A 72089-nucleotide genomic window follows, 5' to 3' on the forward strand; every position below is an offset into this window, starting at 1 on the left:
GTCACTGTCATCAGCCTTGGTGTCAGCAGAGATAACAATGCACTAGACACCAAGTGGGCCTAACACTGTACCCCACTGTCCTTATCCTAAGCAATGTGCACACATGGATCATATTCTCCAACCCCACCTCTTCCCCCAAAGCTTGCAGTCCAAATATAAAAGGCATTAAAAGAGACTGATAGGAAGAAGTGTGGAAAACAACAGCCCAGTGTGAGTCAGCATGACTGACAGCATGCCCACCTATTTTTCCTGGATGTTGCTGGTTGTTTCAGGACAAGCCCAGAACCATGAATGCAAATCCTCTGTGGTAAAATCATTTCCGCCCACCTTTCAATATTCCTCTCTAGAGAAAAAAGTAAAAAAAATTTCACCTTGCATTCCTGAAGTATTGCCTCTGGGCTCACACTTCTCTGTTGCCAGATTCGGAAGGAATCAGCAGTACCACAGCTGTTGTGGCCAAAGAGGAATAATAGTATAATCCTAAGGAATCCTGATTAGGCTTCAAGCAAGAATCCACATGACCACTGCCTTCTGCTCTCTAAAGGCTGACATATTAGTTTGAAAAGTGGATTCGTGCACAGCAGAGTTTGAGCCAGACACAGAATAGATCATCTCCTTTGCCAATGCAATAAAAGGACCTCTCTCAAGTCTGGACACTCACAACCACATCCTGCTTTAGATTACATAAGCAATTTGTAAAAATGGGCATGAGCATCTAGAACTAAGATTTTTCCAGACTTCTGTTTATTGGCATATATTAATTGGCTTTTGGTTCAGTCCTGCTTTTTTATATGATAACTTTTAGTTTTGCAGCACAGTGAATTGCACATACTGAATATGTCTAAAAGAATAATATAGGCAAAAAACTTTGGACAGCTCAACATCTCTTTAGTTCCTTTTCTTCCAAGTGTAAAAATGCAAATGCTTGAAGACAGAAGCAGTCTTGACAATAGAATGTTTATGACCTAATGTTAGTCTTGATTAAAACAAAGCTTGCAATATTGTTTTATGACTGTATTTGTATAACATATGACTTTGCATAGGAGACAGCCCTAACCATTACCTGTTTATCTATTTAAAGCAGGGTAGTCTGTTATTCATTGCACTCAAACAGTACATGAATACATGGGCATATTTATTGTTAAGGTCAATACAGTGGTAGGATTTGATCCCCTTTTCTTTCTCGCTTAGGAAAGAAAATAAAATTCTTATGAAGTCTGTGCTGTTTTTCCTTTGCACCTGACTCTGGTAGGCTGTGCTTTAAGTACATATTCTCTAGTGGGCAAGGCCATCAAATACATAAATTACATCAGGGCAAGGAAGACAGTATCAAGGTCTGACTCTATACAGATCTCAACATGATTTTCAATTTGTAAAGCTAATCAACCACTTTTCTTAGATATCTTTACCACAGAAATGCTTGTCTAACCAGCAGTTTTCAAATGCAATAAGCCAATGTGCCCTTTCAGCTACCAATCTGTGATAACCTGTAAGATGATTTTGGTGTCTTTAGAAATGTTTATATGATATAGACATTTTGTTCCAGGCTTATAGGCTATTTCCTAGGAAAACACCTGAGAATCATTCCAAAGTGAATGTTTTAATTTACTTTGGAATGATTCTCAGGTAAATGTTTAGTTTTTAACATCAATGTGGATAATTGTAAGTTATGTGTATGTGTCTTCCTGATACAGTCTGATGCTTTCACGTTTTGTATGGCTTTTTTCAAGCAATGTATGTTGAGGACCCTATGCTACCACTTATTAAAAATTTTGTATGTCCATTGGATAAATGTATTGCTAAAAATTATCAGGAAAGTCCAGCTGGTTTGATTCTTTTTTCTAAGAGTTTGAAAAGATAATCTTTTGATTTGATCAGCCTCTGAAAGGCCCTGCTAGACTACATGTCAGTCCATGCCTCAGCAGTCCCTCTCTCCTACATTATGAGACTGCACAACTTCCCCCTAACATCAATGGAAATCTGAGCATATGCCACCTGGCAGTGAGTGCAAACCACCACTATTGCATTAGATGGGATTAGAATATGTACCAGTCCTTATATTTCTGGAAAATTCTGACATGGTGTGCTGGCATCCTGCTTCCACAGTTAGTGATGATGGGATGAGGGAAGAGAATGAGCTCACAAGAAGTAATTGCCTGTAGGAATCCTTTAGTATCTTCTTGTGCAGATGTACATGGAACAACCTTAGTGCTGTCAGGATGAAGAATTTGTGCCAATATACTTAGGGAGGCCGGAGTTACAGATTTTTCGGGGAAATCTGAAGTAATTTGATTCAATAAAATGTATTTGGCTGACCCAAAAAGACTTTATGCATATTCTTTATTGTCTGCCATAAATATATGTCTTCCATTCGGCCCCAGGGGAACTGTGAGTTAGCAAGAAACTGAAGCTTTCTGTCTGAAAAGGCTGTGTCTCTCACCAGCAGGTGCTGTTGATGTGCTAAGGAGAGATAACAAACCTGGGAATGTAATGAAATCCTATCCCAGTGCCTGCTGCCCCTACCACAGTCTCTTCCATTTTCCATATTTTCTGTTGTCATCAGAAGGGCAGTGATATAAATCTCGAAAAGAAAACCTTACATACCCACCCTAGAGTTACTGGGGATTTGGCTGAAAGTAGCCACCACACAGAAGGCACACATGAGGCCATGAGTCTGGTTCAACCTCGTTTCAGTTCCTCTGTTCTCATTATTAGTCTTTGTAATTATTGTTAGTTTCACTTAATGTCTTCCATCTGTATTCCTTTAGCACTTGCTTCTAAATTATTGCATTGTACTTACCACTAATAGATATCAGGTGGACCTTCATCCTTTGCATCACTTCCTATAATCCCTTCTGTATCTGAGACTTGGCTCTTTGTCGAGCTGTACTGATGTCAATTAAAACTCTGACTTTAAATTAATTTTCTTAAGATAGCACAGAAAGTTCGGTGTGGACCTTCATATTTTGGGTTATTTGTAAGTCACTTAAAATAGGCTTAAACTAAACCAACTAAAACAGAAGGATGTCCAAATGGAGGTTGGCATCAGTTTAATTAAACTGCAGCAACTATGTATATAAACAAGGCTTAAATCTACAGACTGTAAATTACTTTTGACTATAACATTACTCATTTTATTTTACAGCATCACAGAAAAAGTTCAGTTGCTCTTGTATTGAGCCAAAATGTGGATAAGTCACTCCACGATAGATTTTGATGAGCCCCATATGGATGTACAGAGAACCTACCCTAAAGAGAAGAAATACCAGAGCATTGTCATTAAGTAACCTTGAATATATGACAATACAGTTTCTTATGCAAAGCACTGGTGAAAATTCAATGTTCCTAGCCACGCAAATACACTATTTTGTAGAATGAGTATGTACTGAATCTATCCTGTCATCTTTATTGTCAATTGGTTATTCATGAAAACTTAGTGTTATTAAAAATATTGTAAATATGTTTTGATAAGCATATTTCATACTTTTCTGAACAAATATTTGCTTTATCTCTTGAATATGTGACTATTATATGAACTCATTTCCAGTTAAATATTTCCTGTAGCAGTGGTGAGGTGTCATATGAAAGTTAAGAAAAAAAAAAGTTAGACTTTTTATTCTTAGCTTTCGTAATATGATATTCTATTAATTAAAGACACTGTGGCTTTGCCATGTGAAATTAATGACAGCCTGGTGTGCCAGGCAAACCTGAATTTCAATATTTTTCTTTCTTACAGTGCATCACAAATTGAAGTTTTGGAAACGAGCTGTCTTATTCAGCAGAGTGTATTGAATTCAATAGAAACACATATGCAGTGAAAGTTAAACAAGTGCTTAAGTTTCTCGCTGAAGCAGTGCTTCTAGACTGGGGAACAGACTAATTTTCCCTTATTCTTACTCCCTTCTCCTTTTCTTTCCTCCCTTTCTTTCATAACTTTTCCATGAAGCTTTTCATACTAATTTTAAGAAGATCAGAAGTAGCAGTATTGATGAAATCTTCTCCACTAAATGAAGCATGGAAATAAATTTGTGGAAAATAGAGCATATTGTTTAATTCAGATTTCAGTCACAGCCCTAAGCTCTAATGCCCTGGATTTTGCTTAGTACTGCTCTATACCACTTAACTGATAGAACTGGTACTTATATACTCTTTTTCTTAAGCTTGACCTTACTATTCAAAGAGGTTTCTTATACAAATTCTATCCTTCATGCATGGAAGCATTAGTGCAAATAAAAGTTAAGGGGAAAGCAATTTGACTCTGTAAGATTTTACCCATGATATTTCACTAAAATTCCCAATTCCTTTAATTCTGTTTCACAAGTAAAATAATCTGAAGGATGAAAGAGGCCTGTAGTATTACTACTGCACCTTGACCACCGAAGAATTTGATTTAGTTTCAAAGAAAAAGTATTCTTAATGAAAATCCATAGAATGAAAAAACCTAGAATATCTTGGACTGGCAGGAACCTTAAAGAATGTCTATTTCCAATCCCTCCAGTGTGGGCAGAGTTGTCTTTTGCTGGACCAGTTTGCTCAGGCTCCGTTCAACATGACCAGTTTTAAAGCTGTGTATTAAAAACCAATACGTATTTTCCTGTTTGTTTCCTTGTGCTTCCTCTTTTCCCTGCTGATTGTTACTTGTTAATTTAGCATGATTTAATAATTTAACATTATATTTATCTGTTGAGAACATTTATGAGTTCAAGGCCAGGCATCTGCTGATGTAGTTGGTTCCAGTGGGATTTGGTCACCTTAGTCCCTTGTAGGGAAGACAGGCACTGTATTAGGCAAAGTTAAAGATAAGAAATCTTCTGTAATGGACAGCCCTCCTGTAAAATCTGTTGCTGGAAAATAATTAGGCTTCTTTGTGCATATTGTACATATTGTTTTGCTGTTTGTTTGCTTTTTTGGTTGCTTTTTCCCCCCGGGAATATGAATTTTATCAAGGATGTGTTGATTTGCTTCTTCTGGCACAATACTTAATTTTTATCTATATCTATATATACATCTCTACTAGAATCCTACACCATTTTTTGCTAATGTTCTGCCCCTTAAGAAGGCCTCACCATAAGGTCATAAAACACTCTGGCAAACGTTTGGCATGTGCTGCTATTTCCTAAAAATATCTTGACATATTATAAATCCTGGAAAACAAACTTTGTCAGAAGAAAACCTAAGTCATTCCCTAAAGAAGGTTTGTCTCTGTCTTGGATCGGGGGGACTCAGTTTTGCCATATGCCTTCAAGACTGGATGGAACCTCAAAAACTCACAGAGCTTCAGGAGAGGAAGTAAAGTGCTCTGGAAGAGAAGGCAATCTAATAAGTCATATGTCAGGTTATGTGGTTGAAGGAAAACTACTTGGTTCCTACTTACTCAGACACTTATTTAGAAATTTATCTGTACTTCATCAAAAGCAATAAACTACTTCTCATTGATTGCGAGGCGCCTGGCTGAATTCTTGGGCAGGGGCAGTTGTAGGTTACAGCTAGTCTTGGAGTCATCCTGTGGTTATGGAACTTGACTGGAATTCAGAAATTCTGGGCTCAGCTCCCAACAATGCCACAGCCTCCCTAGAGGTAAGCAACTAAAGCTCTTTGTGCCTCAATTCTCAGCCCAGAATTAGCCTTTGACCTTGGAAGTTACTACTGTCTTTCCCAAGTAATGGTGCCCTGAAATTCTTTTCACAGGTCCCTCTAGTATTATGTTCCTGCATGAAGTTTTCACAGTTTCTTCCCCACTACCAATTATAAAGGAAATTTTAGTTGAGGACAAGATATCAAAAACAGGTATCTGAGCAAAGTTACACTGCAACTGATGAGTATAGAGCTGTTTGAGGGAATAGTGTGCTGCATGTTTGGAGTCAGTCCTGCATGTCTGTTTGGGACTGAGTCCAACCAGTAGAGAGTTTTTCAGTGGCCACAGACAAGCCACTTGATCTATTTCATTTTCACCATGTGCAAAATGGGGCTACTAATGCATTTAAGAGAGAAGTGTTTAGACGAAATAATTATAAATAATAAGCTGGGGTTAGTTATGATGTTAACTCATAGTCCAGGTAACTGGGAACAGAAGAGAGATGAGGAAGGAAGAGAAGTGGTGGAGAAGCAGGTGTTTGCACCGTGGTGTTTGTGGAAGGCAGGATGCACCAAGGCTTGGAAAGACACAGCTGCCATGCCACCATTGCAAATATTGTGCTTGCACCAGCTCTGCTGAGCAGGGCCCACTCTGCTTCCAGAACAAGCAGCATTGGCAGTCAGTCCAAAACAGCAGGCTGTCTTGTCCCACCAAACTGGTCTGTCTGGTCCTCATCTGTGCTCACAAGATGAAAAGTACCTATGTTATTCCCTTGACCCACTGTCTTTCAGACCAGCCTCTGCTCTTTAGAAAAGCAATGAAGAGTGAAAAGTTGTTATCACTGGCTTTATGTATTTTGTAGTTAGTGGTAGGAAGGAGAGTCAATCTCTGAGTTCTCTTCAACTTTGTTTATTTAGATTGGGTACAAAATGAACCATTCTGCTCCTGTCAGGATGTTATTTTTCTCTATGGGGGCCATGCAGCCCTGCTTTGATAAGTCGCTCACATAATAACAGGTGATGAACTGGCAGTGCAATGACATTCACTAACCAAAGCTCTCTCATTTCAGTACTCCAAGGGGTAGCCAATTTTGGGGACAGCCCTGCCTGTCAAACATCAATTCCCTGGAATAGCTGCTTTTTAAAAAACATTTGCCCTGAGTGAACCAAGTTAAATACAAACATATTGCAGGGAGTCCAATTTTGCTGTGGGAACACATCCTTGTTATTGCATTATTTACATAGAATTTTCCATGCTAGATACACATACTCTGGTGTAGCACTAAAAAACAAGGGGTTTGTGCTAGTCATCCTAAAAAAACAAAGAAGCTTATACATTAAACAAACAGACTACAATACTTTCATCTGGTTTGTAAAAATATTCTTCTATGGGCTTTTCATAAATCTCACTTGAGGATGCAGCATTTATCTATCAAAAATGCATTTAATGAGCAGGGAATGTTATACTTATCTCTATTCCAATCTACACAACTACATTTTATTTGTGGCCTCGTCTGTCCTTTGATGCACAAATATCTGATTACCTACATAACAACTCTTTGAGCAATTGTCGAAAATATGTCTTTTATGTCTGAGTAATCAATTGCACATACAATTATCTCAACATAACTACAAAATATAAGTGGATTCCCTTAAAATAAGGAAGTTAAAATTAATAATGAACCAGACTAATTTTTTTTAAATTTGCTGCTCTCTGAGGTAATAATTTTCACAATTTTCTTGGCTCTGTAAACATATATTACTATTACTACTACTACTACTACTACCACTACTATCAATAATATTAAATTAAAAATTTCCAGGTTTCCCTAGCATTGGAGATTTCTTCTCTGAGATTTTTGGTCAGGTTTTTATGATACTGCATTTGGGAGACTACTGAATTCAGGAGCTTTGCTATGATACCTACTGCCTTGGATGGTGCTGTCATCAGCAATGAGCAGAATTCTCAGTGAACACATTTGTGTGTGAATTATACTGTACTCCATTAAGTTTCCTCTAGAAGTGTGATCCAGAGGCAATTACAGTTAAAGGGAAGGTTTCATCTTTTAACTGGAACAGATTTAGGCATCCAATGAAAAAAATAAAAGAATAGCATGTGACCAATCACACCCCAAAAGTTACTCAATGCAAAAGGTAAGTAATTACATAACATCCATTCCTAGTACAGTGATAATTCATTCAAGATACTGGAGAAAACACACTGAGTAAATATCTCACTAGCAGAAATTAGCTATGTTTAGAGAGCAGTTGCAAAAGGTCTGTTTTATCAAAACTTTTATTTGATAATGCTGCACAATAATTTTAGCTATGCTCTCACAGGAAATGTATCTGTCTTTAATCAAGTGGCAGAAGATCCTACCTGTTAAACATTGAACGAATAAAGAAAAACAAAGCATGAATCATTTAGTAATTTTAAATTATTTAATAATAATATAACTACACTGTGTCCCCTCAAAAGAATATCGATCTCCCTCTGCCATGTCATACTGACCTCAATAAATGTATTCATTCTTTGTGCTTGTAATTACTTTCAGGCCTGCTTAACTCCTTGAAGAATGAGAAGTTGTATTGAAGACAACCCACTGAACAGACAAATCATACCCATCAAGTCAAACATTAATCTAAGCTGTTCCAGGTTCAGAGTCTAAAACTGTGTTTAGTTCTGATCTGGCAATGGAAGAATGTGAATGCAGAGACTATAAAGCTGTCAGCTTTATTCAATTAAAAACAAAGACTACATGTTGACTGAATTATGAAAAAAAAGAAGCAGACCAGCAATATTTACATGCTTTGCTTTCCTTCTCAAAGCCTAATATATCTGGACACTTTAAAAGTGTAAGTGACTAATTTGTATTAACTCTTTCTTTAAAAGGAAAGACCAAATTTATTAAATTCTTGTTTTGCCCTTCATACACCAAGAACCTACGACTATAGAATACCATCAAAATTCTAGTCCTGATTTTTATTTATAATAAGGCATTTTATTCCACCTTTTGGTGTATAAAGTGGTTTCTAGTGGATTTGAATGCATTTTTTACCATCTAAATACTATAAAATAGATTTTTCTGAAAGTAAGGCTTGAGAACATTTATTTTAATTTGGCCTCACTGGTACTTTTTAACTGATGAACTTTCTTCACTTTAAACAAATTCTGTCCTCTGCATGTATCCAATTTACATTTTGTTTGGCTAGTTTACAAAGTGGTAGATTTATGACCTAGTGAAAATAACAAATGAAAAAAAATAATTTAAGTGGCCATTATGAGCTTTCCTCTGCTGTCTGCTTCAGTAACTAAAGTATTTCAGCCTACAGATTTTAACACTAACCTTAATGATGAGAAATCTCTAAAACTTGAAAATATTTACTTCTGACATTAAATTGATTTATAAATTGGGCACTATCATTGAAAGTTTTGGTTTGGTTTATGATCCTTAATTTTGGTTATAATTTTCATTTTAATTCTCTCTCTGTAGGGCATATTAAAACCCAGCCCAGGCTTGGGGGACTGTGTTGAAATCAATTGGAAGAGATACTTCCAATTTTCATACATGAAAATTTCACATATGAAAGTACTTCAAACTCTAGGTGTTTTCTTTGTAAAAAGAAACTTTGAAAAATGGGCCCAGATCCACCCAATGCAGAAGAGCCCAAAAGCACCAATTCATTTTCTTAGGGACAGGGAATACAGCATGGGGTTTGATCTGCATATGCTGTCTAATATATGAGAAATCTTGGAGTCCTGATAGCCTTAGTCCCTGCCACAGAAGTGTATAAAATTTCACAGCTAAGCTGCCAGAAAAGCCAAGACCACACCAGGAAAGCCGTCTGCTTACAAGAAGATACCTGCCAGGTCTTGTCTGCCAAAGCCTGGACTAATGAATGAATACACAATATCCCAATCAATCAAACTGGATTTGTCTTTGCCCCAGGTCTAGGTGAGGTCTGGTATGAGGTGACCATATCTGTCAAGCATGCAGTAGCTGTGGCCAAGAAACTGTCTGTACATTTATGCATTTATAAAGGCAGACATGAATAGAAGTCTTTATTTTTTAACTAAATCTAGTATATACACACACTGGCTGCATGTATCTCAATGTATAGCCATACAAAGGGAGAAAAAAGTCATATCTGCAAACACACTCTGCCAAATTTAGGCACGTCCATATGCTGATACCTATACATACAAAGTAACTTTATTTTCCTGCTTGGTTTTGTTCAAAAATATTTCAGTCTTGTATTATATTGCATATTGTATATTTTTCAGCACAAACACTAGGACTGTGATTACCTGAAACACTGAAAAATTCCAAGCCATAGATTAAGTTGTCCTTACAGCCACGTTAGAGACTGTAGGGACTATTTTAATGTGTAGGAGTTCAGACTGACAATGGAAGCAGACTTTGTGGTTGCTCTCCTGCACAGGTCTAAACCAGGTACTATGAGCATTGCACCCAGGGGTGTGAACAATGCCTTTGAACCTTGGTGTGCTGAAACTGATGACTAGTCCCCACTTCCTGGGAATGTGCTCCTAGGTACAGAACAGGGCAGGGTGAGTCAGAGTGGGGCCTGATAAAAGATAATATGGTCACAGAGTAATCACAGATAAGTCATTGCCTGAGGGATGGGAAGATTCTTAAATGAAGTGATAGCCAGATATGCTGGTGAGGTATAGAGAAGACTTGAAGGTAGAGTAGCTTCCCATTCTGTCATCCTTCACTAATTCAGATCTATCCTTGTGCCTGTCCCAGCTCCAAGGTGGTCTAATGACACAACACAAAGTGGTTCACTGCCAGCACTGCTGTTTGCAGAAGAGAACTGTAGCATAAAGCCTCGAGGACTCTTTGACTTATTCTCATGACAACTTAAAAGTGCCTTGGTTGATGCATGCCTAGATGGGGCCCTCCTTTATCCCCACAGTTGGACATATCATCCATATTTTTTTTCAAAATTCAGAGTAACTATGATTGCCTTTATTGCATGTACATAGTAAAATGCAGCACAAAAGCATTTTAGAAATTTAATTTTCAAGTTTTCACTGTGAAGCAAAGCTGCTAATTACCTGAGTTCATCACCCCATTCCTGCCAGGAGTTTGGCTCCCTGGACCCAGGACCAGCATAGATATGGTGCAGGTTGTGGGACTCAGCCTGCCTAGGACACAGGGTCAGCCAGACTTCTCCCCTAACAAGCCAAGCCTTAGCTTCAAGCCCTGGGAAACATTCATCTGAGGGCAAGCCTGAGATCTCCTCTGAAGAGCCTTTGGAGTAGTTATGTTAATGAGTCCAAGTTCTACTCCCCTTTTGTTTACTTGTGTTCCATATATGGCATCGTTTCTAGAATGTTCCACCCCCAAGACTATATATTGTTACCTTCCCATTGTTTCTGGTCTTTGGAGCTTATCTGTGGTCTGTTTCAGGGCATCTTCCCTCTTTTTATTTCTCATGAAAAGTAATTTCCTTTTCAACCACTCCTTGTTCCCACTCCATTTTTCCTCTTTTGTGCCACATTCACCCTGAAGCCAGGGGAGCCAAAGATCTGTCACAGCCACCCTCACTGTGACACAGGTGTCTTACCTGCTGCTGTCGGGAGCCCTTTTCCTCCTTGATTGTGAGTTGCCTTTAAGCTCAGGCCATCACGTTTGGCCTCCTCTTGAGCTACACTAGCTTGTCTTTCTGGTTTGACTTTGGACCTTCCTCACCTCTGTGGACTCAGGGATGATCACTGGACATTGGTTGAACCAGTAACCACCCCTGGATCTGCTCTTTCCTACTTGCTTGCATGCAGTGGGACTGCCCACCCCACGCTGTCCCACTTGCCTTGCCCCAGCTTCCCTGCTCTTCCAGGTCCTTGGCAGTCATAGAGGGTCTGCCCAGGGGTTCCAGAAAGAGACTTTAGGTAGATGTTGAGATCTTAATTAATGAATTAAAATAATCCAAACTGTTGTGTCATGGTATCCATATAGAGAATGATTATAATTGTACAAGTGCCAGGCAGCGCCTCGGCAGCAATGTTCCACTGTTGCACAGAGAATATGCTGCTCTCAAAGAAAAAACCTGCTGAGCATCACAGAGGTTTTTTTTCATGAAAACACTACATTTTCAAAGATAGGAAGGCTGCCAGGGACCTAGAGTCATTGTCTGTCAAGAAAGGAAAGCACTAAGGTGGGTGGAGCAGCTGAACTGACCCTTGAAAACCAAGGCTGAGGACCTCAGGCAGCTACATAAGTATTTTAGGGCCACAAAGTAGTTGCACCTCATGTTATATGAGTCAGCTGAGTGTACACTTCCTGTGCAGCCAGCAGGGGGAAATTTGTACCCCTAGAGGCTGAATCATCTTGTCTGAACACAATCCGAATTTATTACCTTCCTAGGTGGCTTATAGTCCCTGTGAATCATAGAAGGAGTCTAGAAAAGTAGATTAAACTGATCTTTAGACTGTGAAAGTTAGATGAGATGGTTTCTTGTCTATATAATGAGTATAATTTCCTGAGCATATTCCATAAAAGGAAGGGATGAATAAAGAATATGACAATTTTGGCTTAGGTGGCCTCCATTGTAAAATATACCATAGATCTTTGAGGGGGAGGTTTGGAAGAGGGCAGCATTTTATGTCCAATGCATTTTGGTCACACTATATGGACTATATCCAGTTGATTTCACTTGCTGTTCTCCTATTGATTTGTCATAAATGCGTTGACATTGTTTGGGATCCCAAAGCTCCTGTGGAATCTCCTCCTAGTACACTTTCATATTAAACAGAGGGTCTGTTCTCCCCCAGCTATTCAGAAATAACTTCTATTAACATTAATGAGAGTTATACATATGCATCAAAGAGAGAATAGACCCTGAGGGCATCGTATGGACAGTCCTTCAATATCCTGTGTCTCTCAGTGGGACTTTGTACAGTATGGCACGAAATGTAATGGGTCCATTGACTTTGTATCACTCTAGGTCACTAGCCTTAATACAATGTTAATAGAAAGCTTCTCATTAAGATCCTAATTATGTGTGTGGTAACAAGACACACACTATATCTTTCCTATTACTGCTTCCAAACCACTACAGTGCCTTCTCTCGTAGGAACAATATAGGAGTGACCACATGAGGTGACCTCTGCCACATGTGAGCAGCACTCATAAATCCTCATCTGTCAAATTCAATATCTTTTGGCAGCAGAAGGACATTTTAAATCTAGATGCTTCAATCCAGAATCTGAGAAAGAAGTGTATTAAAGTAGCGCTGATGCAGCTATCAGATCAAATGCATTTTCCATGATTCTGCCTGGGATGGATTAAAATGTAGGTCCCTGTGATCAAAGGGCAGTGAATGAAAGCACAAGACTTGTCTCTGTCCTCCAGTTGCATAAACTCAATGTGTTTGTTTCTTTTTTGTTCAGTCTGTAGTGTCTAACACACTACATTTGGGGCTGCAGGTGATGTTTCCCAAACTACCTGTATTATGTAAATGAACTGCTAAAACAACTGAAGCGTCTGATCATTATCAGTCTGAAAGTGGAACAATCAAAACTATAGAAGCAGAGAAGCAGAGCAGTTCCCTGCAATTATCTGTTTTGAAGGAATACATTGATTTGACATTCCTAAGAAGTCAAAGATGTCTGATTTCATAATATAATTTGTAGAAGTAAAAAAGGCAAGTTAAACATTTGCCTACACATTTCATGTTTACATGTGCTCAAAGAACTTCCCCAAAACTTTGCAGTCTCACCCAGCAGTATTATTTTTTGAGAGTTGTTCACTGTCACAGGTTTGCAAACAAATTCAGAAATATGTTCCAACTCAGCTTCCTTGGCTTTTGGGGTTCTCTTCTTATTTCAGTGCTTCTGTGTGTTTGTGTGTGTCTTTAATGAATATACAGATGCAGAAAAAGTACAAAAAAATAGTTATTCTCCCATAGGACACATGAATATGACATTAAGCAAAGCTGTTTTGCCATGTAGCCTCAAAGCTAAAAGAAGGTGAAATAGATGCAATATGGATTTCTGCAGTGTATCAATTCATTCTGTTGTGAGCTGAGCAAATAATTTGAAATGCATAAATCATCCAATGAATGTATAATTTTTTTCCTGCTCATGAAAAATCCAGAAGCAAAACTTACTTGCAACAAAGGGTTTTGACATTAACAATATATTAAACTGAGACTCCTTTCAAAAATTATCCCATGTGTTTTCTATTCTCTTGTGTGATTTTTTTCCACATTTCTTAGGACCAGCACTGTTATGTGAGCAGGCCACAACACTCCATTTCCAGTGTCCTCTCCCTACCTGTATGGTTTTTTATACCAAATTTCTTTCCATCTATCAACTGAGAGGTGATATCCATTGACAGAAAGAATAAAGCATCTCAGTTATTCCTCTCACTGTGCTTTCCTACCATGCTCTGCTATTTATTTGCTTAGTTACACATATGCCTGAGTACCTTGCTGAATGAGGGCCACAAGGAAGAATGTAAATATTTTAAAACCTTTCTGGGTTAATCATGAACAGCTGTCTCCAAATATTCCATATACAGTATTCAAGATGTGTAACTGAGTTATGAGTGCTTCCCTAAATCACGTGGCACAGTTTCACTCTTTGGTCCAGGAGCAATCTCCTTTGTGACTACTCATGCATGTGAATGCCTGCGTGCGACTTTGAAACTCACTGGCCATGAATTTCAAGAGAATTAAGCTCCACTGTGTGAGTACCTACTGAATTTGGAAATGAAAGTGAGAGTGAATGTGGTCCAAGAGGTTGTGCTGACGAGTGCCAAAGAACCTCAGCAAGAGGCTTTTTAGCAAAATCCTCGATCTGTGTTTCCCCCAGCCCAGGTGGAGCCGGCCACAGGTCAGGGCCTCATCTTCCAGAGTAAAAATGTCTCATTGGTGCAAGCTGTTGTTTCAAAAATGCAACTAGACCAGAGTGAGAGTTTTGAGAGAATGCTTTTTTTTGCCAGTAAAACAACTTCAGATCTATTGAGTACTGAAGAGTGAGTGCCTCAGAAGATTTAGGCATCATCCAGTTTATTTATTGAAATCAGCCTGTGTGTAAGCTACGTAGGCAAAAAAGCTTATATGGTGGTAAATGTGCTTTTTGAGACAGGAAAAGAATTGTTCTCAAATAATTATTCTTAAAGATAATTTATTTCAATAACTTGATCGGGACGTTTGAGTGATGGGTAAGAGGGCAGTGAAATATTCCTCCCATACATGAGAAGTGAGAAGTGTCCACACGTTCAGAAATATTTATGTTTTTCCAAACTGATTCAGCTTTTCTCTTCTTCCAATGGCCTGGGGAACATGCTGGGAAAAGAGCACAACTGAAAATGAAATAGAGAACTGCTGCAATTAAATGTAATTTTAAGTGGCATGAAATTAAGCAAACCAAGAGTAAGAAAATAAACAGAGCAGCCCCAGATTTTCCTCAGTGTAAGTTCTTTGACTTCAGTAGAGTTACATGAAAAATATAATTTTATTCCCTCCCTCCCTCTCTCTCTCTCTCTCTCTCTCTCTCTGTTTCTGTGCCTGAATTCTTGATGTCAGCTTAAAAAGGAGAGTGAGAGGGAGAGAGAAAAAGAGAGAGAAGAGCGTATGGAAATTAACGTTTAAGCTTTCAGAAATGTACATTTAATGAAAAGTTTGGAAATAACTAACCTTTCATGGCCCAAAGAATTACTGAAAAAGATCTTCTGTGTTTGCAACCTTGTTGGCAGTCAGGCTGTCTTGGGCAGCAGTAATTTTCAGTCAGAGGATTGCCATAAAAGCCTGAAAACCCACAGAGCTAATAGAAAACAGGCAGAGAAAGTGAAGTCTAACCCAGGAATTCATAGGCTGGGGCTTCCAAGCTCAGTTCAGCTGTGTGAGGTCTGGCTGAGTCACGCACTGCCACAGATTGAACTGGTACATCTAGAATAGCACCAGACTGAGGAGCTTGGCGTGTAAAGTCTGGGGTTAGGCTCCAAACACTTTCCTGGTGAGATTTCATCCAAGGGAGTATTTTAGCCAGCAGTCTCCCTGCCTGCTAGGGAGCATCCCTGTTTTTAATTCTCTGCCCTTCTATGTTTAAGTTCCCATAAATATCATGGGAATTAATTTGTGCTGGTCCCTGCTTTAAACTGAGGCAGTACTATGCATGATGCATCTTTATGCTTCCAGAGACTTTCTGGTGTGTAAATCAGTCACTGTGGACTGATACAGGCAAACCTTTGGGGAGTGCTACAAGAAGAGTAGTGAAAGAATACATGCTAGGAAATCAGGGGAAGGACATATGTATGACTACATTAACATATAAACACAGGCTGAGAACAATATTAGCATGAGTCATTTAATAGAAGAAAATAACTTTGGACATTTGCTTCTAGACTTGCTTTCTTTGTAAGCTGTTGAGAAATATTTTAAATTAAACACAATTCCCCAATTGGTAAGAAAGAAACAAAGAAAACTGAAAATTGTTAATGTGATTTAGTAAAGAACCAGACAACCCTTTTTTTATTAAATCATTGGCTCCTACAGAACACTATATTCTATTTTTTTAAATATGTTTTCCCACTTTTCTGAGGAAATGGGTGGATCTTTTATGATGGTACACAGGATGTAATAACCTTATTTTCAGCCACCACGTACATCATGGCCTTAACCTACACTTCTTCCTCTAGCCACTCTTGCAATAATGCAAGTGGCAGAGAGGCTGAAATTGGCTGGGTTTCCTTTTCCTCTGCAATCCATGACAGTGCTGCACATCTCTTGTCTGTGTGCATGGTTTAGGACTTTGAGACCACTAAAAGCAAATAAAACCAAGAAGAAATGAGCAAACACATAGAAAACCCACAAAAATGTAAACATAGGTGTATGTGAGCTCAATTAGGGAAGGCTAAAGCTGATAATTCAATAAGATTGTTGGAAAGATTATAAAATAAAGAGTGTTATTGTTTTTAAAATAGAAATGAAGTAGAAGAGAACACACACAAAAAAATCAAGACAAGCTCCACCTGGAGACACCTGCAGATGCTGACAATGAGATGAGTGTGATGGGCTGGGTGCTGCCTTGGGAATGGAATCACAAATGGGAAAGGGTCATGGGAGGGAAGAGAGACTTCAGGACACAGCTGCTCCCCTAAAGCAGACAGCATTCAGATCTGATGTATTTGTCTGGCTCCTACATCTACTGCACTGGGGTAAGCCTCAAACACACACCAGCTACTATGTTGAGAAAGTTCTGATCCCCATTTGCCTCCCAGCTTCAAACCATCTTCAGTAGCAGACACTAACAAGGAAAACTTTTAGTGCACTCCAGCTATGAGAGTTACTTGTGTAACAATTTTCAGAGCTTCAGAAGATCTGAAAATGGAAATGAATATGAAACTTCTGGGTGGGGACTTGGAGTTGTTGATAAATGGGTAGAACTAGAAGCACATTAAAAAAATTGAAGGGTGAGCCTTTAAAACTGGGGAAGTTTTAAATATTCACGTTGGGTAAAGCTCAAAAGATTCTGTTTGTGTGAATGGAAGCTCCAAAGTACCTGTATCATCTCAGAATGGTAGATACTGGCAGGAAAGGATTTTTTCAGGACTTTAGAATAGCAGCAAAGTTAGATGAGCTTTTTATGCCTGAATGATACTTTACATGGATAACTTAGAGAGTGTTTATCTCCACTCTCTCAAAGGTTTTGGATTTGGTTTGGTGTTTGGATTAGCTCTTATTTTATCTGGCTACCCTTAAGAAGAGTACATTTAGATTTTGTTCCCTGCAGTATAGAACTATGTGGCTTCCCTGGGGAGCCTGGTAGCCTGAAAGTCTGTTTCTGGGCACACTTACTGGTTTGAAGAGCTTTTCAGGACAGTTAGCAATTGAGGGCATTTTTCACGGACAGCCAAATCCTGAAATCAGCAGCTAGCTTTTTAGCAAAACCAGATCACCTTTTCAGGACAGTGCCCTCTTCCACTACATGTTGTCCTGTCCTTCGTTTGGCAGGTTTATTTATGTTCCACTTTGAGGTGCCAAAGATGCAAGCGTTTGAGCTAGGGTGGCTGTCACCCCAGTGAGACTTTGAGTTAACAGCTGTGGAGTCTTTGCTGTTGGTGATTCTTGCTTTAACTATGTGCTAGGGGGGCCATCTTGGTACGATTTGGGGTTGTTCAGATGTGTGTGGGTCACTTCAGCTGGTAAGAATTTCATAAATACACAGTGCAATGTAAGACACAGCTCTGAACACAGAAAATTAATGCTGTGTTAACCTATGGCTAAAGCTGGAATCTGTCCTGTTGACTCTCTCTGAGTTTTTATCAGCTTTTACCATCCACTCATGACAGTGTAGTATGTGCAATTATTTGCAACTTGCTAAAAAAAGTGTGGGGAAGTTAAATTTGTTCTTCCATAATTTTTTCCTCCAATTTCCCTTCTTGTTGTGATTATAAATGTTCTTGTAGAGCCCTATAAAGTTTAGTAACTTCAGGACCAGAGCCTGAATCTGTACTGAAGTCTGGGCAAAGATAGTGGGAAAGTGCAGAACAGTTCCTGCTCACCTTCCACTCCCTGCACACACAGGGTGGACCCAAACTTGAGCTGTGTTTTTACCTTCTATGTCCATTATGAGGGCAAATGCCTGAAATGGTTTATTCTGTTCAGCTTAAAAAGAGCAATGCTATATCATCTGGATTCTGAATTTTTCTCTTTTTGGGAAGTCCCATGTTTAAAAATAAGAAAATGAAAAACTGCTTAGTCCCTCAAACTTGAAAGTCAAGATATTCCCACACGGCACAGGCCAAATCCTGGAAGGCTTTATGATACATTTCTCTTGTGCAGGGGCGCCAAACACAGGAGGAATCTCTACACATGCACAGCAGAGAAAATCTCTGTGGCAGCTGTTCACATTTCCTTGTGGATGGAAGGGGGAGGAAGTAGGTGTTTTGGGGCCCAAATCAGTAGCTTTGGACAGCACACAAAAGCTTCAGAGTCAGTGTCAGAGTGGGGAGCAATGAGCAGTGTCCACTAGTCCGCAGCCAACAGCCAGCAGCAGCCCAGCTGCGGGCCAGGTCTGTGGTTTGGAGGCCCCTGAGCTCTTGGGATTGAGATTCCTTTCACTCAGGTTGGCAGTGCTTCAGGCATCAGACTTTTTCTAAAAGTCTCTGCCCCATTTCTCAGGATTTGATTACGAGCTAATTAGAAGGCAATTTTCTCTACGACAGCATCTTTTGATTACATTGAGAAAGCACACTGCAGTGTTGCTTTTTTCCTCCTTTATGAACGATTTTTGTCTTCCAATGTATGAAATATTTTTAGGGGTTTTTCTTGGACTTTCATTTCAGTGGCATGACAGTAAATCTGCCTGCAGAAGTCCAGTAACTTTCTTACACTTTGCAGCCTAAGTGGAAGCCTCAGTTGGGCAAGTTTAAAATGAAAATTTCTGGTGCTCGTTACAATAGCAAAACCTTTTAATAGCACCAGAGAGGCAGGGGAACTTCACCAGATAACTAAATCCATTGATCTCTAATCCTTTGGGCCATACTTACTGTGGAAGACTTGCATGCATGGCTTCAATCCAGAACCGCATGCTGCCAAAAAAACGCTTAGTACGTTAGCAGCCAACAAAAATGTAAGAGGTCTGCTCTGCATGTGGGAAACAACATAAAAAGAAGTGGTTTTTTAGCTTAGTCTGACAAACGTTAGCATATAACACTGATATTAAAATGAAATGGCAGAAAGTCTCAATCATATCTTGGATGTTGGGGGACTTATATGTGCTAATTAAAAGGGACTGGGTGGCACTTTAGGCTGCTCTGTTGTAAGTTTCTTCTCAAGTACTCCGGTTCAAAACCTTCCTCAGGGAAGAAGCCGCTATTAATGTGCATTTCTTGCAGGCTGAAACACTAAAAAGAGACATCTACTAAAGACAGATGCATTTCCTCCTCTGTTTAGACACAAATACAGATGTTATTAATATCAAATATATATCATTCTCTGTCTCTGGTGACTGATCTTAAGGAACTATAAAATCAAGCTAAATATATTTATAGCTTTATAGTACTGCCTATACCCAGGTAACTCTTAATGCACTTCTTTATAAATGTCAATTAATAATGCACATCAGAGGCAGGTCTGTATTAAATAAAAGTTCATGCTATGTCTTCCAGGTACCACTGATAGCCTCAGAAACTCTGTAAATGCAGAATTAGTTGCATTTTTTTAGATAATATCGCTGTCATACTGACCCGTGAGGTTTTAACTGTGTACTTGATACTTCCCAATTTTCATCTTACCAATATTTTACTTGTGTATGTGTGTGTACCCACACATGCACACATCCCATGTAAACTCTGTATAAATCACCTTTCAGAGTGATTTTCAAATAAAGTTGTTTCTGTATGTCAAAGGACCTACACATGGAATTCTTTTCAAACAGAGAATGGCAGGCACTGTGTCAGTGGACAAACACCCCAGACAGGACAGCCATTGATTTTTGTTTGTATCAGAGTGACATAAAAACCCCATGGATTACTCAATTTCTCTGACTACAGCATTCTCTGATATTTCTTACAGGCAAGTTCCAGCTTCCTGAGGGCTTGTGCAAATCTTGTGCCTGTTGGGAGTTTCTTCAGACAATGGGAGCATCAGGTGAGGATGGCCACAGTTGAGGTGAGGTCATGGACACACCTGATACCTTCCAAAATACCCCTTAATCTGGTACCTGTTCCCATTTGTACAAGGGTGACCTAGCAAAATCAGACACATTCTTCAGTAAGTATCTCTTAAAAGTCTAGAGCAAACACCCTAATACCCAGGATTTGTGAAAGAATTGGTCTGGAATTTGTACATCTAGTGACACTGGTGTGTTTGTAGGGGCAAACTGGACATGTCTAAAACATATTCTGAGCAAATATTTATTCACTCAAATTCCAGCCTACGTTCTCATTCATCTTCTATCACATGGACAAAAGCCTTTGAGTAGGTGCAAAGTTTGAGTCACACAGGAGTGAGCACGGCCTGAGATACTCCCTGGCATGTGCCCAAAGCACGTGACAGTCCAGTCCATGGATGGGCAGGGCTTGCTCACATATGGCTGACCTGAGCTTGGATCACCCTACAGCTGAGTGACTGTACCATGCTGTGATCAAGTGTCCAGTATCCAGCAATAGGAATGCACAGACCTGAGCCAGGGAAAATACCAGACTTCACCCTGCTGCCAAAGCCAGGTTCTCAGGATGCTTTTCAAGGCCTGTTTCAGTGGCCCCACTTCACAAATCCAACACAAAAAGCCAGCTCTGTAGAGCCAACAAGATCAGGGAGAAGTAAATAATTTAGATACTCTCAGGAGACCATCAGCAACTCACAAGCTAGGCTTTCTAGACAGACTTTTGGTAAAATGTGCATAAGTTAGAATGGAGCCACTAGGCATCATTGACAAACATGTCATCTGCCTCAATATACTTGGAATTAAAGACATTTCCCAGAGCAAAAGTAAGCTATTAATATCCTGTGTTCACAATGCTGCATTTCTTGGCTTTTTTTTTTTTTTTACTTCTGAAAACCCTACAATAATCTCCAGTTCTAATTCTACAAGATCCCTTTCTTCTAGTTCACAATAATGAGATATTACAATATCCTCTGGAAGACAGAGGCACTGACAGAATGCACTCCAGCACTGTGTGTTCTACCATACCACAGCACAATGGGATGCCATTACTGGGAACCAAGTCTGCTCAATCTTGTTATGTCCTTCCAGAGCCAAATCCTGCTTGACTTACTCATGCAAAAATCCTATTGAATTCAGTGGGCATTTTGCCTGAGAGGGGAGCAGTGAAGAGCCCTCCCTCTTATTCTTCAGGCTTTTCCCTGATGAGGGGCCTAAGCATTCAAGATGTTGAGCTGCTGCTGGGTGGCCCAGGACCATGTATCTTCTCAGGAGAGCTCCAGTAACCCCTAAGACAAATTAATCAGGTAATTAATAAACTGATTTCTGATGAGCTTTGTCTTTTCAGTTTTGTTTTGTTAATGCATTAAAGCAAACCTTCAATCAAAGGTTTCTATTTTATACTCTTTTGAAATCGCAAGTTTTTATTTACTTCATATAAAAAATACTAGTTGCTTGTGAAAGTGGATCATTCAAAACCAAGAGAAAAAGATTTCTTCTGTTCACCAAAAGTTGTAATCTGCCAGGAGGGCTTTTTTGACACAGCAGCATGTTTGTACTGTAGCCCTTCAGAACAATATCCCCTCCCCAGATTTTACTGAGTTTTTTGTCCAAACAGAAAAAGATTTAACTTAGCTTGGGGGGGGGAGAAAAGCTCCAAATGAATGCAGCAGAATCTTCCTCCCCTTCCCCCCACGCCCCAACCCCGCCATATAAAAATCATTAATATCTTCTAACTGACCTGTTGAAAGCTCAGGGTATTTTCACTTTTTTATGGTTATTTTGTCTAACAAGTTCACATGACTTATTTGACCAGTTGTTGTTGTCCTGATAAAATACAAATGAACCTATTACTGTACCTAGATAATGATCCATCAACCCTTCTTTTTTGGACCCCAGGATCTAGCCTGTTGAACATGCATTGATTTTTTTATGATAAAATAATTCATTAGATTCCTGACAGAGCCCCATACATGAACCTCCAGATTAGACTATGGACTTGACATACCTGAGAGAACCACTGAAGACTGCCCCTCAAGAACATCTGGATATTTTCCACACGTGGATTCCGGTAGAATTGGTCATAAGATCAAATCTCTGATTCTTTCTCTCACCAAACCTAACCTAAGGACTAAAATTGTGGATTTGTCACTTAACAACACGTTGTGCAGCTTCTCTCTTTTGTGCTTGCACAATGATTTCCAAACATTTGGTGCCTATTGCTCACCCAAGAACCTTAACATAGCAGCCAACTATAAATCTGTTTCTATTCCCAACAACCATAAGAGTTTAAAATCCAAAAATCCTCCTTCACAGATTTTAGGGACTCTTTCAGAAGGTCAAGTCACCGTCTGTAGACATATTACTGTTGATGTATTTTCCAGTTCATGTTATCTAAGAAACAGTGAGCAGTTATTGCCATTTGATTATATCCTCCCCCACCAACCCCCTCAATAAATCAGGATAAATACATATGAGTTTTGAAGGACAATTTTGGTCAAAATTTCATGTAACAGATCAGTTCCTTAGCATGTGAGTCCACCTTTTCCTTTCACTTAATATGCTCCAGCTGGTTCTGTGGAGAACTGAGATGCATGTATAAAGTCAACAGGAGTTCCCTTCTTGGAAGGTCAATGCATAAATAACGTTCCTCTTCCCTATTCATCTCTTCTGATGTTTGAGTGAATGTTTGCAGCAGTAATAATTAAGTAACATGAACTTATATAAAGGAGGTATGGATCATACCATTACATTTGCAGGCATATATATAACCCCTTTTTTATGGAAAGTGGGATATTATTGCCAAAGATACTCATAAACAAGGGAAATAAGAGGAGGATGTTCTCCTCACCCAGATTCCTCAAGTTAACACCATGTCACTCAAACTCTACAAGTAACAGAATACCAACTCACTATGACATCTTTTATGTTGTTTTGGATCCTATTTTACATAAGTAACTATATGAGGAAGAGATATTTACATTAGAATTAGTAAGCAGGATTTCAGAGGATTTCAGGGACACACAAGTTTTTAGCATCCCATTTATTTAAGCTGAATCTGCATTTTCTTCCTGAAGTGAAGGCAGTATCTTTCATTGCACTATTGAGAAGAACTAAATTTCTTATGACTACTAGAAGTCATAGAGAATTTCTGGTAGTAGATTGGATGGGCTTTTGAGTGATCTCAAGCATTGATCAGCATGGCTACCTCATGAATAACCTTCACTGGTAGGAGAACCAGATCCAGAATGCATTTAGACTGACTAAAATACACTTGTCTTGCATAGCTAAACAGGAATTAAGCTGCTGAAGTACTCCAGAATACTCCTCCAACATAAAATGTAGGTGTCACCATAGGACATATTCACATAATTTTGTTTACACTAGTTAGGTAGGAGAGCAAGGTGTGGTGATACATGCCTTAGCCCTGGCTGTATTGTCCTGTGCTTGCAAGCCTGACTTCACTGTTGTTGCTGGATGGAAGAAGGTCAGGTATGCTGGGAAACACACCTTTATTTTGCTGAGTAGGCACTCCCTCAAAAGCTTTACAGTGGGATCACTATCTGCACCAAGCCATTTCCAGAGCCATTTCTACACCTCTCCTTGATGAAGTTCTTGGTTCTAACTGGCATAAACAGTTCACTGACATGATGGGGCAAAAGTAACTTTGCCTTCATTTTTCTAAAGCATTAACTGTAGCAGTGTTTTGTACATGTGGAGCTCTTGGATATGTTTCAGTTTAATACCACACCATCAGCTGTATGTACATCTTTCCCGTTTAACAGTGAAGTAAAACCTAACCCCAGGTCAGTATCCTTAATTTACACCATGGAGTATAATAATAAGTTCCTTAATAAGTTCTTTTTTTTTTTTCCCCTTAAACTGGTGAACCATGACAGAATTATTTTGCAACTTAACAAGTCTGCAAATTATTCTCATTTCCTCTTTGGCATTACTCCTCACTGAGCTGATATAACCAGTGTTTAGTAAAAAACACTTAAGCAAGGTAAGCTTTGTATATTCACAAAACTAGAGAAATGCAGAAAAGTAATTTCTGGAATTGGTTGAACATCTCAATGACTAACTTTGTGAAAGTAGGATTGTTGAGTTGAACTATTGGGTGCTGAAGTGTAGAGCAAGAAGAGCCGACATCTTTCATGTGATATTTGAAATAATTTCAATTCATTTCCCTCTTGGTTGGACAGAAATATGTTTTCAATAGTAAAGAAATCTTGAGGGAATCCATTGACCTAACCAGTCTTATAATGCAAGAAGTTAATGGACAAAAATGATATTCATCTTCAGTTTATAATAGCATTTTCTTTTCACAGAACCAAAACCATACAAAGGCAAAGTATATAATAAGAGCAACTGCTACTCTGGTAGATACATGACCTTTGTTTTATGTAACAATTACTGGGTTGGTGGAAAAATAAAACAAAAAAAACCCAACAAATTTTTTCTGCTAAGATAATAAATTATAAATTATGAAAGTCTAAGGCACTAAGCAACTTGTAAGCAACAGTCCTGTCTCTTAGCAACGAGCCATGGAAAGCAGCTTGTTGATAGGAATAGAGCAGACAGGATTGTTTTGCAATGATTACCACCAAGGAACTAAGAACAACATTTTAACACCTGCCTCAGGGCACTTCTGCACCTAGCTATCCATCTCTCCAGTGGCCCACAAAGCCTGGGCTGGATGCCAAGCAGCTTCTGAGTCCTACCTCCTTCCCAGAGCTGGCCCACTGCAACAAAAAGGACCCAAGAGGAGAGATCAAAGAGGTAGAGTTCAGGTGTGTTGCACACTTGTGCCCACTTCTATTTCTTTAAATGCCTTTTTACAAAAAATGTGTGATCATTAGTGTAAATGTTTATTTTTTTCTGCTCTCTCTGCCCCTTTAGTGCTGTGTGTCTAATCTATACTTAGCATTATGAATGAACGCAGACAAGTTTTTGATATTAAGCCAAAAATTTTTTACTGTAGCTTTATTCTTAAATACCCAGCATTAAAAGTTGGAGGAACAGTGCAATCAGCAGTACTTTGTCGTTTTTTTTGCCATTGTGCTGGTTTCAAAAACATACAAAGAAAATTTTTCAGGAGTAAAGTGTCTGCTAAGTCCCTGAGCTAACATCAATGGTGGCTCATTCATTCTCTCTGTTAGAACACTACAATAAGGAAGGGAAGGTGTAGAGAAGGGGAAAAAAAGTTAAGGGGAAAATAAGGGTGATGTGAAGTCCAGGAAGATGAAGAAAAAATCTTAGGAGAGGAGTGAAAAAGAAAGGAAGGGAAGGGAAGGGAAGGGAAGGGAAGGGAAGGGAAGGGAAGGGAAGGGAGGGAAGGGAAGGGAAGGGAAGGGAAGGGAAGGAAGGGAAGGGAAGGGAAGGGAAGGGAAGGGAAGGGAAGGGAGGGAAGGGAAGGGAAGGGACGGAGGAAGGGAAGGGAAGGGAAGGGAAGGAAGGGAAGGGAAGGGAAGGGAAGGGAAGGGAAGGGCAGGGAAGGAAGGGAAGGGACAGGGAAGGGAAGGGAAGGGAAGGGAAGGGAAGGGAAGGGAAGGGAAGGGAAGGGAAGGGAAGGGAATAAAAATGGTGTGAAAGTGAGAAAAGCATGATAACAAAAGATAGAAATGGGACAGTGGAAAAATAGAAAAGAGAAAGAAATATCATGAAGACACACACAGTGCTTTGCTGTTGGCAGAAGTAATTTCCCTTGCAGAAAAGAGTGCAGGGAGAACAGCTAAAAGGAGAATTTAATTCTGATCTGCTGGAAATCCATCATTGACTCATGAGACCTGGCAATTCTTCCAGTCCACTTTAAGCCCTAAGTGAGTTGGAGCACTGATCAAAGCCTACAGGCCAGCTTAGCCTATAACCCTATCTATCTCCACATTATACCTGAATTTATTAAGCAATACAACTGTGCTAAGCACGTTTCCATCAACATAGCTTTCCTGCTGCTGACTGGAATGCACATATGCCAATTTTTTTTTCTGTACCAAACTTACCCATACGTGCTAAGGATACCTGGAGTTGAGTTGGAATATATTTGTTTCACATGAGGAATTTACATGAAGGCCAGAGACACACTGCAGAAAGCCAGGGTTTTGCTATTTCTTTTTAAAATTCCCTATCCAGAGTAGATTGATTTAAACTAAATTTGCTAAATATAACTAATGCCATTGCTGCATCGACAGATTAAACAAATGCATGGGTTGATCCACCTCAAGAAACTATTTGTTTTCCCTGATGCAAAATCCTGTAGGATTTGGTCATTGTGTCTTATACACCGTTAAGGCTCACCAGGCAAAAGTAGGCTTTCTCCTTCACTTTTCTTTTGGGTGATTGAATATGAAGTCCAGCTCACTGCACATCCTTATGTGAGATAGTTTAACACGGTACCTCGAGGCTCTGTGGTCCCAGAATGCAGCGCAGCTCACTGGCAGTAGTTCAGCTGAAGACTAAACATTTGGCTCTGTGACAGCAGAGCTGCCAAGAGTTGGCAACAAGAGACTCACAGGGAAGCAGCAGGCTGCTAAACCCTTTCACATTTTTAATTAGATCCACACACCCATGTCTTTGAGCTATCATAAATATACAGATGACATAGAGAGCATTATTTGGGGTAAGGGAAAAAAAAAGGAAGAAAAGAAAACTGTACTGTGGTATCTCTTACCTTATTAAAATAATTTACCTACAGCTAGTCTTTGGAACTAACAGGGGAAAGAAAGGGGTTGTGACATTTAACTCAGATAAAAGTCTCTCCCTGTCTACAGTCGAATTCAGCCTGCACGCTGAAGATGCAGGGTCCTGAGATGACTGACACGTCGCCTTAGCTGCAATAGCATCGCCAGAAGAGGGCATTATTGGCAGCAACTCCAGTGTGTAATTTCCCAGAAGAGCTATATGTTCAAGCTCTAAGTATTCTTAAGTGTGTATCTTGTGATGATGTTGTTGTTAAAATTATTTGTGTGGGTTTCTTTTTGTCATTTGCACTGTTGTTATTACTTTCTAAAAACACCTTGATATACTCAAAACTCTTTCATTTATTTTTTCTTATTAATTTCTGTGCAAAGTTATTTCCCAAGTTCAGTTCTTCCTAACCTTTCTTCCTGAATTTCCTGTTAAACTTCTTCTTTCAAAATAATGATGATATTTCCTTGGTTGATTAATTTAATTCCTTTATTTTTTTTATTAGTGATTATACAGAACAATTCCCCTGCCACTCATCACTTTTTTTTATCTGACACCATTGAGAGCAACAATAATAAAGACATACATCAAATACAATTTATATTGGCAATTGACATCATCATATAGGACAATCCAATGAATAGGGTTAAAAGATCTCTTCTTATGTCCAAGGACTTTGACACTCAAAGTATTGTCTCTTGTCTCTTTTGTAGTAGAACCTTAACATTTTATTCAAAATAAAAACTGTAGCTGCATCATCAACCTGCAGTGTAAAATACATGCACAAAGGATCTTTGCAATCCTAGGCCTGGAAGGGCTAGGATTTTCTTCTTGTATTTTTCCTAATTTTAAAGAAAATCTAAAAATGAAAAAAAGTACTTGAAATGCTGTAGGGGGAAAAAAGAATCACATGTTGTCCCGCCTGAAAGCACAAATTTTATAAATAGACGCTATAGCAAACATCAAAGAAATTTCTGTGCAAAGAAACCAACAGATCATGTATATTTTACATTGCCCTTTTATTCCAAACTGTGTTAGCCACACACTGCCAGTTAACTCTGAATGTGCAAACCAGGAGCAAGTCTCTTCATCCTGGATATCTGGAAAATTGTTCGTGTCATCCTCACTTTTACTCCTCTGTAAGTTAAAATTAGCCATGTCTTACTGCCCTTGATTTTTCTCCTGTGTACTTTGCCACAAACTGAGAGGCACAGAGTGACCCAGTACTTCTGTCTCCTTGTGGGCCCAGGGCAGGTTCTTGGTAAACATTTCAGCCAACAAGACCTGTGACCATTGCCAGGAAATCTGCCCTGACTTTGTGTCCCCAGAAGCTTTATTTCTCCCTTAGTGTGGACTCTGCTCTGCACCAAAGAAATGAGAGTACAGGGAGCAGCTCCTACTTGGAGGGGACTGGGACACTGCAAACCTTCACACCATAAGGTTGTGAAGTAAGACATGTCAAAGTTGTTAAATCATTGAGTGGGGCATCTTTTTAACATTTGTAAAACAATTAGCAAAATAAGTCTTCTCCATTGCTTTGGGCTACCAGCATCCAAATAAGTGAAAGAAAATTTAAAAAATATAAATACAGAAAAATATCATTGATCCTCTTAAGAGTTTACTGCTGCAAGTAATGAGGTACCCTTCTTAGGGGCAGACTCTAAAATAAGTACTTTTGTGAAGTGAAAAAGAAACTTAGGAAAAAAAAAATACAAAAAGATGATTAAAGAATCAGCCGAATCAGCCTAGAACATTAACCCCAGATTTTAACCAAACTTCCACATGACAAAAACTCGAGAACATTTCACAGGTACAGACACAGAAAAAACATCTGCTAACAATAGTACCAATAATACTGTTTCTTATTATTAGCTACATTATAAAACATTTCTTTGTGAGCAAAAGCATATTGTTAATACCTTCTGTGTGAGTCGTATCAGTATTAAATAAGCAAGTTTCAATGTAATTAATACAAGTGATCTTGTATCTTAGTTACACATATCTTATCTGGAAGAAGGCATTTTAACAGAGATGTATTCTTTAATGAAGTCTGGGCTTTAGTTTATCAGACATTCAAAAGAAGGAGTGGTGCCTCTTTTCTTCCCTCTCACTCTCTTTCTTCCTTATTTTCCTCTGGAAAGAACCTATCTTGATACTAACCAGCCCCAAGCATGTTTATTATAACTGTCCAACAGAGGTAAATACCTGTGCTGATTCATTAAAATTCTTGTTCAGATCTGATCAAAACCTGGATGTCAAATCTGCAGTCTGCCAATGCAAGCTTCCCCACGCCAGCCTTATGCAGACCTGCCAAGTTACCAGGCCTCTGGCTATTAACAATTTTATTCAGAGGTTTCAGAAAAAAAAAAAAAAATGGACAAGTGAGAAGCAAGAATGGAAAATCCTGTTTAAATCATCTACTCTATTTCCATGTCACTGCTGGAAACTTTGCTAAATTTACAGACTTTGCTGTCATCAGTGCTAAAAGAGGTTTCTGTGCACAGCTTTTGCTGCATCAGATCCATGCAGCAAGCTGTTGAAAAAGATGGGGTAGATGGGTGTGATTTTGACCTTTCCAGAATGAGTGTGCCTCTCTGGATATAGAAAGTCCTAAACCAGAGTTTGTGCACACTGGTGTGAGTATTTCCATCAATTCCACTGAGCCTTGGGGCAGCCCTGAGGGGAAGAGAAACCAGAATGTTGGCTTGTGCTTGTCCCCATCACCAACCTCCCATACTTTCATACCCAGAGTGAAGTAAGGCTGTATAGACCTGGCTTTGGACTGTTCTCTGGTGGGCAGATGAGAGAGAGGTTACTCTGCTGATGTTTTGAACTGTCTGGGCACAAGATATTCCCCAAAACTGAAACTGGATAATGTTGCACAATGGTGCCTCTCAGCCCCTTTCCCTCCAGAAATCATTTGATTGAGCATGACGTATAAAACCTAAAGCTTTTGTTTCAGAGCTAGGTGTACCTAAGACACTAGGAAAATTGGCAGAGTGAATGTCTGGCTGTAAGACATGGTCAGAAGTCTGCAGGTGAAGTGTTACCTTCCAGTGCCCAAGCACAACTCAGTGCTTCTGTGTTCCCTCTTTCTGGCACTGAAAATGAAAGATGGGAGAGAACAAGAGAAAACGTGTCTTTGTCCCACTGTAAATCTGGTCCAGAGATGCTCTCCTTTGGCTCAGCCACCAATCAGCCTTTCTTGGACTTCTTTACTTACAGGCTGAAGGACAAGTTTGGCACATCTTCCTTTTAGTCCAGCCCTCCCTCCTTACATCCCAGTCCAGAGCCTGTGATGGCAGCACTCAGAAGGCAGCACAGCACAGAGAATGTGCCTGAGAATGAGCCCATTACCAGGCACTGCTTGGTCCAGTTGCACTGGAGAAGTGAGTGGACAAACTGTGCAGTTGCAAGTGTAACTCTTACCTGCCCCCAAAATTTTCCTTATTGGGCTCACGCGCTGCAATACCACGCTAAATTTGTTGGAAAGATTTTTTTGGCTCTGAAAAACACGTTTCAATCATGTTGATTTCCCTTTGCTGCTCTACCTAAAAAGGCATGTCCAGGAAGTATTTATTTTCAGGTAAAGAGGCAGCTTACATAGTCTCTTTCATCTTTTAATGAGACACAAAAAATATACTACTTCAAATCAGCAGCACTGAATCCAATTAAAATATATGAAAAATGATATCTAGTTTACTGTCAGACTTTGCAGATGTCTTGTATCTTACAGACAAAAAAAAATCCTATACACTTGCTTGTCAAAGAAAAATAATTCAAATATTAACTTTTTCCTGGTTTGTTATTTAAAAGAATCATGTTTTTTAATTGCTAGCATATATTCATATTGTCCTCATTTCTGTCAGCAAAATAGTTCTAAACAACCCTATTTTAGCAAGCAAATTTATTACAGTTATAAATAAAGTGATTATTTCAGCAGCTGTAAAATGTTCCAATATACACTATGACAACTCCTCCAGTAAAAGTTCTAAACACATCATTTAATGCATTCCATGCTATGAGCAGTAGTAGTCTAGGGTTAGGAAATCTACTTTTCCTCAAACCATCTTTAATGAACCCAAAAATTACACTTAGTCCCACAAAAGTCATAATTAAAAAACTCCATTCAATACTTTCTTAACTAGTCTTAGAGCAAGAAATTCTTAAATTCCATGGATACCAGAAGTTTGCTTCTTGATGCAAGCAAATACCCCTCTGCCGCATCTTTCAAAAAATCCTTTCATCCCTAACACACTAAAAATCAAGAAAAAAAATAAATCAGGGACTTTCCTGTAATAAGCATATCAGTTTGAATCTATGCAGTGTTTTGTTGTTGTATTTTTTTCCTTGTCTTTTTTCCAATGAGAAATACAGTGAAGGCTTAATTTAGTGTGCCTTTATTTCAGCATAACAAGGAATATCTGGTTTCAGATCTCCCCTCTATTCCATCCTGAAGGTAGGATCGGTTCACTGAAGGCTGAGAGAAAAAAATCGCAAGGGCTGTTTGCAGTCATTGTGAATTTTGTCTCTGACTTCAGAGAGGCCAAGATTTCTTTCTCAATAGTCCCTTGTTTATAGATCACAGTATCACCTTATGCCCTTTGGCCATAAGATTGCATTGGAAACTTTTATTTAGCTTTCTGCCCTTTCTTCTCCCCTAGCTCTGCTTCATGCTCTAGTTTTAATCTGAGTTTAGAAGAGTGAGGGGGCAGAGTCACTAAGGACAGGGCTTGGAGGTTCAGAGAAGGGAGCATTACCCTTTACCACAAATACATCTGTGGTCATTAAATTTAGCGGGGTTCAAGAAAGTCTGTCAGGACAAGCTCAGTTCAGCCTTCCTCTGCCTTTTCTCTACTAGAAAAATTTCTCACAGATCCCTCAACTGCCGGTTCCAGATATCCTATAAAACTGAAGCTGAGCACACGCCTATGCTACCATCCAGACACCACTGACTGATGCCTGTAACTCATTGCCAAAATGTAGGAGCAGGAGCGTGCAAGCTAATCATTGCAGCAAATATGCATTTAAAATGTAGCCTGTTTTCCACTAACAAGCAGAAATAACATCCCATCCCACTTCCATCCAGGAGCTAGTAATACTGCCAGATAAACTTCCTAAGAGTTCTTTTCAGCCATGAACCACAGAATGCTGCAATCAATAGGAACTTTTCCTAATCTGAACACTGTTTCACAAAGGGTAACTGCAAATCTTCTCCCACCCACACCCAGAACAAGGTTCCTTCATTTATGGAATGCCCATAACTAGCAAAGATGTTTTCATTCCTGCCTTTCCTGGCAAAGTCCCAGGTGCAAGCAGCAACAAGCACAGGAAGCCTGATACATAATCTGCCAAACCTGACTCCAACATTCTTTGCTCCTCACATGACAGATCACATACTTGGTCAAAACATCTCTGACAATTCTGTCATCCCTCCAATATCAAGGTAGCCTGATGTTTTAGGGAAGAGCTAGATCTATTTGCCTCTCCTATTTGCCCTGCATAGCCTCTAGACATTTACTGTATAATCACCTCTCTTTCCTTCATTTCTACGCAACGTTGTCATCTTCAAATACAGAAAACTTGTCCTTGACAGTCACTTTCTCAGAACAAAGTTAGCATGATCTTTTTTTTTTTTCTAGTAAAATTAAGCATTCTGTGTCCAGTTTTCTTAGAAATTGTGCCCTGGATAAGTCCAAGGCAAGAAATTTTAAGAACCTTTCAGCAATCGATCCTTTCACTGAGTATGAAATTATTAAACCTGAAATGAAAGGAGGTTTGCACAGTTTGAGTGTGTCAATATGGACATTTTGTCTAGTTCAAACTGTCCTATCTACCTGTGTCACTTTTGAAAGAAACCAGATGCAGAGTTACATATTCTTTGAATTTGAAAATACTGTGCATGATGTTTTGTTTTCCGTCCTTCTGTTCATGTTTCCCGCCTCCTCTCCAAGCTCCAGGTCTGACCCTTCTGACACAGTTCATGAACCTGGTCAAGAGAAGATCTGGACTCTAGTTTCAACTTTTCTTTGTCCTTCTTGGTGTCCTTAGGAGATCCCTTCACCTCTGCCCTCTGCTTCCAGTCTCACTTCCTACTTGCAAACACAGACAAGACCATAGCCTTCACTCTGTGTTTGCCCAATGCATCCAAATGGGATGTTGGTGGAGAAAGAAAAACAGTGGCTGTAGAGTCTCAATAAATTATCATAACATCCCTAATCCATGCCGTGCTATTAATGTTGGGGGAATGTTATGTAAATCAGTGCTACTTTTGTATCAGTGTTCTAATGGAGAGGGAACATTTTCATCTTTCTCGTCTAGTTTGAGTACATGAAATTTAAAGAAAATTAAAAAACCTAGATATACTTTCAGAAGTTTCATTATGTTCTTTTCTAGGGAAAGGAAGTCACTGATAATATCTAACATATCATGAAGGAACAGAAACAACCCAGCAAGGCCTCTTCCTCTCTTTTCTCCCCTGAGAAGAGAATCAGTCAGTGGTTACTTCACCGGCCATTTCAGCCTCTGTTTGTGCTGAAAAAGGCACCTGTACTGGGCCTGGATGAATAATGGCAGTAATGCTTTAACCCCAACTGAGATGCAGCACTGAAGTGTCTGACATGAGGCAGAGGCCATAATGCTGATGCCACCACTGCAGATGTGGGGGGTAAAAGGGATGCTCTTTTCATTATTTAAAAAATTCTATGACAATCAAGGCACAGAGCAACTTGGTGAATACCTTGTATGGTCACTTTTTCTATAAGCAAAAATGGATCATCTGGTGGCTTTCAGAACTTCACAGCCAGGTTGTTTGAATGTGCCAGTTTCTGGCATGATTTCAGTATTACTGCCTGCTGGCAGAGGGGTGCTGCTGAGACAAATGTGATTGGAAAGTGAGGGAATAATGAAGATGCTCTGTTTTACAGGATCCTTTCAGGACCTGTACCAGTTTCATGGGAAGTTCTGTTTCTCCCAGGACAAAAGCTGCTGCATTGGCTAATAGAAGGAGGAGTACTGCATGATGATGGATGTGTGAAAATGACACGCCAAAACAAAACAGCACTCCCCGTTTCTTCCCTAGGGGAGAGAGTGGAAGAACAAACCACATGTGACAATGTCAGACATGTTGCTTAATGGACAGCTCTGGGACTTTCAGATAGTACAGTGATGTGGACAACACAAGAACCTGTGTGGGGCTGCACAGCATAGCAGTAAAATGGAGAAAACTTGAAGGTCATGCTCCAGATTTTAGAGGACAGCCTGAAAAAGCACTACATCAGCTTTTTGGCATGGTCATTTTTACCTGCATCCTGGCCTAAGAATACCTCAGAGGAGTCCTCTATGTGGTGTCTATACAAATCTGTGAAAAATGAAGAAATTTATGAGGAATAAGCCTTGAATTATTTCAAATTGGAAGTAGAAAAAAGTACAATTATTGTCATAGTGTTCCATTTCTATATTTTCTAAATGAAAACTGAAATTTTCTACTTACTGATAATTTTGTCTTTTGGGATCTTAATAATTTTAATGTTAGAAAAATGGAATATAGGAGATAAAATTACAAAATAAATCTGGAAATGTTGAAGAAAAGCTGATGAGTAACATGCATGCTTTTCTCCATCAAAATTATTTAAGAACACGTTTTATATTTCTTTTCTTGTTCCTTATTTAATTTTATTTTCATGAGGAAAATTATTTCTCATCATTGTCTCCAGATTCTCCACTCTTGTGTCTCTCTGATATAATGTTGAAGGCCACCATAAAAATGACTATGTGGATTCTAAGGTATTTTAGATGTTTTCTATGGCAGAGCAGTCATCTGCCACCCTATTTTGATTTATTAGAGCATTGTGCTGCGCTTAAAATTAGCCTGAACACCTAATAATTTGTTTGAATTAGGGAATAGACAGTAAACTGCAGAATAAAAAGACTATATACAATCACGTTCAAGATTTTTCACAAACACAAAAGTTATCTAAAATTCACCTCTAATAATGAAACTGTGCCCAGAAGTCTGTACTCTTTTTTTACAGTGATGTTTAAAACTTGGGTAAGCAATAGCATAAAACAAAAACCATATACAATATTTACCATAAAACCCTGAACATTTCTCAAGTAGGAAAACCTCCAAAGAAAACTCAGCTAAGGTTCAATTCATATGTATAGTCAATGTCAAATTGTTTTATAACAATTTCATATTGTTCTTTCACCTTGGTCTTCTACTCCTCCAACTCAAACAATAATGAGAAATAAGGGGCAAAAATGCAAATTGCCTATAGTAGAAAAATACAGTAAATAACAGAATACACACACAGAGCTGCCTATATTTTTTTAAAAGTCTCTTGAATAAGTGTTTTCAAAGGAAACAATAAGTTAGAGTTCTTTCAGAATAACACAACATATGAGTTTCTGGGCACAAAAGGGAGAAGAAAGTGAAGGAAAATCTGGATATTTGCTGCAAAGCATGAAACACATTCCTTCCAATAAAAAATATGGAAAGGGAAATATGTAAAGAACCAAGCTCAGAGATATAACTTGCCTAGAAATTGTAAAGGCCATATCTCTAAACACACATTATCTATTTAAAATACACTGATGTTATCCCCCACCTCGACGGTATTTATAAACCCCTTTTCTCTTCTGTTATTTTTTTTAGACTCATGGCTTTTCCCAGTCTTCAGTCCTCCACTAAAGGAAAATAAAAACAAAAAAAAACCTCCCAACCTTAGAAATCTGAAAATGCCTATTCAACCACTTTCAGCCTTATATGAAACTTTCTGCAATTTACTGGAAGAATAAAAAGCCAAGCAATTTCTAAAGCATCTTAATTGTTCTGTGAATGGAATAGAACCCCCAGGAGACATGACCCTAAGTTGGCTGTAAATCATATTTTATTCCATGGACTGTGCTATTTCTCCCTGTCTATGGTACATATATGACATGAAAGTAGATTATTAAATCATACACATGCTTATTTTTCAAATGGATCTTATGATTCCCTTCCTTTTTTTTTTCTTGTCTTTTCCTAGAGAAAGGCAGGAAGTAGATATGAAAATGGCAGGGGAAGAAATGATGTCTTGAAAATGAAAAGGGGGTGAGAAAACAGTAATTAATCTGCCATAGCTCTTACAATTTTTTTTTGCTAAGAAGGCCTAGTCAATCAATCTTCTTCCAATCTGTCTACCATTGTCCTTTTACCATCAATATATCATCCATTCGCCCACAAACTCATTTACCAGTTGTCTCCCTTCCTTTCCTGAATTAAAACTCTGCCAACCTGAAATGGTTCAAAATCTTTCTCCAAGTGATGCCAAACAGCTTCTCGGAAACCTCAGGCACACACCTATCCTCTGGGCTGAGAACCATTCTCTCCTCATTTAACCTTCATGGAGCTCAGCACCACGCCCTTGGCTCTGGGCCAGCACAGGAACCACCTTCTCTGCCTCCAACCCGAGCACACCAGCACACTGTCCTCTAACACAGATAAACAGCCCTCAGAATCAGATGGCTTCCTTTCTTATGAGACACTCCTTAATGAATTTAGAAGAATGTGTCTGCTGTCAGTTCATGATCCTATTTGCAATTAGCAAATAGAACAGCACTAAAAAAAAAAAAGTAATGGGAAGAAAGAACTGAAGTTCCTATTCTGCTGTAGGGAGAAAAAAAAAAAACTACCTTACCAAAGCTTGTCTCTCCTCTGCCTTCTGTTTGTAGATATAAGGTAAAGGACTTCTTGCTAGCAGATTGACCTTTAAAGGGATCAATAAGCTCCAAACCTGAAAATATTGTCTCTTATAAAAATATAATAGCAAGGTAATAGCTGTTGCTTAGTTTAGCCATTATACAGTAATCACCTGCCCCTCTTCTACTCTGCACACATTACACACAGTTTGTCCACAGCAATAGATTAAATGGGATTGTGAGGTGCCAACCAACCAGACCCAGAACAATCAACCAATCCCAGTCAAAGAAGTTGTGTTTGTAAAGCTGTATGCAAGTAGGCTTATGGCCAAAAACAACATGGGGCTAAATTAATGTGCCTTATTGTGTGTAGAAACATTTTCTAGGAAACTAAATTGGAATTATATGGATAAAATCCCAGGCAGTAGTTATGACACAGGAAATAATATTTAAATGTAAGAAGCAGCTTTTCTACCTTTAGAGTGATCAAACACTGGTACCAGTTACCCAGAGGGGTGGTGTAGTCCCCATCTCTGGAGATATTCAAGCCCCCAAATGGACATGGTTCTGGGAAACCTGTTGTAGTCGATGCTGCCCTGAGATGGAGTTTGGTCTATCTGGCCTCTAAAGATCCTTGCCAACCTCAGCCACTGTTACTTTTGGTTCTGTGGATGATCTTTGTGCTCTAGTACTTTCTCAAGGGCAAATGCATCTGCCATGAGGTCAGGCCATAGGACTGTGTGCATATGGAGGCTGAAGGAGACAGGGAAATGTAAAGGTGCACATGAACTGCAGTGGTGCAGGCTACTGTTGATTCTCATCCCAGCTCATGCCAGGTTTTGAGGCCTGCACTACAGCATGGAAGAAAGCTGTGATGCCTCCTCTTTGGAGCATAGCTGAAGCAATGTGTTGAGCAGGGTAACAACATCCTGAGGCTGACCATCTCCTCAGGTGCCTTGCTCTCCTTGCAACTCCAAAGGGAATCTGAGGTAAACAAATTAAATCCCCAAGACAGTTGCCTTACTGAAGAGCCTAAAGGCACTTATGTAATGTGGAATAGTAGGTGGCACAAATCCTCCTAAAGCTGCCTTCAGGCTCTCAACTGCCACACCACCCCAGTTCAAGGCTCACTTTAATGCTGCAAGTCTGGCCTCCCATTTGAGAAAAACAGTATTACCATTAGAGACTCGCAAACCAGGTGGGCTATATAACATTAAAAACTTTCTGCAAGGAAAGCAGAAGGGTGAGAGATGCAAAATAAGTACTGAAGAAGCATAAAGCACCAGCCAGGGTTTACTTAGCAAAGATTAAATGCCAGAGACTTAGTCAACACTAAGAACAACCATGGAGCAGTATGTCAGCAGTTCCCTTGAGAGCTCAGTATAGCCTGTTACCACTTTAATATTGGAATTAAATGAAGCAAATCAAGAACCCAACTCAGATTTGACCTCCCTGGGTATTCTGCTCAATAAGTCCAGCACAGTCCAAAGGCATATAAACTAACAAAAATTATTAACCCACTTGCTGCTGTCTTAACATATGCCAGGTACAAAACAAACATCCTGCAGTTTCAAGGCAGTTTATTTTGGTGCTAGGAAGCATGTTATGTATCTCACTCCTCGGAAAGACAATGCAGTTCTGTGACATGAGGTTACAGTACAGATGGAGTGCTGGCTGATTGCATAATGGTCTGGTGTTGGAGAATTCAAACGTGAGCTGTCTCTGTAGATTGGAAATTCCTGTCTTGCACCATTTCCAGGTTTGTTGTCACTCATAATATTTGAGGGAATGCTTCATGAAGCAATAATGCATCTGCGCTGAAAATGTTCTACAGGAGCTGTCAACCATCCTATTAGCACACTCACTGACACTGGCCACAGTCTTAAAATAAAAAATATTTTTATTGAAGGATGTATTTGGCATTTTTCAATATTAAAATAATAAATAAATGAGGTCATGTTTTCTGTTAAAAATTTAAAATGCAACTGTATCTACCTGAACTCACTTTGCAGACACACGTTAATTCATTTAGATAAAACATATGAAAATCTCTGAACATACGAGTAATGTGCATCTCTTAGTAAATTATAACATTCCATATTTTTAGTTGCTAATGACCATTAAAAGCACTATAAATACATGCTCTATATTAAATGAACAGGTGTATTTTTTACTCCTAAATTTAAGCTTATTTTTAGCTTGTCATTTATTCTTCAGAATATGGAGTTCTGATATGTCCAAGACACACTGTTCTGCTTCTAATCAGGCAAAATATATATAAATGTAGCCATTTTAAGGAATGCAACCTGACGACTTCCCAGAGTCTGCACTGTAATTTATGTGCCTTTCTTGGTGCCGAGTTATCTCAAGAATTATCTAAAAATATTACCATTTAACTGTCTTTACTAGTAAGTCACTGGGAACAGAAGAGACTTCCAGTTTTTTGAAGCTTTTGTGACCAGTCTCTGTGGAAAAGATGGGAACAAGCAATCTTTGTTTCCTGACCTGACCAGTCTTGCTCTTGCTATTCCTTACCCACTATTCCAAAGGTACCATTCTCTCATGGAGAGTCAAGCTCAGTGCAGGAAAAGTTGTATTTAATCAAGCTCATGTTCAGCAAGTTAAAAGCTTTGAAAAATCAGACTGAAACTCTGTATAAAATGGTTTTTCATTCCAGAATATTCTTTCTATTAGTAATTGTTATCTAAACAAAAATTAGTAATGTGATGCCATGGCAAAGTGATAATTTTCTGGGGTGTCTATCCTGTGTAAGTCACAAGAGGTAATTCTTTGATTACATTTCTCAAGCTTTGGGAGAACACTGAAGCATGTAGGCTTCAGGAATTCACAGGCAGACTGAAGAGATTTTTGTCCATGAAGAATGTTGGAAGGAAACAATTTCGTTTAGGTAAGAGCAGGTAGAAGAGGAACATAATATATTTGTTCTATTCCTTAACTCAGCTTATCTTTTTTTCCTAGTTTAATTCAATCAGAAGGCATTGTGATTTACAGGGCTTATTCCACCTGGAATAAGCATCTGGAAACACTAGCTGCCAGACTGTCCTTTTCCTGGGCTTCAGCAGCAGCAGTGGCAGCAGCATCCTTGCTGATAATTTGATCAGAGATTGGAAAGAAGTATGCAGCTTCCTTTGCAGCAGTGGAAATGGGGCTTGAACATTAGGAGAAAGCCCCCAAACCCAGCAAACTTCAATCAGATGGTGTGCAGGAATAGGTCATGTGCTCATGGTTTAAAAGCTTCCTTCCTGGGAGCCTTTCAGACTACATCACAGTTAGGGATAGGAGGGGCACAGCTGACTGTATCAGCTATGATCTTGGACTGGGCAATCTCTTGTGACTCATAATTGATGCAGCTCTGGATTTCACTGGTGATTTTACAACCCTGACTCCAGATGAATACTGAAAATGATAATTAATTTTTGTAAAAAAAAATAATCTGGGGACAAAAAGGAACTTATAATAAATGCTTTGTTTTAAAAACCAAAACTATTCAGTTAATCTTGATGTAAAATAATTCTGTTATTATTATTATTTTTTCTAAGCACATGTTCAGGGAAGCTACTTATTCTCTCTTAGAAAATATGGAACATGGTTAGCTTAAAATTCTTTTTCCAAAATATTTTCAAGTCAAATTGTATAATAAAACTGTTTGTTTTTTTTTTTCCCAAAAGCAATATGTTCTTGGGTAAAGTATGCAATTAGAAAGTTAACAATCAGTGCTAATCATCACAAAATACAGAATTTCAATGGATTCAGTGACAAGGCAGTTTTTTCTTCTAGTATTCATAGGACCTACTCTAATGTACAGCACATACACAGAGGTCTTGAGATCATGGATTACCAAGACCTCTAAGAATCTGAAGCAAAACATTCAACCTGACTGGAGTATTGTGGGTTTGGCAAGTATCTACTTTTTCCAGTGGTATTGCTAACCCTTAGCCTAGATTGAGCTTGAGCTAAATCTGTTCATGAGCACTGGTCTCATTCAGGGCCTGGAACAGTGAGGGGATAATGATATTATTGTAAGTATTAAACATTTTTACACCAAATACTCCTCTGGCCGTAGCAGATATTCAAATGTATCTTTTAAATAATACCTTTCCTCTCAGTGCTCTCAAACTACTGGGCAAACTACAAATGTCATATCACTGAGATGAAACTCCTTTTTCAGCTTTGGAGAACTTATGAAATGTTATTTCCATCTTTAACAGAGAGGTTGTTGTAAGGCCTTCTCTTTATTTCAACATTTAGGAATCGATATGGTCCCACTGGCATTTAAAGGAGCAGTTATGACCTATTCCCAGCTCACTAAAGACTCTATTGAGAATTCCAAATAGTTACAGATGACCCACAGCTCCCCTCAGTCCCTACCTTCCTTCATCCTGAGCAATGGTGGAAATTGAGGCTCTTGTCACACCAGCCTTTTCCAATGCCTCTTTATATAAAGGCAGGTCAGATGGGGTCACTGGTCTTTGATCTACTGTATTTCTTCATTCTTGTTTTAAAATACCCAGCCTTTCTCACATTCCCATAACTCATGACAATGAAAGCAGCAGCTGTCTGCTCCACTTTCTAACTAATAACTTCTGTTCAGAAGGGGAGGGAAGAACAGCTTTATTTTAAATGCAGGATTTTCTGTTGGAGACCCTAGCACTAATTGCTTTATGTTGTGCTCTCGTCTTGCCTCTTACTCCAGGAGTACCTACAGACCGCCTCTGTTTCCCTTTGCCTGTTTCTACCCCTCTTCATTTCTGTGCAAGAGCAAGAAGCAGAACTTTGCTACCTTTGTGATTATTAGCAGCCCTGGGTTCATACTGATTAGTCCCAGTGGCACAGGGTTAATGAGTTAAGTGTGCTTATTCAATTAAGCCACCTCTTTGTTTTAGCTCACATAAATTTTAACCTGATCGCTTCAAAATTACCTTTGGCACTATTCAGTAATAGAATAAATTGAATAAATTGAATCAAAAGAAAAATGAAAGCCTTCTTAGTTCTTAAGTGTGTGTGTACTTGATTTACCCTCAGTAAAAATAAATTGTTAGAAAGCTTAGTAGAGGCATTCTGGTTCTGAATTGACCTACAGTTTACATCATGGAACACAGGCAAACTGGAATTGTTTTGGGTCCTGGCCTAATGTTTGGAAGAATTTGGCACACTTACAAATGTTAGGTTGTTTTCAATCAGAGTTACTCAGTTATCTATTTTCTTCAAAATGCCCTTGGACTATACCTTACTTACAGCAACTACTCCAGTGCATTAGCTTGAACAGAGGATGAACGAGCCATTTCACTGAAACACCTCTTTCTAACATAGCTGCAGAACACAGCAATTTACTTTCCTCAAAGCTGCATTTTTGGGACTGTAAATTAATGTGGATGTCACGCTGCAGCATGGAAGACCAACTGATGGTTACAGTTAAGGCACAGCAGAATGAAAGTATTTTTACCTGTAAATAAGATGTTGAAAGAAAAGCCATTGGATCCCAGTCCATAGTTTCCTGCAGTGACTCTTTGGTGTACTAAAAAGGTATTTGATTTTGAATGCTGATTACCACTGAGAAGCATCACATTTGAATCTCTCTGATTAAATGGAGGACTTTCATAATGGCGTTACTAATTACATTTGTATACACACTGACTGCCCTTAAAAATACCCTCTTAAGGTAAGATTCACCTCATCTAGCATTAATCATTGAAAAATTAGGCACCTAGTCTAAGTCAATTATCTCAGCTGCCTCTGTTTTCAGTGAAGAGACAGACACCCCCAGAGTATGATTGATCCCACGAATCTTAGAAGGGGATGATTCACTGGGTAGGTTGTTCCACTTGTACTATGATGTCACCAAACACAATTAGATAAAATGATTTTTGCCCTGAAGACAAATGATCAGCTGCATACAAATGTTAAAAATCAAAAAACTAAAAAACACAGAAAACCCACTTAATGAATCAACAAAATATTTCCAGTAATGAAATATGAAATTGAATGTTATGAAAATTTATGCAATGTTATTTATCCATTTTGTTTTCTTCACATAACAAGGATATTGTCCTTAAAATCAGTGACATTTTGATTAAATTCAGTGGTATGCATAATGCCCTGACCTGAACAAAATAAAGCTTTTGTACTACAAAACTTTTTAAAAGCAAGCAATTTCAATCTCCCTGCATGCAAACAATTCAAATCCATTCTCTTGGGGATGATTGCTGCCAGGGTTTCCATTGGACTGCAGTGATTACACCTTTGAAAATATCTGACATATTCTGATGCTTCCTCTAACATTTGTAGATAAATTTCCAACTGGAGTCTACTTAGTTTTGTTAGAAACTTTAGGAAACCTCGCTGTTTGGTGACTTGCTGCTATTGGTAATGTCACATAGAGGGGCATTTACCTGATTGACTCCCTATGCTGCACATATCCAGCCTTTCTCCTGGACTGTGTTCTTCTTAATCATATGCCTTTAAATCAACTTGTAACTTCCCTTAGGGAATATTAATTAAAAAAAATATTTTACAGAAATTCAAGGAGCAAAAGAGAGCTTGTGTGTCCTGTAAAAACATAAAATAAAAATATAAATTAAATCAAATCACATTAAGGTCCAACACAGAATAAATTCAAATTAAAATACTCATAGAGATCACTTACTTATCTGGCAGTTTAATCTGGTCTAGGATCCAGAACTGATTGCTGAACTATCTCCTAGAAATGTGATCTTCAAACTTCATCTTATTCACAGAGAGACCTTGGCAGCACAAACAGGCAGTACATCACTCCAGCTGTATCTCTGCTGCATTGGCCTCTGGTTCTGAATTACAGCATCTATCACACTCTGGCTTTTGCTTGCCAAGCTTTTAGAGGTGTGCTCTTGCTCACTGTACCTTATGAACAGCTTTCCCTTCCATCATTGGGCCTGCTTTTGAAGTTTACTGATATGGACTTATAAAATATTCTTTCTCTGCATGCCTACCCCTCTGACTACTGTGTAACTGAGACATGCATGCATATCGCAAGTGTCAAGTCCCAGTTGGAAAGTGCTTTGTCTTGCTCATGCAGACTGTGAAAACTTCCACCCATAAATATCTGAACCTCATATGCTTTTAAATCTAGACACAGCATACATCCTTTGGTTAAGATCTATTTATAATTAATAGGGTGGCATGGACTGGCAGATTCTTCACTGGAAAGACTATAGACATAAACTCTATGTATATATGTATACATATATATCGGGAGACATGCTCTATTCCTCTTTTCATTTTTAATACCATCATATATCACATTTGTTTTTAAATTATGTTTTGCTCTGAATTTTTATTTTATAATAAACGGATGAATTTTGCATGTTGACAGGAACTGGCCTCAAAGTCACATTCTCTCTCTTTAGCAACCTGATCATGAAGATAACCCTGCAGCTTTCAGTACCTGTTTCTTTCAGTACCCTGCACCTGTTTTTTTTTTTCATAATACACTCTTGTGGTTTAACCCCAACCAGCAATCAAGCCCCAGGCAGCAACTTCCTCAGACCCCCACCAGTGGGATTGGGGGAGAGAATTGGAAAGGTAAAAGACAGAAAACTCATAGGGTGGCATTAAGACAGTTAAAATAAGAAAAGCAAAAGCCACACAGACAGCAAAACAAAACAAGGCATTAATTCCCTGCTTCCCATGGGCAGGTGGGTGTTTAGCCATCTCTAGGACAGCAGAGCCCCATCACACATAGTGGTTAGTTGGGAAGACAAACACCATCTCTCTCAATGTCCCCCTTTTTTCTCTTTATACACTGAGAATGGTGCCATATAGTCTGGAATATCCCTTTGGTCAGTTTGGTTCACCTGTCCCAGCTGTGTCTCCTCCCAGCCTTCCATGTACTCCAAATCTCCTCAACAGCACAGCAGTAAGGGGAAAACTCTGTGAAAACACTGCTCAGCAATAACAAAAATATCTCTACATTTCCATCACTGTGTTCAGCACAGGTCCAAAACATGGCCCTACCCATACCAGTCAATGGGAAGAAAGCTAACTCTACCACAGCCAAATACAGCACATATCCAAAATGTTGAAAATCACTGAAATTAAATCACTGTTTTCTCTTCAGAATTTTTTTAAATTTAATTTAATTCTAATGTTGCAATTCAGTGATTTATATACAGTAGGCATCATACTTAAACAAGAATAATTGGGAAGAGTTAAACTCCAAGCCTGAGAGAAAATGCTATAGTCAATCCACTCTATTCTTGCCCACTGATATACAACTCTGTGCCATGGGAGGCTCTGTCACCACCACTGTCTGGGCACATTGCCCAGTCCTCTCTTCTGGGGTGTGTCCCTGGGGCTCCAACTCTGGGAATTACTCAGAGGGACCAACTTTCTTCCTCATCCTCTCTGCAGAGGAAGCACATAGGTGTACCACAAAATTGGAATTGAAAAGGTCTTAAGACTCCATTAGATCTTTTAACCAACCGGGTTATAAATATTTGAGCACATATTTCAGGAAAGATCTCATTTGTGAAATAGCCATATAACTCCAAACAAAACATGCCTTTGAGTGCAAGTACTGTTTCTCTTTTATTAATAAACTAATTTATTGTGTATCCAAAATGGCATTTTTAATGCCAATTTCTCTTTCAATGTTCAGTGATTATATAAAGAAATTAAAAAGCTATTGCTAACCATAGTTGATGAAAATGTCTTTGGAGCAAGAGACAGGAAATCTACAGAATAGATTCTAAAGTCTAAGCAGAAATAGTTGGAAATCACACCTATAGCTTATGACTCAAACTCTAATCACATCCACAACCCTTTTAAAAGAGAGAGAATGAAGGAAAAAAAGCTTGGACATTTTAGTGAGAGAAGACAGAAAAAAGAGCACATTTACTGTCATTGTCCTCTTTCAGAAGGCCATAGAAAGGCATCTGTGGGAAAACAGGGGATCTGAGATCTTAACAGCTGACCCTTCTCCAGAAAGGAGACAAATGAGGGTATCCGGATCAATTAAATGTTTCATGAAAAAAACAAGCAATCCACAAAGCAAGCACACTGCTTGACCATTCCATTAAAAGTGTATGACTTCATTTAGTAATTCATTAGATGCAAATAAATTAGATGTTTAAATTACCCCAGTGTTGAGAGGAAATGTTGATAACAAGCTGTGAGTTCACAGATAAAACAACTGGAACCTTACTATATACTTCTGAAATCACATAGCCTTTAAAATAGAGGATAAAATTGAGTCCCAGGAGAATGGAAAATACAACATATGCAAGCTGATATACACCCAATAAAACCACCTTTATAGACAAACATTAGTTGCAGAAAATCATGGGGAAGTCTACTTCAACAATGGTAAAGATATGCTGCATTTTTATATAGTAAAAAGAGTTACTGAATTCCAGCACTGTAAAAAGCTGGAAGATATCACCCAAGTTCTGCTTTCTCATAGAGCTCTTTCTTATGTGCTTTGGGAAGGGGGAAGCTGATGGCATCATTACTGCCACCTTTCCCCTTTGACAGGATCTGGTCATGCATTACCTCACTTTATCACAGTTTATATTATTGATGCAAATGACAAAATTTGGACAGCACAAGTATTCCTAGAAAGTGCCAAGCAAAACACACATCATAGTAGCATAATCTGAGGACTTGAAAGAATTGTGAGTTGAGTAGTTTTTTGAGGCTCAAGCACATAGTGGTACTTTTGGATCATTCATTTGCTGGCTGCAGCATTGAGCACTGGAAACAAAGTAATACCATAGATAATGTCAAAAAGAGACTTCATGCAATTTCACCTTCTAATAATCACAGAATCATATAATCATAGAATCACAGAATCTTAGAATTGTTTGGGTTGGAAGATTAAAGATCATCTAGTTCCAACCCCTCCGCCGTGGGCAGGGACACCTTTCCTTAGAGGTGAAATATTGTATATTTTATATGTTAGATGTACCAAGAGGTTCCTGGAGGATATTATGTTGGAATTAAAAAAAAAAAAAAAAAAGAAAAAAAAAGGAAAAAATTATTTTCTCATTTAATTCCAGTAAAAAGTGAAAGACAACAAGTAGATAAAATGTGAGAAGAAGAGATGCAAGGTGACAGTGACAATTATTGCAGTAAAGAGTAGTCAACAATTACCTTACTAACTACTAAACAATTACATTGTTTAGCTTTCTATGCAAAATATAGTACATCTGGAAGGCTGCTAATCATTATCTTTGGATCTGTCTTTAGTTCCTGTAATGTAGCAGTGTTCTGTACAGCTACTTGGAAAATTATTTTCTCCAGTAGAAAAGCATAGAAAACTTCCTCTTTCGACTGTATGAAAAAAAAACATTGAAAGTAATTAAGACATTTTAAAGTATTAGGATCTGATAGGGCCAAGCAGATCATCTAGCCTGATTTCTCATACATCTCAGGCAATCTATTTTCTCTTAATTATCTCGTTATTAATTAAAATAATATATTTGAATTAATGAAGAAAGTTGTCCTGCCTTGATGCAAAAAAATTGGTACATGAACTTCAAAAATTACAAAGGTACAAAAGCTTCATTTGCTTTTTTCTAATTGCTATTCTGCCTAGCTACCCAGACTGTTAAATATTTTTATATCTTCCCAGTTTATCTGGCTTAACTTGCCAGTCATTTGTTGCAGTTTTGGTCTGCTATTAGATTTAAGTGTTCAGTGGCAGCTGGAATAATCTCCCAGGAAGGTAATTCAAGGCAGTTCTCATCCAACTTTTAAAAAAATAAAGTTTCTCAGCTCAAAGCATTTTATCATCTTCAGAATAAATTTTCATTTGTTTTTTTTCACTCTCACTCTTGAATCTCTTCCTGAGAAACTGGATCAGGACACGCTGTTTATTCTCAGGATGATGCTGCTTGTTCTAGATTACAGCACATTTTGCGATGTTAAATTGCGCATCACTTGAATGAACCCACCTCGCTTCGTCCTCTCCTGGTATGGCAAATGTTGTCACTTTTCTCAGCACCAATTATTTTTCACAGAATCACAGACTGTTTGAGGTTGGAGGGGACCTGTGGAGACCATCCAGTCCAACCTCCTTGCTAAAGCAGGTTCCCCTAGAGCAGGTTGCACAGGATCATGTCTAGACAGATTGTGAATATCCCGAGAGGCAGGACTCCACAGCCTCTCTGGATCAAATTAAGGTGTCCATAACGGTACATACACAATATGTCCTTTCTGACAGTGTGAACTTAAAATGAACCTAACAGAGCTTGTTTCTTTAGACAGCAGTCCATATATTTGAAGCTAAAGTGCAGAAAACCACAAAGGGATAATGATTATGTGGCTAAACACACCACAGTTGGCTGGGGGAGATGTCAGGAACTTAGTGAGAGGGGAAGTGCTGAAGCTGAAAACCTCAGAAGCTGATTTTCTCAGATTTTCTATAAATACAACTGTTCTGTACTGTGTTTAAACACTTTGGATTAGTAGCTACAGTTCTCTGAATTCTGCATTTATTTGTCTGAAGAAAGTAGGTGCTGGAAAAGCAGACAGGTTCAGTATAACTGTTTCTGCTGGGTTTTGTACTCTGTACTGAGGTCCTGCCATGAACAGATTCCAGCAGGGAACTAACATTACAGTATCAAGACTTAGGACCTGATTCAAGTTGCAGTCCAGTCTACTACAGAATGAAATCAGCTGTACTTCACACTTCTGCAATCTCCTCTCATCTGCAGAGATCACAACCTTATCCTCTTTCATTCTTTTTTTGGGGGGTTGAGAGGAGGAATAACAGAGCTTTTTCAGGCCCTCTATCTATATGTAGCTCAAGCATATATCTCTTGCTTTCCTTGTTTTCCTATGAACCAGGAGGAAAAGTCTTTCCATTGAAATGCTAATAGAGGAACAACTGTATAATAAGACTGCATCCCCTTTGGGCCTACATGTAATTTACACATAAAATGAAATTGCACATGGCCTTGTTTCATAGCATATTTGTTTAATTATCTTTCTTAAAAGCCTTTTTCAATTAATTTTCAATATTTAAAAAAGGAATAAAAATGCCAATTTATCTGTGTACCTGATAATTAAGTACAGTTTGGGGAATAATTACATTATCTAACAGCAGAAATTTGTCCAGCTCTAATAACTGGCATTTTTCAACAATTTTCCTTGCTTTCTTGTTCTGCAACTGCTCTAATTCAAAAGAAGTTTACATTCTGCATGTGTCAGTCAGTCCTCACTCACCACATCAAACACTGAGCAGTTGACCAAAACAGTTCTGCCTTTGCTGACAATGACACAGGAAAGAATGGACAGATGCAGGCTTGAGTCTCTCCAAGAGGGCAGTTTGTACAGTTCTATTATATACCAGTAAAAGTATAACCAACAGAACCAAGAAAGTATTAAGTTTTTCATCACCTCTCACTGACTTTGAGAAACCCTAGTCTGACATACATTGTTGAATTCTGGCAATCTTTTTCCAAGAACACCGGAACATCCTTGTTCGATATCAGTGGGAACAGATGTGGAAGAGAGATCTTCAACAGATAATCACATGGCAGTGCGCTGAGAAGGAAAAAAACAAGAAAAGTTGTTTAATATAGTCAAGAAAGTACCAACAAAAATGGAATACTGTCTGAAAATACCTGTTGCTGGGATTAGTACCAAAGATAAAAATCTCTAAAGTACCGAGGTACAAATAGCAATTTTGGTGCCAAAAGCAGCCTGCTGATTCTGTTGATGGGGTAAGAAACAGCTCTATGTTTCTCCTTCACCATATGAGTAGCCTAAAATTGGCCATTACAGCCTGGTGCAGTGCTGTTAAAGGGATGTGGAGGGGTTCTCCTGCAGGTAAAGCACTTGACCCTGCATGGTCCCAGCTGCTACCACTGCACCAAGTCACTACAAACGGGAAAGCTCCAGTTCTGAATTCAGCTTATTCATGCATGAGAGCTGGAGCAATCCAATTTGAACTAAAGGGATATATGAAATGGGATTAACAAAAGCAGCAGCTTGGAGTTTTAAGGTAAATGAATGAAATTACCTCCTGGAGATAGCTGGACATAGCTAATATTGGCTACTTCTGCATACTGTGGGGCAGAACAAGACTCATTGGTTCATCAAGAACCCAGAGTGCTCATTTAACCCACTGAGGAGCAGTCTAGATGCAAAACAGACTCCACATGGGAGGAGCTGGAACTTTCTGCTGTGGGCCAGATACATATATCAAAGATCTATTCTATCCCCATAAATGAAAATGCTATTGTAATTCTTACCTACAGAGCAGTTATGGCAGCATGTGGGAACCATTGCCATTTAAAAGATTTACTAAAAAGCAGAGAGTTTCACCTTACTTCATTGAAGGAGAAGATTTTCTACCTCTATGAGCTGTGATGTTTTGTTTCTGCAGCTGAGCTAGAGGCAGTAAAATGGAAAACAGTCATGTCATGCATTTCACCAATCTCAGGGTTGAGTGAGGGTTGATTTGTGCAACCAGAATTGTAGAGGAAAAAAAGAACAAGAAAGCACTAATGAAAATTCTTCTCAGTCTGTTTTTCCAATGTCATTATTAGTTGCCAAGTTTAGTTTCTTTTGCTGAGTTATGTTAGGAATGCAAGGGGAACAATAGGGTTTCAGGTCAAGTACTTGCCAGCTGCCTGACAAGGTAAAGATCAGGTTTTAGTCCAACAGCAAACATCTTAAGGCAAAGCTTGGTTTCTTAGCTAGTGCTCTCCACTCCCCAACAATACAATGGTTCTCTCAGCCTGCAGTCCTAGTAGAAGAAGAAAAAAAAAAACCACAAAAAAACCCAATAACAACAACAACAAAACAAAACAAACAAAAAAAAAAAAAAAAAACAAAAAACACCAAAAAAACCCAGCAACTTGAAGAACAAGCTTACCAGCCTATTCAGCATTAAGCATTTATTAAGCATTTATTTGCACTTTCTCCTGCTTTCTCTGCTTCTGGTTAATATCACTCTACCTTGGAGTTAATCAGGCTGGTGCTGACAATTAGGCTTGTTAACACTTTCCTTTCAGAAGGCTTGTTCTCCAATTAGGCTGTCTGCCCCGTTCCATGAAGCTGGAAGATAATGTGGCTGTTCCCTGTATTTAGTCCCAACAGCATCTGCAAGGACACCTGGCAGCTAAGGGTAGAGCTTTTAATCCCTGAAGTGTCAAAGCAAGCTGTACAATAAAACAGGTCAATTGATAATTAAAAATAGTAATATTTTAAAAATTTCTATATTTGTGCATGTGGGGTTTGGGGTGTTTTTGGTTTTATGTCTGTTTTTAAATGAATTAAAGTTCTGGCTAAGTACCTTGTAGAAGTCACAAAAGTGCCTGTTCAAAGTCTGTTAGAGAAAGCGCTTGGTATTCAGTGGATATTAAATACCTAAGAAGCTTAAGCATCTAATTACAAATTTAGCTACTTACATGTGTGGAAAATTTAGCTTGGAATGCTTTCCATGCAACTAACACTCATAATCAGTTTCAGTTGCTGTACCTGAAAGACCAGTTACATTTTTTTTCTTAGAAAAAGATTCATTCTTTTTTACTATATTTAAGGTAGTTCAGTCGTGAATCAAAAGTTTCTATTGCACTCAGAAAAAATAGACAAATCTGGGATCCTTTTCCTCTCCCAAGAACCATCCCTTGTTATTTAAGGAATGCCATTATAACCGACAGAAGCAGTAATGACAAAAGGGTGAAATAGATGATTAGCTGTATATTATGCTGCTTCCCTTTCTGGTCCTGGAATGGAAGGTCTGTGTGATTACAGCTGCAGTGCAACTGAACCATAATACTATCTTGGATGTGTCATACGTGCAATTCCATCACAAATCATTTGCTTCTTTTGCCTCACATAAGGTCTCATGGATTGAGGTCTTAATTCTGATTGTAGCTGCTCTCCATGAAGTCAACATCTTATTTATCCTCCCAAGCTGGCACACACTGTGTTGTCTCTGTGCTGATTGTTCTCTGTAAATTTGATGTATGAATTCTGGCTTGCCTCTCAGTAAAGGACCATAAAGTATTTGATGATGATGATGTGGACTAGAGAAGTGTCTCATAATCAGTGGGCAGTGAATTTTATTTGGATCAAAGAAAATACGCAGGCTGGGGCCATGGCACCAAAACTACTCTAAGGGGAATACTGTACATCCCACAGCTTGATTTTCAGGTCATAACCTGTGTGTTTCTGTTTGGACATATTAACAATAATAGTCAATAGAGTCCATGATTGCTTTTGAGTTAAGAGAGTATCTGTAGACTGAGTGGTCATGAGGAGTGACTGCAGTTTTTATTAGAGCACTCCAGTCTAGAGTTTGTCAGTGAAAGGCCTAGATGTCAAATGATACCTGTCAAGCACAGAAATGTTTAACTCTATTCTTAGTATCTGTACTTTCAAGTTAACAAGATTATTCCTTCTTCTTCTGGTGAAGCTTCTAAGTATTTATAGCCTTATTAAAAATAAAAGGATACCTGAAAATGCTATTAAAAAAAGTATTCTTCAAATCAGTTAAAGTTTAGCAATGTTTATTTTATTCCTTACCATGTTTCCCTCATGCTCTGCACCTGGGGGCCATTTATTATGGAAGTAATTACAGAAGCTATTGATAATGCTAACATACAAACATCAGCTGCTTTCCAGGCTGCTGGAGATTTTGTGGTTCACTTTCATAAAGACTTAATTGAAGAGCACTGCTAAGGAAGGCAAAATAGACACTCCTTAGCTTAGTTTGATGAGTTGAAGCTTCAGTGATTCTTTTGTGGAATACTAACAATAGCAAGAATAAAATTTTCAACAAATTAAAATTTAAGAACAGCTACTCTACTGTCTCCCGGTGAGTTAGCTCCTACTTAAGTTTGGTTGGAAATGATGTTATAATCTTGACTTCAGTTAAAATAAAATATTAATGAGCATCTGGTCTCTTAGAGTTATGCAATGTCAAATGTACATCTAAATGAAACTGGCTTCATTAGGTCCAAAAAAAATTAAATTTCCTCCAAAGCTGACCCTATCCTAACACCTCTGTAATTCAACTTTTTTCTTTAGGAATTGAAACACTGCTGACAGGCTCAGTGGGCACAGTGTACAACTTTTGATTTTGATAACATATAGGTAATAGAGTATAGAGAAAAATTGGCATATGCTCCCTTGCATCAAATAAACCTACATGATCCTTCTTCTTTTCAGAGAGCCATTCCTATCCAGTTCTGTTGCAGAGAGGACAGCACAGAAAAGTAGTGGACACAGGAATTAGGGAGCTGTGGAAGTATGTAGCATAATGCAGAGAATATCAAGGGTGTTGTAGAAGTTTTAGAAAACAAGGGAAAGAACCCTTAGGTACAGATATGTGGAAAGAGTATTCTGTAAAGCCGGTTGTCGTGGTTTGAAAGGAAATGAAGTTTTTGTGATGGTGTGGGCAAGCCAATCAGTGTTCAGATTTAATATTGGCACCTGGTTTGTCCACTGAGGGCAGGATACGCCTCTGAGAACACAGGGGTTAAAAGCTGTGATCTCCCAGGGGAACTTCCTCTTGGAGTCCCGCTTGAGAGTGAGTAGACCTCCCCCCTGCCCGGCCGAGCTGGGCAGGGGGGGAGAGGGGAGCCATGTGGCCGGAGGTAGGCCAGGCCTGGGCCCAAGGGTGGAGGAGAACATTGCAAGGGCTTCGGGCAGCCATCCTCCATTCCCCCCCCCGGAGAGAGAGAGAGACAGAGCCGGTACCGGTGATAGCGGCTGGCGTGAAGGAGAAGGGGGGGGTGCCCAGCAGGGCAGCCAAGCGTGGGAGTTCATGAACCAAACCGGCAGAGCCTGGGACTTTTAACCCTTCTGGGGAGGATGGAAACCTTGCAAATGCTGATTCCTCCTGAGGTTGATGAGATTGAGAGGATGTTGAGAAGAATCCTAGGTGGGAGGAGATGATGGAGTGGCCTTTGGCTGGACTTTGCTTGTATAGCCACAGCAGAACCCCTTGTGTTCCAGTGACACAGAGACTGCATTCTAGGGGGAGGCGATGGCTCAGAGCCAGGAGAGTGCAGTGATGTGGAGGTGTGTGAACAGAGACAACGGGTGAGGAGGGTGGTGGTGGTGCCCTCCGTCTTCGAAGAAGAGGAAGAGGAAGATGATCTCTGTTCAAGAGACCCCTCGGCCCCAGGGGGTGAAATTTGGGGGGGACAGGTGTCCCAAAAGGAGAGGGACTGTGCTCTTTTTGGAACTGGACAAAGTATCCTTAAAGGGAAAAACCCTAGAAGCAGCTCTGATCCATGTGCAGTGGTGAGAGCACTGGACATGGAAGGAAGAAGTCACGATGGCAAAATGTTCTCCGGGCGGTGCCACATGTGACATGGAAACACGAGAAGTTTCGACTGTTTCCTGGGGAAGTCTGTGGTGCAAGAGGGACTTCTCTCTTCTCGAGGAATTGAGAACTGATTATCTAAAGGGTGGATTTGGTGGTAATGGAATTGGAAATCTAGGTGGGGGGAGGAGGAAGAAATTTGGAAGGTTTTCATCTTGGGTTCTATGTATTTTGTGTGTTTTTCCTTAGTGTTTTCCTTTGTAGTTTTAGGTTAATAAAGTTTTTTTCCCTTAAACCTCAAGTTGGAGCCTGCTCTGCTCTGTCTCTGATCACATCTCACAGTGGGTGCCAGGGAAGGAGGTGATCTCGTGGGGGCACTGGCATTGCGCCAGGCTCAAACGATGACACCGGTCAAAGATGTCATGCTCAAATATCTTTTTCCTAAGACCATGGCGTTTTTGACAGAACAACGTCTATGAGAAGATTTTTCATTTGGGAGAACATTTTACATTGCTGATATATTTCAACAGAATAAAATACAAAAATTTTGATAGATGAAAATTTGAGTAATTTTTTTTTCTGGCAGTTTTAAGGACGCTACATAGTTCTTGGGTCATTTTTAAGGGAATAAAGAACTATTCACTTCAAAACAATTTCTACAGTATTAGAATGAAAACAGGAAGGGGAAGGGTGCTTAAATGACAAATGAAAAGAACAGAGCTGGAAAAGAAAATATGAAAAAAAGAAGTTGCATGGAATATGTCTGAAAGAATTTTAATGGACAGGAAAATGATCAGTGTGAACAAATAACAAGAAGTCAAGAAAAGCAAATAAGTGGAAATAAATGGTGCAAAAAACATATGGGCAAACCCACATCTTTCTTATGACTCCTGGTAAAGACAGTAGAAGATTTGGTTTTGACATTTTAGGTGTGCCAAGAAACTCATAGTGTTTCAGCTAATCTGTTCACTGGTTTGCTTCCATTTGTGCCTTTTTTAATGGAGCCATCTTTGAAATCAATGGGAAGAGTTAGTGCCTGCATATCAAATGGCAAGAAGAGAGCAGGTACGATTCTATCTGTAGAGCTGAGGCACAGCTGGCCTATAGTGTATGCCCACCCCAGCTGTGCCTCTGGTGGTTTTACCAAAATTGATAAAAGCCTTCAAAATTGTGGACTGCATTGCAAGGCAAGGAACAGGAAGAGAATGGCAAAGCCATTGCAAACCTAGGTGAAATCCTAGGGCTGATGACTGGATTTTTTTGCTTTCCTCACAAGTTGTTACTGTATGCCCCAACTTCTCCAGCTTCACCATGCTTTGCCCCACGGTCTCTATGGAGCTGACACACTTCTGTGCCTTTCGCTTTTGTGTTGTCTGAGAACCCCACTGCTGCAACTCATGCCCCTTTCAGCTCTCCCTTCTCTGTGGCAGCTCTCCTTTGCTACCCCAGTTCTGATCCCACCTTTGTGCTTTTCAGCAGTGCTCAGAAGCTTCTCAAAGCCAGAGTTCAAAGGAAATCCCAGAGAAGAAAGGCTACCCAGGGCTATGCATTTGCTGGCTTAAGCCCAGTTTTTAGCTCCTATCAGGATTTATTTTATAATGTCAGCGTGTTACAGCAATACAAACTGCTCCTTAGTCTCCTGAATAAACCCTCTCAGAGGAGTTAAAAGCCTATACCCGGTGTTTGCAGGCAGTTCTGTAAGAGACTTTTTTGCGCTCTAAAAAATAGGAAAAAATGGTTGTTAACTGCTGTAACTAAATATCTAAAATGAAAGAGGATACTAAGCATTTCACCTAGTTGGAAACTTTTGCTGTACACAGCACCAAAACACAGACTACAACACAAGGGAGGAGCCACTGTAATTGCCTTTTGCTGTGATCTCTAGATTTTTGATTGAAAGGATCATGTCTAGGGTTCTATGCTCGTTCTTTTCTCATAAGCTCTCAGTACTTAGAAGTCTTTTCTTCCACTCTTAATTTGCCTGGAGCAAGGCTTTTATCTAGACTTTTAGCCAAGAGGCACCTGCTGAAATATTCATTGGTAGAAATTGTGCCATGGGTGTTTTTCCCCATTTGTCCAGTTCTATGTCATTAAAATAAGGTTGAATGCAATGAAAATAGGATTTGACACAGAAGAATGGCATTCTCTCAAAAACTTTATATAATAGGCAATTAACCCTTTTCAGTGCAAGAATCGAAATACTCAAGACTGTTGAATAGCATCTTCTCTCAATGGCCCTTTAGCACCACATCAAAATGGAATTGAATATTATAAGTTCACTTGGTGAAAGAATCAAATTTTAATCTGCAATCTTTGATAAGGATGATTTAAAGATTTTTATATTTTATTTTTATACTGATCTCTACCTAAACATGATGGTCACTTGAGGAAAATGCAAAATCGATATGTCTGTAAAATCTTATAATGTGTACCTAAAATCCATTCTTAGTTCCTACCTGCCTTCTCATAATATTCATCTGGTCATAGGAAATTATTCAAAAGACAATTTTGTTTGGAATTTGGTCTAGGAATAAAAATAGAAGTATTCAAAAACTTCCAAGGTTAAAAGTTAAATTGAATAAAAAAAAATCACAGATATATACAATTAAGCCTGCAATAGTTTTGACCTTATACAAAGCTGGCCTCAAAGCTCATCTGTTAGCCTTACTTTGAGTGTGGGTCAGGTGAACTCTGTGTGAACTCTGTAGGCCCCCTTCTGATCAAAATGGTTCTGTGATTCTATTTTATTATTGTAATGGAAGCAGATACTCAATGTGCAGAAAGGAGTAATTTTTTAAAAAACAGAGTTTAAATTTAATCAGTTAGCAACAGCAGGCGGTAAAACAAAAGTCTCCACTATGATATTATTTCACCCTGCGTTTGAGGGGCTAATCCTAGGCCTGATCTGAGAGTCTTCCCAAGAATGTAAATCCAATTACATAAAAGACATTTCCTTGTAGACATACTGGAAATTTCTTTGCATTTACTTGCATGGATCCTGTCAGATTTTGTTATCTGATAACACAGACACATAATACTTTAACAATCTTTCTTTTCTCTAAAGATCTTAAAGAACACGAGGAGCAGTCAGAAATTAAAACATGTATAACTTTTAAGATGGGGAAATATTTTGGCTTTGCCCATGTATCAATTTAAAAACAGACACAAAGAAACCAAGCCATTTTCTCAAGATTTTGTAATGAAAATAAAGGGCAATTATGGTTGTGCATCTAAATGATATACCATAGGGCTTTAAGCCTGTGGGTAGCAAAGGCTAGAACAGTTTCATATGACATCTCTCTGCCTCCTTGGCTTCACAACTCTGGACTGTTTAGAAAACTAGGTAAGTTATAGCAAATCTACAATTTAATGAAAAGATATTTTTTCTGTCATAAGTTGTCATTTTTATAGGTTACAGTTTGTGAAAATTTTATAGGTATATCCTTATCCAGCAAGCATTATTATTTTTGCATTACAAATTATCTAAGTCCAAGATTTAAATAGTTTAAAGTTAAGCACGAGAGTTTAATTTTAGTGTTAGACAGTGAGATACTTGCTGGCATTTGGCTGATGGAAGGAGGTGAAACCCAAAAGAGATCGTCTCTGGGTATCTATAATCTTCCCTAGATAATATCTGGAGGGATACATACATAGATAAATAGATATATACATGGAAGATGCTGCTGAGTGCCTCAAGGTCTCTAAAGCAAGGCACATCCATGCTAGCCCAGTGAGAAATTTCTGGAGCACAAGTCCAGTCATTACAGTCTATCTGTCCTGTGTCAGGCCCTGAGGCTCCTTTTGGAATTTGACCATAAGATTTCTCAGAATAGAGATGGTGACCAGGATCAGGAGCTCTAAGGTCCACCTATGCAAACCTCACGGGAGCTCTGCAGTGTGTGCTCTGCACTGTCACACACAGGCACTGGCCGTGCTCTGTCCTGCTTTGTTCCAAAAGGAAGGAGAACAGAGAAAGATCCAAAAGCCAAGATCCAAAAGCTCTGATTCTTTTTCAACTGTTACCAAGCTAGGAATGATAAATCTGGCAGGAAGTCTCTAACCTTTTGGCCTGCCAATTACAGAGAAAAAAAATCCAGCCACTTCAGTTGCTTCAGATTTTTCCTGAGATGCAAGAGAAGAAAACTTGGCACTCTAGTAGTGTGCTGGGTTTACCCTTTTTGGCAAAGTGAGGCTGTAGTTCCTGCAGTGAAAATGCTGAGGAAAGGCCTTGTCTGCAGGACCTCGTGTCTTGTCATGATGTTGTACATGTATCACCAAATTCTGCTCTCGTGTACCTTAATGTATATCTGGAAATGCTTTGCTGAAGTCAATGGCTGTGATTCCAGCTTTACAACAACATCACTGGCACTAGATCTGAGCCTTTGGCTGCTTTTTTTCCAGACTTTTCTCAGTGCATAGTAGCATATGTGTTATTTCAAGAGAAAAAAAGTCATAATGTTGCCATGATAGAAGTACAAGTGCAGCCAAGGGTGTTAGAGCACAGTTCTTGATTAGATCAAAATTGCTTAAGACAAGACTGACTGCTTCACTGACTTAACACAGCTGTAAGATCTGAAAAATTCTGATGGAGACAGCACCAGTGGTCTCCACAAGCTCCTTAAAAACCAGCCTCTTACACTTAAAAAAAACCACCAAACTCCAAGGAATGAAGTATAAGAAACTGCAGCAAATGAGAAGCAGAGTTTTAATGGATAAATGTAAAAATATTTTTCTAAAGTAAAGCAAATAACCTAATAACTACTTAACACCACTGAACAGCAGTCAGAAAATTGCAATCTAATAAAAAGGCTGATGGCATAATTGGTGAATGAACTTTCTCTGCTATTCCACTATACTCTGTCCAACCTGATATATTAGCAACAGAATAAGCTTCACTTAACCCTTGGACTGGATGGATTAGGAGTTAAATACAGCAATTCTGATTATGATAAAGAAAAAGAGATGGAGAATAGCAATAAAGTACTCTGCATCCCAAGAGTATGAAAACATTTAAACTTTATGGATCTGGCACAGGATAGAATGATCATGATTACAGCTGGATTGTATTTCAGTATTTAAATTGTGATCTTTGATTCAACACAGTTTTTCTAACTGGAAAAGCAAATGCAGTCCAACTTTTTTTGTTTTGTTTTGTTTTGTTTATTTTAAATCACTTATTAACCAATTCAGCAGTGACTTTTCCAAATATGTTCCAAATATTCAGCATGAATTTGGTGGTTTGGTCAATTCTCCTGCCAGTGTATGTGGATAAGCAGATATGGGATATGCAAACCTTCAGAATGAATTAATTTCAAACTCCAAGTGAATATTTGAGGAGCTGTTCTGCAATAACCTCCACTCATATTAGAGATGCAGATCCTTTTTGGACAGTTGCAGGAATCCCATGTGTTGTATGAATATATTTAGGAGAAAAAAAAATATTTTCCTGCCCCTCTACTTCAGTTTCTAAAATGGCCTCTTGGGAGCACACAGTCTATACGTATGTAGGTAAATATTACACAAAATTTCTGGCTTTTTTACCCCTTTTTTCCATCCTGTACTGAGAAATTCACCTGAAAAAAAGGTATTGCTAATGGTTTCTAATATCCTCTACTTTTTTGATCAAACAATGTCAAACAATGAATGGCAACAAGGAGAAAAGTTATTTAAATACTGTTTTTTACTTTTCCTGTTAAAATAAACTCTAAAGAGCAATTAGATGTAACACAAACTATTACTGCTAGAGAATATCTTTGGACAAAATATTCACTTTTACACCCCCAATATGAGCACATATCATAATGACTCAAAACCTAACAATAGTTTGGGTCTTAAAACTGAAGGCCAGAAATTACCTTTGGCAGACTATTGCCAATACTTTCATTTAGGTTGAAGAAGTTTCCACTAAATTTTTGTCACATCTCTTTGAGACAGAAGGTAAATATTGCAAAAGCAATGATTGTTATTAAAAAATTCCATTAAATTGAATTTTATTTAATTGCTCAATGGCATTCAATGAGTTCTTTTTCTGATATGAATTATATGCCATTTCTTTTACAGAAAGACATTGGGACCAAAAAAAGAAAAAAACCCTGAAAGACAAACCCCAAAAAACCCAACAAAGAAAGAAACAAAACAAAGAAAACATTTCTGAAAAAAAAAACCTCAGGATAAGAGGGTAATGTTAGTTAGTGTCTGGCTTTGAGATTCCATCAAAATCTGAATATAAAAGGAGAACAACAGCACACTTGAAAACTCTCTGAGATCACAGAGTCTTTAGGTGATTACTTGGCATGCTTGGGCTCTTCTGAAACTTAGATCATAGAGAGTGAGGACAGCTCTAGTTTGTACTGACAGTTATTTGTGGAAAACCAGGGCACAGTTCTGTCTTGCCAAAGGGGTATAGAGTGTAAGGTCTTCCCTTTAGTAAATTAAACCGGACTAAAAACCTACACAACTTTAGGATTGGGTTCATGAAGAAAAAAAAAAATATCTCATGGAGTTATTCTGCAGTCACAATTCTCTTTTCCAGAGATGTAAAAACATCTGCAAATGCCTTTGTTATACAGAAGTGGCCACAGAAAATTACAAATATTTCCCTAATTCCTTTTCCTAAAAGTCTCTGTGGAATTTGCTTTACTCATTTCAATTCATAGACAGTACTTCTCTAAAGTAGCAAAGATATATCCAACTTTTTTATGTTTAAATATGGAGCTGAAAACCCTAATCACAATTTAATTTGACTAAATGCTTACATACTTTATGGTCAATCATCCAGATCTTTTACAAGGTTCCTTGGCTTTGGAATTAGTAATCTCAAATGGTGCTACATATGAGCCTTGTCTAACATGACATATATTGAAACAGACTGTGGAACGATCACTTAGAGATGAGAACCTTGCTACAGCTTTAGTGAACCAAAGCTAAGAGGAAAATTATTCAATTATAGTAAATTTACAGTAGCTTCATATTTGATAAAAGTGGTTCTTCTATCATCAGAGCATCATATTGAAAACCCTTGAGCAGCCAAATAGCTCTAGAAATGTAAGGATGTTTTAGCCACTTATTAAGAAAATTCATCTGTCCTGATTTTTGTATGAACACTTTGGCTCTTTGTACAATAGTGGCTATGAAGATGTTTTTGGTTAGTGGATTGATGGCCCAATTTACCTTGGATTGCAATGCACCAGAGAGAGTGGTGTTAGTGGAAATAGTTGTGTAGAATTTGTGGCTCTGTAATTAACCCAGGGGCTGTCAGTGCTCTGGATGGCACCAGTAGAAACATCTAATGCAGAGAGTTCAGCTCTCCTCTTTCAGTATAATAGTGAGAATTCTGGGGAGGGGGAGAGGGGAGGGTGTCAGTCCTGATTTCTTACACAACATACACCTCAGATCACTGTAATTTGTCCCAATCTGTTGTATGTCTCCCCTATAGGTCTGATCAAGTAAAACAAGATGCTGATAGTGAAGTCAAGCAAAAGAAGTCGTTTGGTGGGACAGGCAGTACAGGCTCTTGAATTTGAGAACACTCAAGCTTCCAGGAAGGCATCAAAAGTCCCTCTTTTAAAAATCAGTGGTTTGCCAGTCTACTTCTGAAGCCATTATTGAGCTCAAATTCAACAGTTGATTTAATGCTTGCATAAATACAAGAGTAACAGATTGCGGTGTCTTTCAGCTCACCAATTTGTTCTGTAATCAGCAATCCAGATGCTCACTTTCCAAAATGGAGGATGTCATCATGTACAGTCTCAGTGGTGATGCAGTTGTAACACATATATCCCAGAAAACCTTGTACAGAATAACTACAGCTGCTGGTGACAAAGTTGTGAACATAAATTCCTTCTAAGGATCATCTCCCAAGTCACTTGCAGTTTTCACTCCAGAAATTAAAGTTCTATGAATGGCCAGGAAAATATAACATCTTGGGCTCAGATGAAAATATTAATTTTCCAGTACTAAGTACTGCTCACCCTCAGACCATCTAGAATTGAAGAAATGGTCAGGCCTTTGTTTCCCTTTCCCTTTGAATAAGTGTTGTAAGCATTAAAAGTTAAGCAAAAGTTCATGAAAGCCAGTGTATTCTGAGCATTACTTTAAGTGAAAGGGTAATGCAGGAGTGAACATAATAAAAATTGCCTTTTTTAATAATGTGTGCACCAAGCTGCTCTTTGGAAAGTTATTTGTGCTTGGGGTGTACAGAGATCACTAAACAGTAACTAGAAAAGTCCTAATTTTCATTGTTTTTTTTGTTCTACCTTGGATTCTTGAACTACTCTTGATTCATATCAGCAAAAAATCAGTATCAGAAAATGATGCTATTCCTAGAGTGCTCAGTCATTTATCATGGAATTAACTCTGTGTTGTATTTACTTCTGTGGCATTTATAGTAACTTGCATTGCAGTTCTGTTTGATTTAGCTACTTATTTATTTTTAAGTCTGAATTTACCAGACTATATTTTTGCTATAGAGCAAAAGGTTTACATGATGTTATTGTTACTACTGCTGTCACTTATTAAGATAAGCATTTACCTTTCTATTTTTCTCATTGTAATGGGCAAATAAAGCCTGACTAAGCAAAAAGATGCTATCTGTAAAGAAGATAGTGTGTTTTTCTTGCCTTTTAACCCAAGAATTGTCAATTTCTTTGTCATAGCAGGGCTTGACACTATGGTATCTCGAACCTGCTTTGCATACTGTGAATTCCTTCAACAGCAGCATGAATTGTGACAGGGACTAATTAGAATTTCCACCCCCTCTATTCAAGTCTTTTATTTTTGATGAGTGCCAGAAGCAGTAGAGGAAGTTCAACTAAAACCAGATAAAGAAATTAGTCTCCAATTCTGGAAGTTAAGGAAAGAGAAGATGTACATTTCAGCAGGTATTTCTGGGCACGTGTGTTTATGAGCATGATCTATCTAGATCATATCTATATCTATATATCTAGATATATCTATCTATATCTATATATCTATCTATATCTATATCTATATCTATATCTATATCTATATCTATATCTATATCTATATCTGTATCTATATCTATATCTATATCTATATTTATTTATTTATTTATACCTTTATTATTCTGTGTTTGAGACAAAACTGTCTGTGACTTTGTGACATTAGAGAGCAACACATGTGATGACTTTCAGCTGCTCTTTCAAGGTATCCATGCAGACCTTGATGAAGCTAGGGACAGTATTCCTTGTTGCTTTATTTGAGCTTAATGTCTAGTTTTATGTATAAAGGGTGCAAGCTTGTATTTTTTTGATGTTGAAATAAGGTATGACAATTAACCTTCACCAGGGTAACCAGCCTCTTTTGATATTTCTCACATGATATGTAAGCCTTTCTGAAATCAGGAGAAATCCCATGGGTTATGGATGCATACATTTACTGGGGTAGACTGTAATTAAATAGCCTCTAGTGTGGGCACATAAACTACAATCTACATTTAATATTATTACCCCCACTAAATATTTTAATTGCTGTAGCCTGTAAGAGCCTCACTCAAAACCTGTCTCTTATGTGCCACTCTACTTCCAAATAAGTCAAAGACTATTCCAGTTTGTAGCATCACACAAAGGTGCAGTGGAATTTATCAGCTATATGGCTGAACTGTGAAATGAACAGGTCTGTTAAGTACCACCCTCATATCCTTATCACTGGAAATGCTGCCTGAGATATTTATAGACTATGCTTCTCAACACAGCAATCCAGGTGCCAGGTAGAAAAAACAACTTTGCTGTCTCTTGTAGCAAACCAGTCTGTCATGTACCATTGGCTCTGCTGACTGGGAGTTGATATTGTTAGTACAGCTATTGTGCTTTTTCTAGTTGCCTTGTGCTCATGATCTGTCTATATCCATGTGTAGATTTAGATTAAAACTCTCTGCAGCTAAGTTCTGTTTGTACAACAACTGGCACGGGATGAGACCCTGATCCCTGATTAGGGATCCTAGGCCTAGTACACTCTGAATGAGTGGCTAAAAATAGCAGAGCAATGATGCTAATATAGTGTAGCTAAAAAAAAAAACAAAAAAAACAAAAAAAACCACAAAAAAAAAAAAAAAAAAACCAAAAAAAAACGTAACTTAAACTAGTCTGCAAATAAATATTAGGTAATGATGATAAATAGTTTAAAAAAATGTACTACAAAAGATCCATTACATCTATTTATTACAACTCTTATGCATGTGTTTAAAATTATGTACATGAAGAGCCCAAAGATTTCAAGGATACTAGTGATATACTTAAGAAATTAAGCTTCAAGTTAGTGAAATACAGCCCTAATGAGGGCAGCTTGGATAGTCTAATATGCACATTGAATTAATCACCTGACAGATTAATTATGCAGTAATGAAATGTTGATCCCAAGAATAATCATACCAAACTTCTCAAGCTGTTCAGAACCGAGGTAACTTGTAAGGTTGTCTGTGCAGGATATGTGCAGATATTCAGCCAGAGATCAGCCTGCCTCAAAGTTAGCTAACTTCCATGAATCCTTTCTGTCCACTGACTTGAAGGGGAAATTTTTCATGTAGCAAGTTCAAAAGATGAAATGCTCTTCCTTAAGAGCAAGAAGAGAATTCCTGAGCAAGAAGTCCAAGGGAATCTAAGTCAACTTCAGAGTGGGGAAAACTACTGAAAGCAGTAAACTGTGAAGAATTTAATCACCAGCCAAAATTGTGAGGGACTCATCAAAAGAGGTGGTTTTTTCCACTATTATTGTTATATCAATATATCAGGACAATGGACACCCTTTATGGTATGCCTATCTGAGCAGGGTGCTTGTTTTAGGAGACATGTTAGGAGGATGGTTTGATGGTAAGATCTCTTGTAAGTCTTGCAGGAGATCACTTGAGGACTTCCAAAGCTATTCCCTTTATTTTTGTATGCCTAATTTACTTCTCTGGTCAGTGCGTTATAGCTATTAATGAGGGAAGCATTTCATTCAGCTTATTCTGTGAAAAATCCAAGCATTCACTGCAAACCTGAAAAGCTAAACTTGTAACCTGAAGTTCCATAAATAACTGCACTTAGAAAGAATTTGAGATATCTTTTACTGTCTCAATCTAGACTGTATCCTTCATGGGGAATAACAGTGGGGAGTTTTTAATTTTTTTTTCCTTCTTTCCTTGATGCTTTTTGATGCTTTTGGTTTTTACACAACATAAAGGTTGTTGAAGGCAAACCTTCTGCTTTTAGCAATCAATATCACAAATACAGCTTTGTTTTCTACCTGACTTGTTCTTTAATTACAGAAAATTAAATAAAAGAACTTCTCTCACTCTAAGTGTATTTGGGAAATGTTCAGACACTCTCTTAAAAGTGCAGAACTTTAGTGCCTTTAGGATATAACAATGCTTTATTTGGATTCAAGTGATTAAAGAGCTAATTTTCTTAGTGGGAGGTTAGTACATTTATACAGAGAAACTGCATTACAGGAATATGGATACATTTGAGTTCCACGGGGGCCCAGGAAATTTCAAATTCCCATCTCTCTGCTTGTAGCAGCAAAGACCATAAAAAAGAAGAAGAAAAAACCTTCAGTGTTTTGTATCTTCCGAGTCTGGTGCCTTCTATATAGCTGAAGACAGTTACATTCATTTTTCCCCAGGGTACTAACTTTTTCTGAAGTAGTCTGTTTGGTCTTTTTAATTGTGAAGTCATAGAGTTAATTTCCTCTGCATTGATTTTCAAATGATGCTGTAAATGTGAGGTTCAGATTCTGTTTCTGTCTAACTGATTTGGTTGCTTAGTACTTTCAAAGAAGTTTGATTTCATCCAAGTTAAAAATTTGAATACAGGATTGAATACAGGAAAGCAAAGACCAGAGCATAAAATCTGGGAAATACTGCATAGATTTTATAGTTGCATAGAATTGTTTCCAATAAAATAAAAGGCTCTGTAACTAATATTTTCCATTCTATTTACAGAGCAGAATTGCAGCATGTATTTGGAAGAATTATTTCTCTTTATTTTTATGCTGTACCAATTTGCTGAATAAAGTTTTATGTTGCTGTTCATTGTCCTGACAAATAAGCAGCCCGAATGCTCTTCTGCAGTATTATCTGGAGTGAGAATGCTGAGTTCTAGATGATGAAGGTTATGGTCTCCAGTTGAAAACCAGGCAGGCATTTCACCCAAGAGAAGTGGAAATAAGCAACAGTGATTTTGGCCTCAATCCAGGAATTAGCACATTTAGGCTTGCAGCAATGTCATCTTCAGTGATTATGAGTCATTGGCTTGGATTCATCCAAATGAAGACATCTCCAGCAGAGCTGCTGGTTTATGTTGTCTTGCCCCTACAGTGAGCTCAAATGAAATTAGCTGTTTGCTGAGTGAAAGGTGTGAAAACCTCTAAGCACATGTGGTTTATACATTCTGTCCAACCAAAACCAATACTGCTTTAATTCTGTGGATGGACACAATCACCATCCAAGCTGAAGTGAAGCAACTCCTATAGGACTGTGGAAAGTCTCATGCTGCTCTTTGTCAGTGGAGCCACAGTTGCATACTTTGCACTCTCCTTCAGCTCATTGGCTGGTGATTACTGCAGGTTGTCTACAGCAGTGGAACTACATTTTGAAGAGGAATTTATTCCACTGTGATGTAGATGGATGATTGCATAGGACCCCAAAAATTGAACTGGAAGTAGATTTCCTCAACAATGGCTTTTTTTACTTATCCATCTGCCACTGAAAACTAATTATTTTCCTGATAATATTTCCATTCATTTATGTTTAGGTCTTTTTGCTTTTCTCAAAACACTGGCCCTAGAAGTGATTTATGACAAGTAGGTATTACAATGCATTTCTCAAGTAATAAAAAACCCCAGTCTTTAATTTTCCATCTAACTGAGCGCTGGGCAAGTAAACCTTGGCTAATTACTGACTAGAGTTTAAAGAGCTAACCAATGGTGGGTACAATGTCCAGGAAAATCAATTGTTTCAAGCCCAGTCTGAGCTCTATTCTGATTTCATAAGGATCATTGAATGAAATAAATTCCATTACCTGGGGAAGAGACTAGGAAATACTGTAGATGTTTTATATTGCTGTTTGAAAGCTGAGGAGATTAATGCTAGATCCTTTATTTTAGTGACACAGCACAGTAATCTGGGTTCAGACAGTTGGTTTATTGAAAGGAAACCCTTTTTTTGTCTGCATTCCAGGATTTAAAAGAAAAAATAGAAGCTGGGATTAGAGCCAGACTGAGGAAAAACGATGCAGTCTGTCAGCAAGCCCTCAGGTAACAATATCATAATTTATAAATTCTACCAACAATAGGATAGTAATTAAAGATGTAAGTTTCCCTTTTCCTGTCTCTATTTTCAGCAAAACAGATTTCAGAATGCTAAACTGTTTGTGTGTGTCCCAAAGCAAGGATTTAAACCAAAACCAAAAAAATCTCAAATAATCAAACTATTCTCAAGGGCTCTATTTTTGCTTCTGTTATGACTTGCTCTTCTTACTACTTATGCTTGAGTAGGCTAGTGGCACTCTGGACTTTCTGACTGGTATCACTGAATGACCCAAAATTATTTTCACAGAAGGTGGAGAATTTTGTGGTTAGTTTTGATTTAAATTGAGGAGTACACTGGCCTGGATCTTGTTGTGTTCCTTGGAGCTTGTGAATTTGCCCTAATGAATTCCATTCTTGCTGTATCTAGTCTTTGGCCCATTAATTCATCTCGGGCTAAAGGAGTAAAGAATGGGGTACACATGGGGGAACAGAACAGAAATAGTTGGCTGGTATAACAGGACCTGCTTCCCCTAACTACAGAAACCCTGATAATATACACTTAACTCTGTAGGATCCCACTGATCAATACAGTGAGTTTACTGCTGGTGTTTCAGTGACAAACAAGTATTACATCATTTTTGCTGGGACTAATTAGAGTATTTTCAATGCCTATCTAATTTCTGCTTATTTAATTTGTAATGGCCTAGATTTATGAATGTTATTTTATGTAATATTTCTACAGTACACAGCAAAGGGGTCTATTTGTGATTGGGAATGGAGGGTGGTAGAGTAATAGTCAAGCCAATAATATTAATAATAAAAATTAATGATATCAGTTAATACTGGGAATCTTGTCAGCACTCATTGTTGAGTTAAGCATTGCTGGACTAGTCTGATAGTTAAAAGGCAGGCTGTCAGGGAACATTTCTGTTTAGCAGATGGTACTGTGCAAGTGCCCAAGCATAGTCTTAGGATATTGTGTGGCATCAGGTTCCACCAGATATAAAATTAGGATCTTGACCACTTACAGCCATAAACAGTAAATGCCATATAAAATAGATATACTGAACCTAAGGCTTGACTGCAGTGTCAGCTAGAATCTGAAAAGAAAGTCTTCTGACTCTTGGATACTTAATCCAATCAATATTGGCCAAATCAATCTTTGAGACTCTTTCTGCTAGGTCTCCTTCTGCAGTGTCCCTGGATAAGGTTCCTTTCACCTTGCACATTACATCCTTGCACAATATTTCCCTGTAGTGCCCCTTACCAGATCCTGCATGTCACTGTTTTCTTTCACAGTGAATGGTGTTGTCTCCCTACCTACAGATCTGACAGTTAAGCTAAACAGTACAGTGTTCTTATGGCCTCCATAGCAAGGAATTGGCCTTCTACCTTTCCTTGGGGAAATAGTGAACCTGTAACTATCAAGGTATTTTAAATGAATTTGTGACTCAAAAATGTGTATTATTCCAGGAGGGAAGTGACGTATTTGATTTTTACTTTCTTATTTTCAACCATCAATTATAACTGTCACAAGCAATTTCAAAGAATTATTTGCTTTATTCCTTCTCTTTCTTACTGTCTCATGAAGAAAGAATAAGTGAGAGTAGAAAGTTGCACAGTCTTTCCAAACATATCTCCTTTTATAAAATTCTTCTTAACCTTTTACAACAAAAGCAGAAAATCTGATTTAAAAGTAAGTTTGTTTTTCTTTTTTAGGCCTTGAAAAGCAAGGGAAAGAATTGTGATCTACCCAAATTTATAGCCTGAATTGAACCTAAGCAGGTGAGTAAGGGCTGTTTGGATTTACTACGCCCTTTCTTTGGTGGATCTTTCTGCTTGATGACCTGAAATGGGACTGGTTAGTCCCCAGCTTAGGAGCAACTCTGAGTACCCACTGGTGCACACAACCACTAGGATTGCCTCTGCCCAGCACATCCTGCAAAAGTTTTGTGAAGTGCAAATCACTCACACAAAAGCTGGGTAAGTATCAAAATGCTTCTAATATTTCCTTATGCAGGTGATTGTCTTTCTCATAGCCTCCAGGCAATATCCTTCAGGACTCATGTATATGTCTTTTCATGAGTTAAAGAAGAAAATGCTAATGATTTTACTGGACAATTCTTGCAGTCATTACTGCATTGATGGTAAAAACTGATATTCTCCTAGAACCACTTGTTTTGCTAATCTCACTTAGCCCAGCAGCTTAACCTGCATATAATTCAAAATATTTGAATTTAGGAAAAAAAGAGGAATGAGTAGGAATGTGTGTTGGCTAATGAAACAAATTCCTAAACAAATAGTGTCACAGGTTGTAATTATTTAAAGCTTAGAAAGATTTCTGGGAAGGCAATGAAATAAAAAATAATAGGTGAATTCATGAGGGCTGCCATCACCATGAATACCACCATGACCTCATCGACCTTCTTCCCAAACAGTGCTACTTACTCATTTCGGGATTCAGTTCACAGTCGCTCTCCTGGCCTTTAATGGAAGTGAATGACTTTGGGGTATAAGCAGGGCATGATTATAATACCATAATGAACTACCTCCTGCATGTGTATCCCTCACCTTGTACTAGAGGGAATTAGAATGACCTCAGCTGTATGTCATAGGCTGTTAGCAGTGAGCCCAGGTACGTGAGGATGAGCTTAGTCTTAACATGGGAATATGTAGTGAGCTGGGGGCTGGACCCATAAAGGACCTAGGTCACACAACATGTTATTTTTAGGTGCCTAAGAGCTTAGTGAAATTCACAGTCCCCAGTGTTGCAGGCAACACATAAAATGCAAGGACTATGGAACCTAGAGATGAACCCTTTAAAACCAGGAGGCTTTAGGCATCTCGCAGGGTGCATATCAGAAAGATGCAGCTGATTTCTTCTCTGAGGGACCAGGGGTCTCTTGAGATTTCTAATCACAAGGAAGCTGGGCACCTAGCTTGGAGTTAAGCTTTTCTTGTGAGGCATCGTGCATAGAAACAAATACGCCTTCAACCTAAGTCCTTGTCTGGGAGCAGTTTTGAAATGTTAATCTTTTTTGGTCTGGAGTACAGACTGATTTTTTTTTTTCTTTGGGTTTTTTTGGTCTTTTTTTTTGTCTCATCAAGAACATTGCCCAAATCACTTGGTTATCTGACACACAGGATGAAATGTTCAATTGCTCCTAGCAAATAAGTTAGACACTGTATATATAATTAAAGACACAGATTTTGGCAGCAGATGAGTGAGATGTTAAGATCATTGCAATGCTTAAAAATTGGCTTGATTTGTCCCAAATCTCTCTGTAGACCTAACCCTAAAAATGCACAACATTTGGAGACTGTATCTAGCAATATTTAATTTCTGGAATGGCTGTAACAGTGAAGTTCTGTGGGTTGTGCAGCATAGCAATGAAGACTTAGATGACCACAATATTTACAAAACGTACCTAATTACCAAAATCTCACTCTTGTTACAATATATAGATGACTGTAATTAAAATTATACCTAGGTAAACGGAGGCACAGGAAAATTCTGACTTGCAGAAAATTACATGAAACTTTCAGAAAACAATGCCTAAAAATGAATCCCTTTTTGTTTTCATTTCCCTGTTTTTCATTTATATTAACTTGCCTTCTGTGTTATGTGCATATCTGTAGTCAGGAAAAATATCTGAGACAATGGCTATTGGATGTCACATAAATTTGTAAGAGATTCTCTCTCCAAAGGTCAGATACTCATGGAAATAAAATCAGATAATTTAGTTTTTTTAATAGGAGTTAATTAGCTCATGAAAACAGGGCTGTTTGCAAGACACCCAGTCCTGTCTAATTTTTTGCTCTCAGACACACACCCACTCCTGGAAATGTGTTCTCTCTTGTTAGGAGCTCTGGTCTAACCATCCCAATATATAAGGTTATGAAAGGATTTGCTTAAGGCATTTTTATTTTTATCCAGGCAAGCAGTCAGAAGAAGAAGAAGGCAGTAAGGGGGAATGAAATGATCTTGGATTTAACATGGATGAGAAATGTGAAAATGTGTAACTCTCAAATGCTTGTGCTTTGGGAAACAGTACTCCTTCAGTTTAAGAATGAAAGAGACAAGTGATTTGCAGTTTCTTGTTCAGAATGAAGTAGTACAAGCAGAAAGGTTTGGACAAGGGATTTGAAAAATAAGTTTGAGAATAATCTGACAATGGACTGGGCAGACTATAAGCAAATTGGCACTTTCCCATCTTTTCTAATAAGAGGAAAAAACAGGCTGAAGATAAGATGAAATACCTGTATCTGTTGAAGGAAGATTTCTGACCAAAACATTAGGCCAACAAAATCTGAATCTCACAAAGTCAATGCAAAGGAGAATAACACAAGGTCAATACATTTTTCCAGCTTTCATTTCAGCTTTCTGGTCAGGCAGTGTGATATGTTAAAACCTTTATTTTCAGTCAGTGTTAAGTGAATATGCAGCTAGAGATGCACCAAAATGATGATATTAAAGTAAAAAAATATCCCTTGAGAGCAAGCCCCTGTACCTCCTCATCCCTCCAGCATAGTTAAAACTTCTTCTGGCCAACAAAGCCAATCCATAACTATTATATCTTTTGTTTCTTTTCATATCTCCTAATACAAGCACTGCTGTAGCTGCTGGCTAGAAAATTAACCAAGTGAACTCTCTCTGTCTGTGTCTCTTCTCATCAGATTACTGGAAAAATTTAACAGTCTCTCCCTCCCTCCTTTTTTTCTTTTCAGGCTGGTAGCACACTGGAGGGGCTTAGACTGAAACAGTTTAAGCCTCATATATCTAATTCTTCACTGGAGTTGGTGGACACATCATTATTCTCAGCCTTTGGGGGAATGATGGGTAGACTGTGTGGTTATGTCCAGATGGTGATTCAGGAATCTGATTCATTCAGAAAAAAGCAAAATATAAAACAGCAAAACTGAGAGGGAGCCAGGAGACAAAACAGTGGTCTGTGGGCATTTTTCTGAGGAGTGTTTGTTTGG

The sequence above is a fragment of the Serinus canaria genome, chromosome 5, assembly GCF_022539315.1.
Source record: "Serinus canaria isolate serCan28SL12 chromosome 5, serCan2020, whole genome shotgun sequence".
NCBI classification, from domain to species: domain Eukaryota; kingdom Metazoa; phylum Chordata; class Aves; order Passeriformes; family Fringillidae; genus Serinus; species Serinus canaria.